Raw genomic sequence first — 72089 nt, 5'->3', positions numbered from 1 at the left:
GACATTGTCACTCTGATATTACCTGCTATAAAATAAACTGTACAGTAGTTATAGTAATAAGTGATTGCTCAAGACAGTTTTTAAAGAATAAACCCTGAATGCTATAACACTATTAGTCAGTTGCAAACATTTACCCCAATTATTTGTAGATTACCTTTTGTTTCTCTGTTATAATCAGGAACTAGGTCTAAAATTCCCCATTATGAGTTTCTATATATGTCTAATAACTTTTGAACATTGATAGTTATCACTAGATCATTCGACATGCTGATTTTATAAACAAATATTTATAACTTCAAGCTCTTTATTTTGAGATGTATCACCAGATATAAAACTACACCTCTTTTCTTGATGACTAAAATGCAATTCTTTCACATAATTAAATTAAAGATTCCTAGAATCTTATTTATTTATTTGATTTTGGTAAAAATTCAGTGAGATATTTTTGACAAATGGTCATTTGGTGTTTAGCAGTTAATTTATGTGACACATATGGATGGGAACCCCCCAAAACAAATTTTTTTCAAAGCTATATTTAATTTTTTTTTAACAAAACAACCTTATCACCTTCAAAGTAGTCTCCATTACACTTAATACATTTGTCAAATTTGGGATTCCATTCTTGGAAGCATTCTTCAAACTCATCTGTTTGGATGGCTGACAGCACCTCCCTCATTTTTTTCTTCACCTTTTCTATGTCATCAAATCTCTGTCCTTTCATGTCCCTCTGCATTCACAGAGACATAAAGAAGTCACATGGAGGAAGGGCAGGTGAGTAAGGTGTGTGGTGTAAGAGAGGCATGCTGTTTTGTGTCAAAAACTCGCGCGCTGACATGGCTGTGTGAGCAGGTGCATTGTCATGGTGGCAAAATCACTCCCTCATCTGCCACAAATCAGGCCTTGTTTGTCGCACAGTGCTATGCTATCTTTTCAGAACCCCTACCTAGAAAGCTTGATTAACAGTCTGACCTGCTGGAACAAACCCCAAATGCACTAAAAATTCACATTTTTGTCCATTCAGGAAGCTGACAGATGTTCAAAATGAGATTTGTCATCATTTAACATTTCACCTTTTTAGAAACAAGTAGACCACGTGCACACGAGATTTTCCCACAGCCCTGTCCTTGTAAACTGTCTTCAACATCACAACGGTTTTTGTGGCATTTTTCCAGACCAGGACACACAATTTCACAGCCACACTCTGTTCTCTTTTCCTCCCCCTACAACTGAATGGGTCCAAGGGGCGGCTGTGTAATCGAGGGGTGAAATTAAAGAGACAACAGACAAGATAAAGCCTGTGGGTGCTCATTTACAGTATCATTGGGACCCACCAGCCAGATCCCATGCAGAGAGAGAATATATTTCCAACCAAAGCTTATATACACTCTAGGGTCATGCCAGCCCCCTGATGACAGGTAACCACGTGTGTAAAAGGAAGGGGTTGTACAATAGGCATACTTGTGACTGGAAGGCATACGCATTACAAGATAGGTGGGCTCTATAGTCAAGATGGCAGCCTAACCTTGGTCATTCCCGAGGTGGCTTGACTTCAGGTGTCTTTGGGCTCTCCTTCAGGGGAACAATTCATGATCCTTGTCAGAACGGAGTGGGCCCTACTTAGGGTGTGACAGACAATAGGGCCTGATTGCCTTAGATGGCTGACAACCTTCAGTCAGATAACCTTTAAACAGTTACCTCTGAGTGTCTAGTCCATCTTTGCAAACAGCACCTTAGGTTTGGCATATATGATGAGAAAACCTGGGGGATACCTTTTCAGTTTCCCACATTCTCTTAAATTGGCCATCACAAAAATGAGATTCAAAAAAACCACTTTCACAATTAAATTCACTGTGACCAGAGAGCACTTTCCCAGGCGACGCTAATGGGTGCCCTAACTCAGAACAAGTTGCTTGCCTAGCTGGAAAATGCATCCTATGAAAAAGCTGGACTTTTTCCCATATTTTTCCTTGTAAGTTACTCACTCTACCTTCTTTGACCTTTAAGTATTCTGTGGCCGATTCTGAGATAACTGGACAATTTCTTCTGCCTTTGATTGCATTGTATGTCCTGTGAAAACATCCTTTTTGTAATATTCAATCACCCAGTACATTTTGAAGTTACTGGCCTTACTAAGATTTCGAAAACTTTGCTTTAATCTCTTGTCATCTTCTAAGGAAGAATGCATGCATTGCTTATACACTTTCTATTAAATTTCTTGTGACGGTGCTTCTAGAACTTCTTTCAAATATCTTGTGATAGTTCTATTTCTGTCCTCCATTCCACATGGGGCACTCTAACGGAGAAGTGGTTTAAAAGTCAGGCTACAAGTCCAGCAGTTGGAAACCACCAAAAATACCAGGAGAGAAAGATAAGCCATTCTACTCCTGTGGAGATTCACAGTCTGGGAACCCCACTGTGCAGATGGGTGGTTGTGAGTTTTGAGTTTGAATTGTTCCACATACAAACTATTGCTGCCTTGTAGTAAAATATATTTGATAGATTTTAGGCAGTAGCAAAAGTTATCTATCGATGCAACGAAGATGACAGTATAATTTACAGGTAGGCATTGTAGATATTCCCCAAATAAAAACGAAAGCAAAATCTACTCTCATCTGGCCAACGTAATACAAAGCAGTAAAATTAAGTTTCTAATTTCAGATCATCCTGTGCTTACAACCCTGGTTCCTTTTTCATCTTTGAAATGCTTGTTTCTTATATCCTTTCCACTTGAGCTGGGTAAAGTGCTTAGTGACTCCTCAGCTCTGCTAGAATTAATAAACCACAATGCTAATGTCATAGTTGCAGAACCATTGAATAGCAAAAATACAAGGGCCACAATTTAGACTTCATCAGTCAATTCTCCAGGGTGAGGTTTCAGGAATCTCTTTTAAGCAAACACTCTTTGTGATTCTATTGTGGAGACAGACTTGGCAGCTACTGCCAAAAGTTTGGTGCTCAAGTTTGCCTTAAAATGAAGTCTTTAGCCCCAAGGCACTTCCCTTCCTTAGTCAGTCTTACTTTTGAATTATAAATCCCAGTTATAAGTCCTGACCCCTTTTGAATATGAGTATACTATAATAGTATCCAACTTTTGCATGTCTTATAACCCTCTGGGAGATAAGTTTGGAAAGGAATGGTGTAGGTGGATGCTAACAAGGGATACACCAAGGGACAGAACAAAGACTATTAGCATTGAACTCTGTCCCTAAGATAATTTGGTTTCCTGGTCTACAAGCTGTCTTGGAAACACCGAAGGCCATTAACAATCGTCATGCCACACCGTTGCAGCTACTGAGAGAGGGCTGACTCGTGCACATTTCCCTTGTGTGAAAGATGATGTTAACACGGAATTTAAGAGCTCCGTTTAAGTTCTGAATGGGCATATAACTCTTCCTGCTGCATTGTCTGGTGTATGACATATGCTACTTAGGATGGAAAAAAAATATTAACAGAATTTCCCGTGAAAGCACTTACTTTAAATGTCTTTCACTAGTAGACACCATGAACCACAACTTCCACTAACTTAAGGTCAGACTAGTTAGTGCCTTGCTACCACTACTGCTCACTCTCAGGAGGATGACAACTGAAGATTCTGGATAGAGTTGAAACAAAATGTAAGCCAAAATCACGATCATAAAATAAAGACCAAACTTGCTAGTCTGGTAAATTCTGGTGGAACCTCTAATACTATGGCCCGGAGACCACCCTTAAACCTGAAACTGCATGTACTCCTGGAGATTAGCTTGTAGCCCAACATCACCTACTGTCATCAAGTTGATTCTGACTCTCAGGGTTTCTGAGGCAGCAAACCTTTAGGGAAACAGACAACTTCCTCTTACTCCTCTGGCGTTCATTTGTCCGATGCTTACCTGACAGCACCAGGCCTCCTGAGGTAAACAGCAGACAGACTTGTCAACAATAATACCCCCAAAAGAAAGTGCTCCCCAGAATAATCACCATACAAGACCAAGCAGGCTGCATTTGTCCAAAGTTCACAAGGTAGGAAGAGTGAGAAAAGGTAGTCAAATGGAAATGGGGACCCCTGGGGATAATGGGCTAAGTGCTCTGTGTTGAGGGGATTGCACTAATGTCACAAAATAAAATATAAAACAGTTCAATGAGCTACTAATTCATTCTGTCAGCTTTCACCTGAGCCACATGGAATGTATTAAAAAAATTTTAAAAAGAAACAAAATGTAATACATGCAACAACGCATGCCTCACATCTCCACATATGCCAGTGTATTTGTGCAATAGATGCTTACTAAAGGGAAGCGAAAGAGGCAGTGTTCATTTTCAATACAGCACTTCATCAAATTCCAAGGGTAGAAGTTGAGCTTCTTTTATTTCCTGTAATAATTGTAGTCAATATTTAAAGATTACTGTTGGCACCGACGGAGCCTTCGTGGCCCAGCAGGTCAATCATTGGGAGCTACCCCAAAGATTCAGTTCATAGTTCAAACCCACAGAGACAAGGTTCTGCTCCCATAAGGTTTTACAGTCTCACAAACTCTCGGGACCAGGACCGTTCTGATCTGTCCCATCAGGGTGCTGTGAGCTGGGATCAGTCTGATGGCAGTGTACTCACAGGTTTACTTTAATTGGTCCAAATGGTTAAATCCTGGACTGTTAACTGAAAGATTGTTTCCAATGCACCAGTGCCTCGGGGGGGGGGGGGGGGGGAGACCGGGCAACTTACTTCTATAAAAACTACAGCCAAAAAATCTTATGGGGGTAGTTAGACTCTGCCACATGTGGTTATTATGAGTCAAAGTCAGCTACCGGGCACACAGCAACAGCTCACATTTATAGAATACTACTGTTTTCTCAGAGCTATGCTAGTCTTTTAGAAACATACCTAATTTTATGAACATCTACTGAATAAAATGGGGTTCTGATCTTTGTTAGAGATTTCCCAGTGCCATTGAATTTATACTCCAACTCAGTGTCATTGAGTTGATGCTGATTCAAAGCTACCCTATAAACTGCCTCTGTGGGTTTCCGAGACTCTTAACTCTTTACAGGTGTAAAAAGTCCTGTCTTGCTCCCGAAGAGTAACTGGTGGTTTTGAACTGCTGTCCTTTCAGCTAGTAGTGCAACATATAATCACTGAGTCCAGAACTGAGTTTATAGATTATGGATATATAAAAAAGAGCTCCAGTTATGCAGTGGTAAAGTTCCCAGCTGTTAACACAAAGTGGAAGGTTTAAACCTACCAGCTATTTTCCAAAAGAAAGATAAGACTTTTCCATAAAGACTGTAGCATTTGAAAGCCTCTGGGCCAGTTTTACTGTCCTGTAGGGTATTATGAGTCAGAAAGGATGCTCCGGCCAGGAATGAGATAAGGGGATATAAAAATAAATATTTCAAATTTCTATCTTCATCATCTCTATTTCCTGGACACTTTTGTTTTTCTGTTCGAGAAGCACAAAAATGGCCGTTTCTCATGGTTATGTGTTCTTTAACAAACATCCATCACTCTTGTCTGTCATGTTTGTAACCATAATCCTCAAACTCCACTCTAATTTGGAAAAGAAAACTAGCAAGGGTGAAAAGGTGAAGTGAGACAGTTTTAACACTGTCAGGTTGGACTGCTAACTTCAGGTTTTTGGTTCAAACCCTCTCCAAGAAAAAAGATGAGGCCGCCTGCTCCCATAAGGATGTACAGACCCTATATTGTTTCACGGTGAGTTGGAAGTGACTCAGTGCCAGTGGGTTTGGTTTGGGTTTTTATCAGTTAAGGGCTACTTTAATCCTGTGAGGGACACAATAGATATAGGGTTATAAACAAAAAATAAGCATCTAATATTTTGGTGGGCATCTGTGTTTGATGCAAATGGTTAGCATTCTCAGCTATAAACCAAAAGTTTGGAGGTTCAAGGCTACTTAGACGTGCTTCTGTAGAAAGAACTGGTGACTTATTTTGTAGATTAGCTATTGGAAGGCATATGGAGCAAATTTCTACTCTGACACAGATGAGGCCATCAGGAATCAGAGATGACTTAATGCCAGTTGGTTTCATTTTCATATGAACAATACAGGAGCATCTGCATCTCACTGTGAGGAAAGTATTCTGTGAGCAAAGCAAAGTGCCCATCAGTATGTACAGTAAGCAACCCTGAATCCGCACGAATCATCTCCAGCCTTTGTAAGTAACCCCAGGGGGTGTTTCTGAGGAGCGCACTTGGGTAGTTAGGGGCATCGCCATCTGTCAGTTTGCTGACCTGTGAGGCCTTGCATATGGCTCTGGTTCCAGAAACAGAGCCACCAGAATTGTATCCATGATTGGAACAGCCATGTTATCTGTGTTTTCACTGGGGTTTCCAGACCAGGAAGAAAAACCTTACAAATCTACTTCCCCAAATCACTAGGAATCAGTTGCTAACAACATTTTTGGGAAATGAGGGTAATAATGAACTAAATATTTTTTACGTTAGAGTGGATCTCATTGTAAAAAGCAAGATACCAGACCATAAAAATATGGTGGATGTTTTACATGTGATTACATGTTGGATGGCTCTTTCATTTCATGTATTGCGCTCATTAAAAAATTGATGTTTTTAGTTACTGATTCATAGCAAGTTCATCAATTCAAAAACATTAGGTTCTCTGAGGAAGAAAGAGAAGACTTTCTACTCATGTTAAGAGTTATTGTCTCTGAATCTCACCGGGGCAGTTCTACCCTGTCTATAAAGTCACTATCAATCAGAATCGACTTGATGGGAATGAGTTTTTAGTTTTATTCATGACAAATTGAAAAAAATATGTCTGAACCCTAGAAAAATGTTTGTTAGATAATATTTCCTATTTGTTTATATTATCGTTAATAAATGCCTGGTGCTAAAGAGAATTATGTACATTAACACAACAATGATATGATTTCAATTCATACAAAATTTATTTCTAATGTAGTAAAGTAATACACCTAGATAGATAAGCAAGGTCACATGAAAGAGTGCAATTATTCCTTTTATTTTTCTAAGTTAGTTATGACTTGAAAAAATGATATGTGTTATATTGTCAAATTCAATTAATTAAACACATTAGATCATCTGAAAAGAAAGTTTAACACTTTTTTAATCTCCATCACTACATGTAGATTAAATTTCCTGTCACTACAAAAATACAGTTTAACTAAAATGGCTATGAAAATACTGCAAAAAGACACAAAAATAGATTTTCCCTGTATAAGTTTTAAATAAATATAAAAATAAATGTTTTAATAGATTATAACAGCTTCTACATACTAATGAAAAGTCAGCCTTATTTTTTGAAGAGAAGACAAAATGGATACTTTATTTAGGACATCTCAAAGTTATTTTGTGTCTTTTTAACTTGATACCCACTCTAAGTCATATTTTTAAAATAATTACTCAAGACTAAAAGTATCATAATTTACATATTGAGGAAATTTAAAATAAAATCTATTGTGTTGTGTTTTATTAGTGCTTCTGTGAATGAAAAACAGGTAAATGTAGCATGATTTCCTTCACAATTAAAATGCTATGTTAATTTTTTCATAATACAAACAAGTAATGATCCCCACAATAAAGGCATAAGTAGGACTACTGTTAATATTTCAAGTTTGCTAAAATGTATTTATATACAAAATTTAAAAATCATGTTTTATCACATATAAAAATACAAAAACAAAGTTATAATTCTCTAAAATTTATCAGTTAAATGCCAATAATAATTAGCAATAAAGAGATTACCTCACATGGGTACAGTAAAAAAAGTAGATAATAAAGTAAGATAATCAAGGCACCTTATTAATAGTATGCTAACCATTTTTTGAAGTGTTCTTCTAGAAGAAGTACATCTACAGGACTTGTGAGTACAAAATGATTAAGCTTAAAACAGATTGAATAGAATAACAAATGAATAGAATGGAATAATAGAGGAGAGCACAGGAATTGGACTGAAGGAAAAAAACAGGTAATATTCTAGATTCTGGAAGAATGAGAGGGAAAACCAGGCATTCCTAATGAAAGATTGAGGAAAGCCATCTCTGAAATGCTGTTCCACATACCCATTGCCATTCTGTAGATTCTGATATGACCCACGTACAGAGGAGAACTCCCTAGACTTTCTTTGGCTATAAATGTTCTCAGAGAAGAAAGCCTCATCTTTCTCCTGTGGAGCAGCTGGTGGGTTTGAACCACCAACTTTGGGTTTGATTAGCAGTCTCTTGTTGAAACTGCTCTACCACTAGCTCGACCTTTTGAAGTTGTGGGTCTTATTAAAGGAAACCTAATCAAAAGATTAGTTTTTGTTTGCTACATCATACTCCAACAGCAGTTTCATAGTCAACCTACCAGGTTACTCATGAATTAATAAAATTTATTTAAAAGTTTCTACAAATAAGTAAAAACTTTATGTTTTCTATCATGTCCTATTTTATCTCAATTTCTCACCTCACTTAATAAAAATAGCTCAGAATCTTGAGATAGACACTGTTTTAGTAGTCATAGTTGTATTAATATAGTACTATACAGTACATATTAATCATTGTAACTAATGAATAAATTAATATTGTAAATGGAAAAAATACAAGTGCCTTTGATAACGGAATAATAAAAACATACTTTTTCCAATCAGCTTCTTGTTTTAGAATAAAACTTTTTCACATAGAGTATAAAAACAAATAAAAATGAACCCTTGGAATGCTTAACTGTATAAAAGCAGAAGGTAATGTATAGTTGTTCCTAAAATGGAAGGCTTTCCAGTTCTGATTTATGGTAATTATTCAAACTATAACAAGGTGAGCAAAAATGGAACTAAAACAAAGACGAAAAACCTTAAAGAGACAAACATTCTTTTTTTGTTTTGTTTTTCCATTCAGCTCCTATTATCATTATTATTGGGATTTAATACATGTATCACTCATTCCAAATTTCAATCACGTCGAGTAGAATGTACGATTTGGAAACCCTGGGTGCTACTGCCAATGAGGTGTATCATGTGCTCTAAGATCAAGGATTTTAAAAAAATCAGTTTATTGGGGGCTCGTACAATTCTTATCATAATCCATCCATCCATTGTGTCAAGCATATGTGTACATTTTTTGCCATCATCATTCTCAAAATATTTGCCTTCTACTTGAGCCTTTAACATCCCCCTCCCTGTCCCCTTCCTCCTCCCTTATGACACTCTTAATGCCACTCAAGCTGAGTGAGGGAAAAGCTAGAGAGAGAAAAAACGAGCCCTCAAGCAATAATCTTGGAGGATTCTATGGGCAATAAATCAAAAGATGCAGGAACATCAAGTGAAGATGGAAGGAATACATAAGCACTGTATCAAAAGAAGAATTAGTAGACATTCAATCAGTTCCAGAGATAGCATATTACCCAAACCCAATGCAAGTTTAGCCTGCACTGAAGGCTTTGACAGAAAATAAGGACCCAGGATTTGATGAAATGCTAATTGCAATGTTTCAAAAAATAGTTGCAATATAGGGAGCATATACTTGTCTATGTAAAAAATTTTGAAAGATAACTGGCCAACCGACTGGAAAGAGGTGTTCTAACAGATTGAAGGACATGATGAGATAATAAATATCATTAATATCCCATGCAAGTAAAACCTGGCAGAAGATAATTTTAAGATGGTTGCATGTGGAACAACATATATCATTGATCTCAGATGGAGCTTGGCTAAAAGCAGAGAACACCAAGCTTGTGTTTTATTAACTATGCAAAGGCATTTGACTATATGTGTTATAATTACTTATGAATAACATGGTGAAGATGGGTATTCTGGACCACTTAACTGTGCTTATATGGACTCTGGACATAGGACAAGAGAGTCATTTAGACAGAACCAGGTGATACAGTACAAGAATATTTTAAGTGTGAATCAAGCTGTATCCGTCCACCATACTTATTCAGTAAATATGCTGTGCAAACAACTGAGATGCTGGACTAGGTGAAGAAGAACGCATCCAAGTGGGAGAAAGATTCATTAACTACCTCGGATATGAAGCTGACATCTTTTTCTGTGGAACGTGAAGATGACTTGAATCATTTGCTGATGAAGTTCAAACACTACAGCCTTCGGTATAGATTTATTTCAGCACAAAACAAACATTTGCATAGCTGGATCAATAAGCAAAATCAGGATAAAAGGAGAAGATATGGTGAATTTGTCAAATATTTTACTAGGCCCCACACCTGTGAAGCAGCCATCAGGAAAATCAACTACCAAAGACTCCTTTAAAGTGTTAATTTAAAGTATTAATGTGTCACTTTGTGGAAAAAGGTGTATCTGACTCAACCCAGGATATTTTCTATTACATCATGCATATGTGTGGAAAATGCATATGGAAAAGAAAAGCATTTTTGTTGCATTTGAATGAAAGTGTTAGTGAAGAATCATAACTGTACCATAGAGGGCTAGAAGCCCTCATACTATTTTGCTCTGCTGGAGAAATGTGAGGCTTTCTGTTCCTAAACCGAGTTTTAGTCTCAGGAAACCCACCAGGGCAGTTTTCCCTGTCCTAGAGAGTCACTGTGAGTTAAAGTTCACCAGAAGGCAATGAGCAGACTGCCAGAAGAAAAACAAATCTCAGAATAAGTATGGCCAATATATTCCTTGGGATATTTGGGCATGATCAAAAGGGACAAGTCCCTGTAAAAGGATGTGTCTCATTCTTCTGTACATATGAGTACAGAACCAGAGCGTTGTGATTCAGAACCAAATCATGGACCTCTGAAATCAACAACTGCAACATATAAACTAATTAGTAATATATTTTGATTGTTGTTTTATTGCTAAAGATGAACGTGATCCCAAGAGATTTATTTCACTCTCCAAAAGCACATAGCAATGGGCTTATCAATAATGATGATCTCTTCTGAATTTATTGCTTTGGAATAAACATTGAATGTTGCCAATAGATTACCACATTGGAGAATGAGTTAATGAACTATTGAGAAGGTAAATTATTTCTTCCTTTTAATTAACACCTCTCAGTCTATATGGATCCAATAATGCATTCACGTGATTTAAAACTGTCTTACTAATATTTTAGGATGGAGTTTAAATTTTTTTTCAAATTTAAGTTTAATTGTTCAAAATTAGATACACAAGACTCATCACATTTTAATGAGATACTTTCAATCAGGATGTGCATAGAATTATTTTTTTTCACTAGTTCTTTTTTTATTGGAGCTCATACAACTCTTATCACAATCCCTGGGAGTTTTAATTTTTTGAGAGTTTGCACAATAGAGGAAGTATTCAAAGACAATCTGAAGTGACCAATGGAAAAGAACTGAAAACCCAGAAATAAAATCATCAGCATACAGACAACTGATCTTTGATAAGGGCCCAAAAAATGTTCAATGTTAAGCAGATGCCCTCTTTAACAAGTGGTTCTGGAAAAGATGGCTATCTACCTGCAGACAAATGAAGCAAGACCCTCATCTCACTCCATGCACAAGAATAAACTCAAGGTGGATCACAGACCTGGAAGTTAAACCCCAAACTATTAGTGCCATCTATGAGGGAATTGGGACCAACTTGAGAACTTTGGCGCAGGGAATACACAGGCTATCAGAAATAGGGAAGGACACACACACAGAGGAGGCACAAATTGACAAATGGGATATACTGAAGATAAAACACCTGTGTACATCAAAAGAATTCACCAAGAGAGTAATAAGAGATTCTACGGACTGGGAAACATCTTTAGCAATGACACATCAGACAAAGGTCTGATTACTAAAATCTACAATACTCTGCTAGCTTCCAAAAAGAAAAAAATTAATTGCCCACTGAGGAGGTGGGCAAAGGACCTGAACAGAGATTTCACAGGGACAGAAATCCGAGTAGCCAATAAACATAATGAGGAAATGTTCCTGATCTTCAGCCATAAAATAAATGCAAATTAAAACAATGAGGTACCACCTAATACTCTCAAAGGTAGCCCATTTCAAAAAATCAGAAAGCAACAAGTGTTGGAGGGGCTGTGGGGAGACAGGAACTGTCATCCACTGCTGGTGGGCCTGTAAGTAAGTACAGTCACTATGGAAATCAATCTGGTGATATCTAAAACAGATAGAAATTGAGCTACCATATGACCTAGCAATCCCCCTACTGGGTATATACCCAGAAGAGGCAAGAAACAAACCAAGGCCAGACATCTGTGCTCTAATGTTCATTGTAGCACAGTTCACAATTGCAAGGAGTTGGAAGCAACCCAAGTTTCCATCAACTGAAGAGTGGATTAAAATCTGTGGTATATACATACAATGGAGTACTACGCATTTCTAAAAAGCAGTGATGAACTTATGAAGCACATCGCTGCATGCGAAGAACTGGAGGAAATCATGCTAAGTGAAGTAACCCAAGCACCAAGGAACAAGTACAACATGAGTCCGCTGAAGTAAGCTTTTTTTAAAAAAAAATAATACAAAAGGGGCATAGGGAAAAAGCTACTGTATACAAACATTCCTGGGGTGGGGACCAGGTAGTATGGCACGGGCCAGACAAAATCCAGGGATACATATGGTAGCCAACTAAAAAGGAGGAGGTGAAAGGGAAAAAAGAAAAGAAATTGGTAGCAGGGGCACAGGACACTAATCCACTCAAGGGGAGGGTATTGCTTATATCTCCACAGGGAAAGAGGGACCAGACTTCAACCTGGTGCTCCAAGATGTGAATGCAACATGCCCGCATGGAGTAGGGAACCAGTGGAGAGGTCTGATGGGCTGGTGGGCAACTGTGTGGACACCTGACCCTCCCCCCAGAATAATTTATTTCAGAGGACAGCACTGAAGCTGCAGCTCAGGGAGAGGGACATATCTGATCAGAGCATGTAGGAGCAAATGAAGTGGGAGGAAAAGAGAGTGGAGAACTGCCTGGCTCATCAAGCCGTGAGGATGATATTCCCTCTCAGAGCATCCAATCCACAGAAAGGACCATATAGCCAGCCCCACTATGAGACATGACATCCCTCACTGACCCACAGCCCTACAGACACAATGTGGGAATTGCGCCGGATCTGATCCCACTACCTGGAGGCCAAACACGAAGGGCATGAAACAGAACAGCAAGGGGAACAAAACAAATACTCAAATACTCCCTCAATGCAAGAATACGTCATTCTATTAAACTAGCATTCCATGATGCTCACCTTCCCAACAAAATTGCTGAAGACAAAGTAGGTGCAGAAGCAAATGTGGTGAAGAAAGCTGATGGTGCCAGGCTATCAAAAGATATAGCATCTGGGGTCTTAAAGGCTTGAAGATAAAGAAGCGGCCATCTACCTCAGAAACAACAAAGCCCACATGGAAGAAGCACACTAGTCTGCATGTTCAGGAGGTGTCAAATGAATCAGGTATCAGTCATCAAAGAACAAAAAGTTTTATCATTGTGTGCTTACCTCCCTGATAGGTTTGCTAAAGACAAATAGGTGCATAAGAAAATGTGGTGAAGAAAGCTGATGGTTCCCAGCTATCAAAAGATATCGTGTCTGGGGTCTTAAAAGTTTGAAGGTATACAATCGGCCATCTAGCTCAGAATCAAAAAGCCCACATGGAAGAAGCACACCAGCCTGTGTAATCCCGAGGGGTTGAAGGGATCAGTTAGGCATAATCAGAACAAAAAAATTATATCATTGTGAATGAGAGGGAGTGCAGAGAGACACAAAGCCCATCTGTAGGCAATTGGACACCCCCTTACAGAAGGGTTGCGGAGAAGAGATGAACCAGTCAGGGTGCCGTGTAGCAATGATGAAACATACAACTTTCTTCTAGTTCCTAAATGCTTCCTTTCCCCCCACTATCATGATCCCAACTCTACCTGCAAATCTGGCTAGACCAGAGCACGTACACTGGTACAGATAGGAACAGGAAACACAGGGAATCCAGGGTGGATGATCCCTTCAGGACCAGTGGTGAGAGTGGCGATACCTGGAGGGTGGAGGAAGAGTGGAGTAGAAGGGGGGAAACCAATTATAAGGATCTATAGATAACCTCCTTCCTGGGGAATGGACAACAGAGAAGTGGGTGAAGGGAGACATCGCACAGTGTAAGATACGACAAAATAATAATAATTTATAAATTTTCAAGGGTTCATGAGGGAGAGGGGAGTGGAGAGTGAGGGGGGAAATGAGGAGCTGATGCCAGGGGCTTAAGTGGAGATAAAATGTTTTGAGAATGATGAGGGCAATGAATGTATAAATGTGCTTTACACAATTGATGTATTACTTGTGATAAGAGTTGTATGTGTCCCTAATAAAATGATTTTAAAAAGACAATCTCAAGCAAATTATAGCAGAAGAAAAAATTTGTTTCCATTTAAATTCCCCCGTATACACTCAGAGATTAAATTCTGATACTTACTGAATGCTGAGCTGTTTTACCATATAAGAGATGCCGACAAGCATCCATTTAATTTTCATACCCAAAGTCTACACAAGCAAGATTTCAACCTATGAATTTCTCACTCAAAAAATGACTTTGCAAGGGCTGGAGGTACAGGGAATCCAGGGTGGATGATACCATCAGGACCAAGGGTGTGAGGGACGATGCTGGGGGAGTGGAGGGTGAGTGGGTTGGAAAGGGGGAACTGATTACAAGGATCCACATGTGACCTCTTCCCTGGGAGAGGGACAGCAGAGAAGGGGGGAAGGGAGACTCCGGATAGGGCAAGATATGACAAAATAACGAGGTATAAATTACCAAGGGCACATAAGGGAAGGGGGAAAGGGGAGGGAGGGGAAAAAAAAAGAGGACCTGATGCAAGGGGCTTAAGTGGAGAGCAAATGCCTTGAGAATGATTGGGGCAGGGAATGTATGGATGTGCTTTATACAATTGATGTATGTATATGTATGGATGGTGATAAGAGTTGTATGAGTCCCTAATAAAATGTAAAAAAAAGAAAAGAGGAGAAAAAAATGATAAAAAAAAAGAAAAAAAATGACTTTGCAGACATCACTAGTTTCATTAGAAGACCTGCATAGTTATAACGAGAAAGCCCATGAACACCTTTCATTGCATTAGGTTCCTTTCTAATAATTGCTGTTTTTATGTCATTAGTCTTTCACGTTTGTGCCCGTTTGATCAGTGGTATTTTCACATTTCCCTCTCCTGTAAACTTAACCAGATAAAGGGATTCAACAATAAGACATAGGCTGTACATACTAAGAAGAACAAAGATTTAGATTGATACGGGTACGGCAGAGTGGCATATCACGTGCTTTGTAGATTTAGAAGTTGTAATATTTATGAAAGATATGACAGCACATTTATTTTTTAGTTTTTCATAGGTATAATTTTAATATGTTGATTGTGATATTCAGGATTAGTTTTAAGCTTCAGAATTTCCTCTAAGTAGTATGAAAAATGATATTCGCATCAAGCTATTTCTCTTTTATGCACCTGCAAGCTCTTTCAGCTGCGTTTCTAATAAACAGTTTATTGTTTGGGCTTATAATAGCCATTCTGGAAATATTCCTTTTAAAAAACAATCTTACATATTTTACTGGATTTTATTAACTAAGGAACACATATGCATGAGTTAGCATGTTTTTCAAAAGGTGATGTTCAACATTGAGTTTCCAGGTAAGTGGACATTAGCCACATTCAGGACAATCAGGAAACCAGTGATGGCTATTATGTTGCCAACAGCACCACATCCCGCACAGTGGGCTCAGAGTCCTGACTGTGGTTCGAGCTGATCCCAGTGTCAGAGTCTGTGTCATTCGTGTACACATGAAGCACTCCTTGAGTCAATGGAGCAACAGGGCCATCGCCTTTAAGAGTGTCTGCCTCCTTCCCTCGGCCATCCTTCCGCTGGCCTCCGTCTCTGTCCTCGGCCTGGAGCGAGCTGAACTCGTTGGCCAGGAGCTCATATTCTTTCGCTTTCATCTGAAGCAATGAGTCATTGTACTTGATCTCGTCCTGGATTCCACTCAGATGAGAGTGGATTTTCAAACCCGCTTTCATGCTTTTCTCCAAATCGCATTGGACACTTTCTAAACTGGAGCTCTCCAGGTCACCTGCGGCTGCTCCTTCTGCGTCTTCATTTAGCTCCAGGAAAACGCTTTTCACCTCTTTTTCTATTTCAGTGGAGAGCTTATCAATGAGCATTCTGTAATATTTCAGTTGCTCTTCCAGTTGGGCAATGCCATCCCTTTTGCTCAGTTCGTCTAGTATCTGACTTCTATCACACTGCAAGTCGAGTTTTTGTTCTGCCTCATTGAAACTGGGCATTAAGTAGGCATCCTGGACATAATTTTCTCCATCATTTTCTACACGATCAAGATGGAACTTAGCTTCACACTTTTCAATTTCTAGATCCAGTTCTTTCATTCTCTTGACTTGCTGATGAATAGTATGGTCCTGAGAAATAATCAAATGAATTAATGTCTCCATGTTGTCTCGGTCTTGGGAAGCCATGTCTTGCTTAATTTTAGCCAGTTTCCTGAAGGTCTTTTTTACAATTCTTTTTTGCTTATCTGGCGGCAATGTCTTCATGTAATTTGCTGGGCTGAGTTCCCACTGCTTCTCTGTGTTCTGTACCAATTTAGCTTCGGCGGTCCGCCACAGGGGAACTGGAAGGAAAGCGTCTGCTTTCACCAGAACAAATTGCATATTGGGCTGCTCGTCGCCCCACGCCTTCCAGAGCTTCAGGATCCTCGTGAGTGGCGGGAGAACCCGCTCGGAGCCTCTCCACTTCTCTATGATACAATAATCACTGGGTTTCCCCAGAAGAAACCGTTTCTCTCCAAAAGTTGTTTCGTGTTCTTCAAGCAAAGCCTGGATGACATCAGCGGAGGTGGTGTGCTTAGTCAACCCACAGACAATCTTTTCTTCTTGGCAAACCCAAACCACAATTTCCTTCTCTTCTGAACCCACGGCTTTCGTTGGAGATCTGTAAGAAACACAAAGCACATCATGTTTCTGTCATCACGTGTGTTAAATCGGAATGATGGTTTAATATCCACACGCTCTCACATTCTTCTCTCCATGACAAATGCGGTTGGAGGTGAAAGCTACTGAAGAATCAAAGGTTTTAATGAAAAAAAAAAAAGAGAGAGAAGTGAAAATACAAATAATGACAACAACGATTGAAATGATCTCACATTGCATTGAAAAGATAGCCACAATATAACTATCATTAAAATGAGAAAAAAAACACCCCAAAAAACCCAAATTGGGATGCTGGTAGCCCTTTATAGATGTGCAGACTGTAAATCCCTGTGGGAACAGACAGCTTCATCTTCCTCCCTTGGAGCAGCTGGTGGATTTGAATCATCTGCCAACTCTGCAGTTGGCAGCCAAACGCTCATTCCACAGCAGCACAAGAATCTGTTACAACTTAAAAACGTAGACAATAATCAAAGAAGAGATGAGTAAGAGGAAAATGGAATAAGACTCTTTTTTGCTGGATCCTTTTTCTGGAACATGAATGCCTAATTAGGAATGGTGAGATAGTATCAGAACAAGAATTCAAAACAGTCTACTATGGGATACAATCATCCTCTCACTTAACCAGCGCGTAATGTGTGTCAGTCATTGGTTAGATATGTCCAGTGATGTTCAGGACGCATCAATGGATAAAGGTGAAAAGAAAACAAACCAGAAACAGCAACTAATAGGACACCCGATAACGGCAACTCTGATGACAATAACTAAACTGGACAGTGGGTGTGTTAGGCGGGTGTCGAGAGAAACCAATCCAGTGACGCTCATATATGTTTAACAAGGAGCTTTATATCAAAAAGCAGTGTGATATCCAAAGAAGGCCCAGTCCCACTCGAGTCCATAAGTCGCATGCTCATCCAGAAGTCCCTCTGCCAGTGACGCAGAGTGATGAAGGAGGAAGACCACAGGCCATTGGGTGCAGAGTTGTGTGGATCCGAGGCTGCTGGAAACATGACAGGGCATCAAAACATCTTAGGATCGGGAAGCCCGTAAGGAGTTCCCCCTGGAGGCAGTATCCCAACAAGTAGAAAGTGGCTGAGAGAATGAGAGAGGGAAGTCATGCTGTGACTTGATTGACAGGTTGGATCCCACCCCTACACTTTCATAAAAGTTCAAGTTGACATAAAAGCATGTGCCTACCACAATAGGACAGAGAAAGACTTGGGAGAAACGAGGTCTTTGGGTGTAGTATTTCGGAAAGGGTTCCTTAAGAAAGTGACATTTGGATAAAACTTAAAAACCAATGGTCACCAGGTCAATCCCAATTCATAGTGACCCCACAGGATATAAAGAGCTGTCCCACAGCGCATACTGCCAGATCCTTCTCCCAAGGAGGAGATGGCCGGTGCAAAATGGTGACCCTTTGGTAAGCAGCCAGGTGCTTACCCACTGTACCACCAGGACATTTGAATAGGAACATGACTTACTATACAGAGGCAATCCGAGTCCTCAGGAACAGTTCTAGAAGCATGGCCTACAGTACCATGGTCATGAAGTACATCGTAGGGACAGAAAGGACACGAGGGTGATGGAGCTGGGAGTTGTTGCCAGGGTAGGGAAGAGGATGAGTGAGGGGTGATGGGATCAAGGAGAAAGGCAGGAGCTTGTAGATAATGATAAATTATTTGGATGTTGTTCTAATTTTAATGGGAAGCCATTGGAAAGCTTTCAGCAGAGGAGAAAATGTGACATAACTTGTGCTTTTATTATATCGGATCTCTGTGTAAAGAATAGACTATAAAAACCCAAAATTAGAGGTAAACGGCTGATCTGGAAGGCTACTGCTTCAGTCTAGAGATGGGATCATTAGCTGGACCCCGGTCTTACATGTGGAGTTATCAAAAAGTGATCAAAACTGAGACATAGTTTTTAAAAAAGAAAACACGAACAAAATCCAGAAAAAAAGATACTGATAGTAAAAGAAGTAAGAACAACCCATAGTGTGTGGACCATTACGAATACTGGGAACTCCATAGAATCATATTTTCATGACTATAATGGCCACCATGAGTATAAATCAAGCTGCCCATGTCTGTCATGAAGCTCCTTAAAGAATGTTAAGAGCAAATTATATAAAGTGAATTATAGTGCAGTTTGATTTATGGAAGTGTAAGATTTTTGAGTAGTAATTAGCGTGCTGTGAATGTTAAGTCACGGTTATTTATCACCTTGTTTATGTAACACTCTGAAAACAGATGGCTACATGGAGAACATAGCAGAGCAGTGTTCCCTGCCTTCTAGAGTCTGTTGCCCCGTACAATATACAGTGCTCGTGGTTTAGCAACAACACTGACTAATCCGCTGTGATTATCTTTATCTTAAGTGAACCAATTATTATACTTTAGTTATTGACTTTCCTGAGGTTATAAAGTGATTACTGAGGATGAAGGGAAAAATTAGTGACACATAAAAGATTACTTCCTGTACCTAACAAAGAGTACCCAATGCCATTTAAGTTTTCAAGTGTACTCAGCCAAATTCTATAAAGAATTATTAAAAAACATATACTGAGTAATTTTTCTCTATAAAGTCACTTGCATTTAGTGACTCAGTATTGAATCCAGGGATACTTTCTAATGAATTTCATAATTTGCTTTTGTTAAAATGAATGTAATTTAAAATAAAATTATTTTTATTTTATAATTAGTAGAGAAATAATATACAAATGTATTCTAAGTAATAAAATTCCAAAGTAATTTAATATTAGCTACTAAGTTTGTTATGGCTATCTAGTATAAATTGAACATAAATAAATTCTTACCTTGATATATTTAAATCATAAATAAAATCTACTCAAAATTAATGCAAAAATTTTATATAACATGTCATTAGTAATATATTAAACTTGGACATCATGAAAGGCAAATAATATTCTGAATTTTCTGTAGTAAATTATAATTAATTTTGAAAAGAACACTTTATGAATAATGATTAAAAACATTTAATTTGAATAGTTTACTATAAATGTTATCAAATAATGCCACTAGCTTTTATGTTAAAATTGAGGGCATGTTTAGTTTTACATTATATCTCATATTTACGGTTAAACATTTAAAATTCTATTAAAAATAACATCAACAAAAATAATAACTATGAACACGAATATGCACTAGACACTTTTCTAAGCTGTTAAACATTGATTAATTCATTTAATTCTAGCAATTCGTTAAGCTCCCATTTTCCGGGATGAAGAGCTATGTTGGTGAAATGGTCAGTTAGGAATGGAGTGTGCTCTGAAGCCAAACAGGAAAACTGACTCTGGCGTCTCAGAGTCTGAGTCATAACCACTGCACGACAAAAGTAAGGTGATACATTTTATGATTTAAACTGATGGACTAAATTGAGGGGAAAATGTACAGAAGTTACCCCCGTCTGTTCTTATTAATCATTTTCTGATCTGATGTAGTTATTAGCAAAGACTTTCTGGAGAACCTTCGTGTTTCTTTTTCTTTTCTCTTTTAAGAATCATTTTATTGGAAGTTCATACAATGCTTATCACAACCCATCCATCCATCCGCTGTGTCAAGCATATTTGTGCATCCATTTCCTTCATCATTTTCAAAACATTTTAACCTTGGTGTTTCTATTAACTAACAAAATTCTTATATTTTCAAATCCTTTTCTATAATCTCCTTACCATGGTTCCCATGGCTCCCTTTTCTGGCTGGGAAACACAGAGCCCAATCAATAGCTAAGGATAGTCAAATTCCAAATCCACTGTCCATGAATAGATTCCAGCTCACAGGGACCCTCTCAGACAGAGTAGAACTACCCCATGGAGACCTACTGCCACCTCTTTCCACAGAGCAGCCGTTGGCTTCAAACCACAACCCTTTTGGTTAGCCAGTGAGCACTTTAACCACTGTACTGCCAGGGTTTCTTAACGATGACACATGACTTATAACCCCTTATAATGCTATTTTACAGCGATCATAAGAAATGAGAAGAGACCTACATAGTGAAAATTAGTGCTACGTTATCTAAGTGAGCTGAAATCTAGCAGCTATTTCAGAGAGGCTAGAGTATGAAAGAACTTGAAATAGGGGACTTATCTGTGCTTAAAGGCCTTCAATAACCATCAATTCCTTTTCTCTCTTACTTTAATTTTTACCAAATTATTGCCTGCACTCAATTATTTGTTTGAAGTGAAGGTCTTGGACATCTTCAGGTCTATACCACAAGCTACTGACATTTGCACTTCAACCTGTGTTCTTCTTGTAAAATGATAATATCTTTCTTACAGAAAAAAAAGAGAACTCGATCCTTCCAAAAAAAGAAATAGGACTAATTATGGCCAAGGTCATGAAAGTGATAGGGAACTACTAATAGTACTATTCGATTATTCAAAAGTATTTATTTTATATTATCTATATTAAGTCACAGTGGTTGCCTTACTGATGGCAGAGTATGGTAATTTTACCTATTTACATGTGCTTATTTATCTCCAGTCCTCAGGATAAAAGAGAATGATATTATGCCCAGACCATTTATGTGAAAATTAGTGCTTCCTCATCATCACACCGCACATGGCTTCCTAGTCTTAAAAACTAAATCAAGGTTTCATATGCAAAGGTGACTGGTCCCAAACATTTTTTTAAGGCTGCCTTAAAGAATATCACTGCAATTTCTTCTGTCAAACATTCAGAAACATTTTGAGGAATTTTTACAACCATCTTTTAAACTAGTTGATTTTCAAACTTGTTTGACTGCACAAGTTCAAAAGTAATGACCTTTCATTATGAAATGTCAGCACTAAGTCTCTCACACCTAGAATATGCTTCACCGTGTCTAAAGTCTGCTCTATAGTAGACATACTATTTCAAAAACTGTATTTGTTTTATGTCTTTCATTGACTTTCTATTCATTCATCAGACAAATATTTGCTTTCAGCAAGTGTGTGACACCTGCCCATTGCAGTTTGTTAATAAAACTTCTGATCCTGCTGCCATTCTTCCTCATATAAGCCAGCTGCTCTGATTATTTACTCAACCAGCAGAGATTGAATAATATGGTGAGATGCTACAAACTGAACACACATTTCCTGATTTTAAATCATGCGGTATCATTTGTTCCATTTGTACCACTTCCTCTTGATCCTTACACAGGTTCCACAGGAGCACCGTGAAGGGTTCTGGAATTCTCTTTCTTCTCGGGATTATCCCATGTGTGCTATGATCCACACAGTCAAATGCCTTGACGCAGTCAGTAAAACACAAGTAAACATCCTCTGGTATCCTCTACTTTCAGACAAGATCCATCTAAGATCAGCAATTACATGCCTTGCTCTACATCCTCTTCTGAATCCGGCCTGAACCTCTAGCAGCTCCCTTTCAATGTACTGCTGCCACTGTTTTTGGATAATCTTCAGCAAAATCTTACCTGCATATGAGCTGCTGTTGTTCAGTACTGTCACGTCACGTCAGTGCTGACTCACAGCCAGCCTGTGTGAAACAGAAGGAAATACTGCCAGTGCTGTGCGTCCCCACTACTGTCATGCTGTGCCCACTGCTGCAGTGACCGTGTCAATCCATCACCTTGAGGGCTCCTGTTGTTTCTGACCTTTCTCTTTATCATGAATGATATCCTTTTCCAAGGATTGATCTCTCCCAAGAATATGTCCAACGTATTTGGGACAAGCATAAGAGGTGGTCAAAAATACCCTGGCTTGGGTCAGGCACATCTTAGTCCCTAAAATGCCATCTTTGCACTTTAAGGTCTTTGGTAGTAGATTTGTCTAATTTGGTCACAGGCTTATGCAAAATTAGTCATTGGAGGTAAATTACAAATTTAATATTTAAACAAAATATTACCTTCCTTAATAATCTGAGAGTTGCCCAAATGAGTAAACATGGAGTGATCACATGACCCAGGAATTCTACTCTTAATATGAGAGAGTTTCAAAAATGTTTGTGAAAAAATGGAATTAAGATAATGGAAAATTCCCTGAACATTTAAAAGGCTTGTCCTCTAAACTCAAGAGAAACTAATGGCTTTTTAAGAAATTGCATACATGAATATTTACAGTTAGATTATTTATAATTACTAAAAGGTAAAAACAAAACAAATGTCCACTAAAATAAATTAATAAAGTATATCTATATACTAGATTATTTTCGGTCATAAGAAGGAAGTAAGTACTGATGAATGTTAAAACATGGGTGAAAATTGAAATAGTTATGATCATTGAAGAAACAATTCACCGATGACCACCTATTATATAATTCCATTTATATGAATTATATGAAACAGAGAAATCAGTAGTGGTAGAAAGTCGATCAGTGGTTTCTGAGGAATGAGGGAGTGCTGGGGGAGATCGTGAGAGCTAAGAGAGTATGGGGTCTCTTTATGAGGCAATAACTACGTTTAAAATATACTAAGCCTGTAAATAAGAACCTGTAGGACGCAGGTGACACAGGCTTGCTTGCTGGGAAGTGAAGAGGACTTGTCCTTTCTGACGAAGATCAGAAACACAGGCTTCAGGATGGATTACAACGCAAGGAAAAGAAAGCAAAGACTCTTTCCATCTGGACCAATAAATATCAGGATAGATATATAAATTTTGATGTTGTCAAGAATTTCATTTGACTTGAATTCACACTCAAGGCCCAGGGAAGCCGCCATCAAACCACAGGAATCAAGTCAAAAGGCCTCTTTCCAAGCGTTAAAGTACAACGATGTCACTTTAAGGACTGGGATCTAACCTGGCCTCAGCCAGGGTATTTTCAGTCACCGCATACGCACACAAATACACGAAAGCTGCACAATACATAAAGAAGAGCAAAACAGAATTGATACAGATGAATTTGCTAATAGAACAAATCTGTTCTGGAAGAAGTACAGCAAGGTTGTCCCTAAGGGACTATGATGAGACATTGTCTCTTTTACTTTGGGCATGCTATTAGGTGGTCTCAGTCCCCAGAGAAGGACATCATGCTTGACACTGTCACAATGGGCCCAAACAACAACTTTAAGGATGGCCCAGGCCTCACCTGTGTTTCATTCTGTTGTATGTAAGGTAGCTGTGAGTTGAAGTAACTTCAATGGCAACTAACAAGGAAAGCTGAAGCCATGGTGCAATGGCTTAAGTATTGACCCTCGGAAATCCCGTGGGACAGCTCTGCTCTTTCCTTTAGGATTACACTGGGTTAGAATCTCTTCGAAGGCAATGGATTGGTCAAGGGTGGAAGAGCAAAGAGATTGACGGCAAAAGATAAGATTAATATGCAAGGTAATTGTAAGACAATTTTTTTCTCAGATCCTCTGGAAGTAGCATCCAACCAGTAGACTTTGAGTTGGGAAGCTGTATGGGATACCATCCTAACTAAACCCAAACTCACTGCCACTGAGCTGGTTCTGATTCACGGCCATCTCATAGGACAGAGGAGAACTGCGGGTTGCGGAGGTGGTAACTCTCTCTCTCTCTCAAATTCCTTTTCATTCTCATTGCTACTGTATGATGTTAAAGGCTATGAGCGCTTCTGTAGGGTTTGCTGCAAAGTACGCGTGTCATGTACTGATTCAGACAGTAGATTATAACACATCCATGAGCCATGCACAGACTTACAAACAAGGGAACAGCACTTGCTCCTACTCTGGGGATGGCTATATGCAGAAACCAAAGATGATGGGCGGTCATCGGACAGAGGGGTGAGTTTGCTGGGGCACTGAGGCTGGGGAGTGGGAGGGGTGTGTTTGAAAAAAGAGAATGAGATAGCTACTGTAATCAGGGTCTCCAGATTGCAGGTGTAGCAAGTCTTTTCATTCTCCAGGTGGGTGGCTGGTGGTTTTGAACAGCTAACCTATGGTTAAAGGCCCAACACACAAGCACTATGCCCTGTGGGCTCCTATAGGTGTTTGCCATTGTAGGTTATAATTGAATTATAAAATGAACTGACTGAATTAAAGAGCAAACAATTTATAACTTCTCTGTTACATTAAAGATTTAAAATACTTATTAAAATATATCAGAATAATGTAATTACCACATTCACATTTCATTCACACCACTTTAAATGTAATAGTGAAGTTAATTTAAAAAAACATGTTAATCAATTTTAATTTTAATGTAGATATGAAATCCAAAAGGCAGATTTTGGTGAAGTCATAGCTCTGAAGCAGGGTATTAAACATTCTTAATATAATAAAATCTATGTAGTTTCTGGAAACTAGAATCAGTTATTTAGATGGCTACATTCATCAAGGTAATTTACCTGGTCTCTATTTTAAGCAAGCCAACCAGTTAATAAATAAAAACCAAACATACTACTTCACACAATGTTAAGTAGAACTCCTCAAGCATTGCTACTGAGTAAATCACCACAGACAATACAATTTTAGAAATTAAAAATTAAATATATGCTGAAAATTGCACAAGCTACTGATTGTGTTTTGAATTTATTTAATAAGTTTTTCTATGTACAAACATGACTCATAATCAAAGAGAAAATGCTCTTAATATCTAAATTGTAACTTTCCACAATCACTTATTTAACACCATCATCCATTACAATATTTCAGTGACTAGAAATTGAATTTAAAGTATTTTAAAACATTGATTAGAACAAATTATCTACTACTATTCTATCTATAAATATGTAGTATATATGTATGATCTCTTTCATGCACATAGTATTTCTAATTATACATGTATCTTTCACAAGTTTTTGCTTTCATAATACTTGATATATTTAAGGTTCTCATCAACTTTGATTTATTATGTAGCTTACTTCTATTTTATGGATCTTAAAAGTATAATGTTTTAGTACTATTCAGGAACTTTACTGAATTTGATACAAAAATATTGTTATATAAATGCTTTCCTAACTCAATATTTTCTCATCTGTTTCAACAACAAAACTTCACTGAAAGACCAACAAAATATAATTGTTCAGTTAGTAAGGTACATTTAAAAACGAATTATTATGATCTTTGAATCACAGAGAAGCCAAATGTGTTTAGTCTTCTCTGGACTTAAATTGTTATTGTTAGGTGCTGTTGAACATGCTCTAAGTCATAGTGACCCCAAGTAGAATAGAATGAGACACGGTCAGGTCCTGCATCCATCCCACAGGTGTTTCCATGTTTGCCCCCATCATCGCAGTCGCTGTGTCAATGAACCCCATCACTGGTCACCCTCTTTCATAACTATCTAATGTTAACGCCAATTGCATTAAAGACATTCACATCATAAAAAATATGGATATAACTGATTACACTGGGCAGCATACATTTTAATACTCCACCTGTGTAGAGTAATGCTTAGCAGTTAGAATTTTTCTTATAAAGAAGCTTAGAGTCAACCTCACCCCTGAAACATTACATTCAAATTATCCACTTATTGGTATATATTAAAATATGTTCTGAAATAATCACCACAGGGGCTGGCCCCCAAACCAACTATGTGGACAGCCCGCCCCTCCCCACAGAAGAATTCACTTCAGAGTATAGCACTGAAGCTGCAGCTCAGGGAGAGGGACATGTCTGATCAGAGCACACAGGAGCAAATGAAGGGGGAGGAAGAGAGAGTACAGCACATCCTGGCCCACCAAGCCTTGAGGACAATATCCCTGCTCAGAGTGGCCAAAACACAGAGAGAACCATAGAGCTGGCCCCACTACGAGACACAACATCCCTCACTGACCCATAGCATTATAGGGGACAACACTGGAGACACGGTGTGGGAATTGTGCCCAATCTGACCCCACCACACTGAGGTGAAGTACTAAGGGAATGCAAAACAACAGCAAGGGGAACAGAGCATCAAAGTCCCAGAGAACACCAAAAAATAGACTGTAGGGCCAGGGCTTGGCACCCCATCAGAATGGACAGGAAAACACTCCTAAAGGTCAACAAACCGACCTTGAGCTACTTAAAGGCTTTTCTCTTTTTCTTTGTATTGTCATTGGTTTTGTTGTTTTGCTCTGTCTTGTATTTTGTGCATATAATTATCTCTGCAGGACTATCTAGATAAGATAGGTGGGATAAACAATCTGGAGGAGAAAACAACGGGACTGATGTTTCTGGGGGTATATAGGAGAGGGGAAGGTGGGGGAAAGGAAGTAGGTGTTAACAAACCCAGGTACAGGGAACAAGTGATTCAAGATCAATGGCAAGGAAAATGTGGGAGGCCTGGTAGGACTTGATCAAGGGCAATGTAACCGAGAGGAATTTCTGAAATCCAAATGAAGGCTGAACATGATACTGGAACAAGAGGAAAGTAAAAGGAAATAGAGGAAAGAATTAGGAAGCAAAGAACATTTATAGAGGTCTAAACACTGACATGTACATATGTAAATATATTTATATATGATGATGGGAAATAGCTCTATGTGCATATATTTATAGGTCTAGTATTAAGGTAGCAGATGGACATTGGGCCTCCACTCAAATACTCCCTCAATGTAAGAACACTTTGTTCTATTAAATTGACATTCCATGATGGTCACCTTCTTGACACAATCACCGAAGATAAAACAGGTGCATAAGCAAGTGTGGTGAAGAAAGCTGATGGTGCCTGGCTATCAAAAGATACAACATCTGGGGTCATAAAGGCTTGAAGGTAAACAAGTGGCCATCTAGCTGAGAAGCAACAAAGCCCACATGGAGGAAGCACACCAGCCTATGTGATCATGCAGTGTCGATGGGATCAGGCATCAAAGAACAAAAAATCAAATCACTGTGAATGAGTGGAAGAGCAGAATGGGGACCCAAAGCCCATCTGTAGGCAACTGAACACCCCCTTACAGAAGGGTTGTGGGGAGAAGATGAGCCAGTCAGGGTGCAGTATAGCACTGATGAAACATACAAATTTCCTCTAGTTCTCTAATGCTTCCTCCCCCACAATTTCATGATTCCAATTCTACTTTACAAATCCAGCTAGACCAGAGAATGTACACTGGTACAGATCAGAGCTGGAAGCACAGGGAATCCAGGACAGATAAACCCTTCAGGACCAATAGTGAGAGTAGCAATGCCAGGAGGGTGAGGGGAAAGTGGGGGCGAAAGGGGGAACTGATCACAATGATCTACATATAACCATTTACCTCGGGGATGGACAACAGAAAAGTCGGTGGAAGAAGACATAGGTCAGTGTAAGACATAAAAAAATAATAATTTATAAATTATCAAGGGTTTGTGAGCAAGGGAAGGGGGAAAATGAGGAGCTGATACCAAGGGCTCAAGTAGAAAGAACATGTTTTGAGAATGACGATGGCAACATACAAATGTGCTTGACACAATGGATGTATGTATGGACTGTGATAAGAGTTGTATGAGACCCCAATAAAATGATTACATAAAAAAATTGTTATCTAAAAAAAAGGTTAAAAAAAGAGAAAAAATCTGCGGTCATTAAATTGACCCTAATTCATATCGACTCTCTATGACAGAGAATGACCCTTTGGGCTTCTAAGCCTTTAAATCTTTAAAAGTTTGCAGAGTAACCATTTTGAACAGTTTGATTGGCAGTTCAATGCATAACCATCTTGCTGCAATGGGTTCATAGACAGCTTCCCTTGGAAGTTTCATAATGCCAAATTCTTTTTCAAATAGCTCTTACCTTTTTTAGTCTTATCCTGCAATTTGTGGGTCTGAATTCTTCTCATATTTAAACTCAGATGATAAATTAATAAATTAGGATACCTCAATAACTGAAAATATAGTAGAGCCATAGATCTAAAAAGACTAGAGCTATGTGATCTATCTAATTCTGTTTTCTGAATCAGTGCCTCAAATAGCCCCAGGAGAGTCCTCAAACCCAAGACAAGAAAAAAATGTATTATCTCAAATGCACTTTTTTTTCTAATTAACGGCTCATCCGAAAATTAAGTAAAATTGTTCAATAACATGTTATCCTCATGGATAATTTTCTACATTCATTCTAAAATAAACCCAAGGACTCAAACCAAACTCTCTCTCATCCAGTTGGTCATGACTCAAAGCAACCCCATAGGGCAGAGTAGAACTGCCCCTGTGAGTTTATGGGAATGGAAAGGTCGTGGAGCTGAGAAGTTCCCTGAGTCAGAATATAACCTTAACCACATCCCACTTGCACTTAAAGGACATCTCATGAACAGATTTGAGGCACTGAACACAACTGACTGGTGGGATGAGATCGTGAACACCATATAGGAAGACATAAAAAAATTATAAAACAAGGAAAAAAGACCAAAGTGGCTGTCAGAAGAGATTCTGAAACTTGCTCTAAAGTATAGACTAGCTAAAGCAAATGAAGAAAAATGATGAAGGAAAAGAGCCGAACCGAAAATGTCCATGAGCTACTTGATATGAAAAGGAATTATAGTGACATATGCAATGATCTGAAGTCAGAAAGTCCAAAGAGGAGAACCTGTGCTGGCATGTCTAGCTGAAGGAACTAAAGAGAAAACCCAAGCTTCCAGTTGAAATACCAAAGAGTACTATGGGCAAAATATTGAGTCATGTAGGAAGCACTAAAAGAAGATGGTGCACGCAGTGAAAGGATCAAAAAGAATTGGTCACTGTCCAATCGTCTCAAAACCTAGAGCCAATAGCATTGAAGGAATGAGTGCATACTGTACTGACAGAATGAGCTAAAAACAAAGCCCCGGGAATTGACAGAATCCTAATGCAAATGTTCTGAGGAGTTGATATAACTGGGGTAGCATGATTAGAAGAGTTCTATATTTCTGCCCATTCCAAAGGAAGTCCACCCAATGACAGGTGGAAACCATTAACATCGCATACGAGTGAAAATCTGGTGAAGATAATTAAAAACAGAAGGAGTCATACTTGACAGAGAATGTCAGAAATTCAAGCTGGAATCTGAAGAGGATGTGAAATGAGGGATATTATTGCTAATGTCAAATGAATCTTAGCCAAACTTAGAGCCTACAAGACTGCCAAAATGAGAGCATACTTCCATTTCATTGATTATAGCAAACTATGGATCACATTGAGGTGAATGGAAATTCCAGAAAGCTCAATTGTGCCCACGAAAAACCTGTATGTAAACCAAAAAGAAGTTGTTTGAACAAAACAAAGGAGATACTGCATGGTTTAAAATCGGGAAAGGTGTGCATCAGGGTTGTATCCTTTCCCTATACGTATTCAGTCCGTAAGCTGGGTATGTACTGTTGAGAAGTTATCCTATATGAAGGAGCCTTGGTAGTATAGTGGGTCACATGCTGCATGGTTAACTGCAGATCAGCACTTAACAGCTGCTCTGTGGGAGAAAGAGAAGGCGCTCTATTCCTTTCCTGGGTCAGTTCTACTCTGCATTGCTAAGAGTTGCTATGGACTCAAGAGTAGTGAGCCAAACTACACTAAGAAGAATGAAGGATCATGATCTGAGGAAAGATGATTAGCAACCTGGTACATTCAGTGGAAGGAGCATTGGTGGCCTAGTGGACTGTGCATGGCACTGCTTACCGCAAGGTCAGCAGTTCAACAATGTCTAGTGGTTATGATGGAGAAATATGAGGCATCTGCTCCCCTAAAGATTTGCAGCACTGGAAACCCAAAGCAGCACTGCTGTTTTATCCCATGGGGTCACAATGAATGAAAACCTGCTTGCAAGGCAGTGGTTGTGTTTCGTTTATTTTGTATGCAGACGCACCACTGGGCTTGTTGAAACCCAGGAGGATTTGCAACATCTCCTGATGAGGATCACACTCTAGCCTTCAATATGGCTTACAATTCAATATAATGGGACCAAGGTCCCTATAACTCAATATCATGATGAATGGATACAAGATTCGAATTGTCAAGGGTTTATTTTACTTAGACCTGCAATAAATGCTCCTGGATCAGCAGGCAAGAACTCAATATATGTATTACACTGGGCAAATTTGTCACACAAGACCACTTTACAGTGTTAAAGGGTGGACTAAGGTTCCATTGACTCTCTCCCCAGGGTATGTTCAATTACCTTATATGCATATGAAAATGAGACTATGCGCAAGGAAAGCTACAGAAGACTGGATGCATTTGACTTATAGTGTTTAAGAAGAAAATACCCCAGGGACTATGAGAATAACAAACAAAAATGTCTAGGAAGAAGTACAACCAGAATGGTCCTTAGAATCATGGATGGTGAGACTTCATCTCATATACTTCAGGTATGTTAGCAAGAGAGACCAGTTTCGGGAAAGGAGAGCATACTTGTTCAAGTAATACTCAAGTACACTGCCCTTGAGTCAAGTACCTCAGAGAAAGGAAGACCATCAAAGATATGGATTAAGAAAGTTCCTGCGACACGTGGCGGCTGCTTAGAAATGGTGAGGACGCTACAGGACGGGGCAGTTTTTAGTTCTGTTGCACAGAGGGTTGATGTAAATTGGAACCGACTCAAAGGCACCTAATGATAACAACAGGCACTGAGTCAATTCTGACTCACACCAACCCGACAGGACAAAACATGAAGGAGCAGTGTTTCGGAGGCTGGACCTCTCTGTGGGAGCAGACAGCTTCGTCTTTCCCCTTTGGACCAGCTGGTGGGCTCACATTGCTGATGTTACAGCTAGATGCCCAATGAGTAACCTAGTGAACACTAAAGGTCACATAAACTTAATATCTAAAATTGAATTAGGCAAGTGTTTTCTATTGCCTCTTACTTTCAAAACAAAGAAACCACTAAAATGTTAAAAGTTAAGTATGGTTAAATGAACAGATGTTGTTCTAAAACTCTGTAGATGAACAATAGGATGTGGTGTATAGATATTTATGGAAAATATTTGGAACTCTGAATACATTTTTCCATTGAATTGATGGCAGAATTCCTTGTTTGTTTCCTAGGTTGTTTAAGGGTACAAAGGTGACCCCAACCTGATATACAATTTAAGGAAAATGTTTACATCTTAAAAGAGACTAAGACACAGACACATCATTCAGATGAGGGAGAGACCAGGTCAAACTGCCGTGTGAGGATTCAAAGGGGAATGCTAGCTAAATAAGGTATGGAACAAAGAAACTGTCACAAAACATTATATTGCTGGCAGAGCAATACATCACAATTGCAGGTGGAACTGCAGGAGTCGGAAAAAGACCATCATCGGGATGCATATATTATGTTACATAGAAGGGTTTAAAAGTTTGGTTCCAAGCCTTCTGACCAAGACAGACTGGGTGAGACGGAGTTGACATGACTCATGACCATGAGACCCCCTTGTCCTGTCCCCAGTAGAGTGACCTCCATCAGCGACACACTGAAGCAAGTTCCTAGGAGAGACTGCCCCTCTTTGGCTGGAGCGAGATAGAGGTCATCTAAATCCCAAGGCCCCCTGTCTGAGGGTAAGATTATCTACATCCTTGGTTAATGAACAGAAAGATACCACTAGGGCTTAATTTCCAGGAGGACTCTGCAGAGGGATTGGGGGACGAACACTGCCATCCAGAGCCTTCTGCAAACCATGGTGCCAGAAGTGAAGCTCGAATACAAGGTCAGTGGAGCACACAGGTTCCTAAGGCAATCCAGGCCCTCTGTAGAGAAGTGATTCTTGGTGAAATGTTTTTGTTGCTTAATGTTACAAGCAAGCCTTCATGCTTGGGAATCAGGGTTAGACATTTCTGGATTCCTAGTCCTGGAGATTTTGATAGATGCCTGCATCAGGTAGGAGTTGAAAGAAATGGGAAACTTCTAGGGGAAAATATGAGACCTGGCCAATTTCCATAGACTGCTCTCTGTTTCTGTTTTGTCATTACTTTTTTTTTTTGTAACTGAGGAATCTCTCCTTCTAACCCAATACCCTTTAACATAGTATTACGTAGGTTACTTTGAGGAGTAGGGTGTGCCTGACCTAAATGATGATATTTTCAATTGCTTCACATGCACGTAAAAGCTGGACATTGCATAAATATCAGTGAAGAAGTTGTGCATTTGAATTATGGTGCTGATAAAGAAGATTTGAAAATACTGTGGGATGCCAAAAGAACAAACAAATCTGTCTTGGTAGCACAGCCAGGATGTTCCTTAGAGGTGAGGAAGGCTAGACTCGGTCACAGGGACTCTGGAAGTGTTTTCAGGAGAGACAAGTCTTGGATATCATGCTTGGCATAGAGTCAGCAACAAAGAGCAAGACCCTTGAAGAGACGGAGTGACACGTGGGCTGTAACAACAGGTTCAAACTAACAGCCATCGTGAGGATGGCACAGGGGCGGCAGTGTTTCCATCTGTTGTACATAGGGTCACTATGGGCGGACACCACTCAGCAGAACTTAACAGCAACAAACATAATTTTGTTCCCAGTAGATAATTGCAGTACCTGGAGATATTTTGGTTGTTATTTCAGGGTTTAGAGATACAACAGCACTTAATGAATAAAATCCAGTTGTGTCAGCATCTTACAATGCATAGGGCAGCCCTCCATAGTAAAGAATTATCTGATGCTAAATGTCCATAGAGTCACTGTTGAGAAATCATGTTGTGGATTTACATCAAAATATGCTTTCATCACAGCCTCACCTTTACCTATTTCCTTATCTTCTAAGGAATCTAATATTAAATATATGAAGGCAACACTAGCAAGCACAGAAGGCATTACGAATCTCAAGTAGAGGTGTCTAAAATAAATACTGATGATACTTGGCAATGCTATGTACTGGGATGGGATACAAATGGAACATTGATTTTTGCTCTTTTTCACCCACAGCCAATTTTTGAACTTGTTATTATTAATGTTGTCCAGAAGAACTCCCTTCTATTAATGTCAGGAATGGTCCTAAGGAGTATGGGCATCTACATCTAAATATTATAGGTTATAGAATCATAAACATCAGAATAAAGCTATGTATGGAAATACTAGTTTCTTTCAAAGTAAAATTGATAGTCTATGCCTACTAAGGTTGTTTCTTCATTGAGGAAGTGTACTTGAACTTCTAGTAAACAGTTATGAAGCATGGGCCTTAAGAGAAGAAGATAAATTGTGAGATAACATGATTGAAATCATCAAAAAGACCAATGTACACTGATAGCAAGGCTTGGTCACTGCATCCCTCCCCCTCAGGCCCCCAGCTTCTTTACAGTCTACTAAGTCATGGACAGAGATATCAAAGACCAACATGGAGAAGGGTGATTTCTAGACGCCAGATTTGGAGAAGAGGCTGCAAAGACAGTATTTTCAGGATAAAGGGAAACCCCTAGAGTTAACTGCGGGGAGAGAAAAAGGGGGTAAAAATCTCTGATATCACCTAGTCAGGGTTGTGATAACACAGGTCTAGATAGGTACCCTTTAACTGCAGTAGTACGAAAACCACATTCAGCATAACATCCTCTTGTGGTTACTCAGAAGACACTTTTGTAACCTAAGACCATACTGTAAGAATCATTCAAGCCAATTGCCATTGTACCATAAAAGTCAAACCCAAGCCAGCAGCCCTGGAGTCAATGAAGACGTTGGGGCCTGTCTTCAGAGGAGCCTCTTGGTTAGCAGTTGAACACTCTACTTTGGCATCACCCAGGGCTTCTAATGGGTGTATCTGTACTTATGAGTCTCGATTTTCTGATTTTTAAGCAAGGCAGAGAGCAACATAGTGTTTTATTTACCATGCAGTAAATGCATGCTAATGCTACTTGGCCAAAATCCTCATTTCATAGAGAAATGAAATTTATCTCACTGTTTTTTTCATGTAATATGATCGATTCACTTAAAAGTTTTGATCAAACCTCAAATCATCTATATACCACTCAATTGTTTATACAGTACACATAAATATAGCTATGTATTGATAAAGAGAGAAGAATACTAATTTTGTTTTCTTATCATGCTAGCTTTCTGTTCTAGGAAATAATCTTTTCAGCCAACCAGTCATGCAGGCTAAGCAAACACAAGCCATCCCATACCTGCAGAGTGGAGCACACAATCCCATAAACAGAGAAGAGGAAAGAGAGTGTGAAAGGAAGGTGCTCATTGGAGACGTCGGGGGTTAGGTAAACGAAGCGCATAGTTCAGATTCCGGAAATTGATTATAATCCAGCTGTAAATATTTAACATGTAGTGTTTACCAGATAAAATGCTGAAAAAACATCTAATCTCGCTGGATATTCTAGTGCTTACCTTCCAGCACTACCTGTGTCTGGCAAATATCTAGATTCCACATTAGTTTGCACGGTCCTTCTCCAAATGTTTGTTGAGTTATGCTGGGATATGTGAATAGTGCTAGAAACCTGAAACAGTTTTAAGTAGCCATTAGGACAATGAAAAATATGAAGTGAGCCTTTTTATCCCTGGTTCTCCTATTTTAAGCATTCTCTAAATAAACTACAATAAAACATAACTTTCATAAAAGAAGTTAGTTCTATTGGAAACTTAATCTAAAATAGTCAACTCCCAGCATTAATGAGGACTAAATTACGTAAAGAGCAATAAATTCTCAGCTTCCGGGTGGGAGACCTGGGTTTGATTTCTGACCAATGTACCTTGTGCATAGTCCAGCTTTCTGCCAGTGGAGGTTCTCAATTTTCTAAAATAGTGAACATTTTTCAATGGAGCTTCCAGACTAAGAGGATCTAAGAAAGGCATGGTAACCTACTTCTAAAAGTCAGCAAGGGAAAACCCTTTGGATCATACAATCACACGTGCAACCAACCACGGAGATGGCGCGGACACAGCTTTCATCCCACGGTGCATGGGGTTGCCATGAGTCAGGGCAGACAACGAAGATAAATTCAAAATGAATAATTGACAAGAACGTAAATATATCTGGACTTAGCACAAGATCAAATATTATTTTGTTAACATGAGACATTGGGAAACATTTTTAATATGAGTAAAATATGTGTAATCTATATCAAAATTATTCTATTGCCACTCTCCTGCCAAGGTATGAAGGTGCCCTGGTGACACATGGGACTGTCAACTGCAGACACAAGAGTGAGAAACCACGGTTGGTGCTAGATCAGGCTGTCTCCTCCTGGAAAGGGCTAACAGCCTCGGAAACCCCAGGGAGCAGTTTGACTCTGTCCTGTGGGGTCACTGTGATTTGACGACATAGAAATCAGTTGGTTTGGTGTACCAATGTTTGAAACGTAATAATTTTTTAGATATCCATTTACTTTTATAAGACTTGCTGCATAATTTATCTCTTCTCAAAATCTTTATAACATCTATTTTTTCTTCTGAATCTTTCCATTGGGTATGTCAATCTTTCCACCTTGTGGTGACCTTCATTTGACCTCTCCCTTTCTCCATTGAAAGTCAAGAAAACCAAACTCACTGCCATCACATTGATTCCAACTCCTACTGGCCCTTTAGGACAAAGTAGAATTGTTCCTGTGAGTTTCCATCTTTGTACATTTTCATGGAGGCACAAAGCCTCATCTTTCTCTTGTGAAGTGGCTGGTAGTTTGGAACTGCTGACCTTATGATTAGTAGACCATTACAAGGTGATCAGAGATCGCCTAACTGCTAAACACAGTGGCTATTTTCCTAATCGATCTGACTTGGCCTCTTTGTGACATTATCCCTCACTGAATAGAGTCAATGCTGACTCAGAGTGGCCCCTCTATGGGTTTCTAAGACTGGAACTATGGGAGTAGAAAACCCAATGTTTCTCCTGAGCAGCCACTGGTGGTATCAAACTGCTGACCATGTGCATCACATCCCCACATACAACCACTAAACATGATTCTCACAGCCTCTGATTCTCCTGTGAGTCCACTCCTTGACCGACCGATGCTACTCTCTTTAAGGAGATCTCTGGTGGCCCTGTCAGGTAAGCACTAGACTGCTAACTGCATGGACAGCAGTTCAACCCGCCAGAGGTTTAGCAAGGGCCAGAGGACGTGATCTGTTGCTGGGAAGACTGTAGCCTGGGAACTTGGCTCAGTGGCAGTGGGTTTGGTTTGCTTTTCGTAAATAAACTTCTGGCCTCACTATGGCCAATAGAGTGCGTCAAAGCTGTGCTATCCAAATTATGGAAGCCCTAAGGAGCCTGCCGCTTCCCATTGCTTCCTCTGGGAATGATATTTTAAGATGCTTGTGAGGAAAAAGCCCGAGATGAAACATCAAATAGAGCAAAAAACCCAACCATTTCAGCCATTTGTAATAATCTGCTTCTACATGAGAAAGCCCATGTAATAACAGCAGATAAACACAGCTATCTCAGAGAGAGAGAGAGAGAAAGAGAGAGAGAGAGAGAGAGAGAGAGAGAGAGAGAGAGAGAGTAAAAGAACCATCCAACCTTGCCAGCACAAGAATTATCCAATCAACCCACAAAAATCATATAAAACATATTTACTTATTCATCATTTAACAAGTATTTCATTAAAAACATTTCATATTTATGCTAAGTTCAAAAGACAACCTCAAATGATACCTCCGAGGGCCCTGGCCTGGCGTGGGGCCCTAGAACACCTCCTCTCTATCCTCAAGTCTTTATCCCATGGGAGGGCTTGGGACAGCAACTGGATGGTTTGAGATCAGGGACCAGGAGGAGGAAGGCGGGATGGATGAAAGACTCCAGGGAGTTTGGTGGGGCTCAAAGAGTGGGGAGTGATAAAGGCTAAGGGACTCAGATAAGTGGGTTCTCCAACCAGGCCAGAGGGTGGTAGGCTGAGAAAAACACCTGACTACTACTACCACTGTATCTGCAATTGTGCAGTGTCTGAGGAGATGGCTACCCCATCACCTGAGATATGCTCAGTTTTGGAACCTAATGATGTCAAGAAGTGAGGATGACGCCTGCTTGTTTTTGTGGGTTTCAGTCAGTTTTTGTAGGACTCCGTTATGTAGTAATTGATAACTGATTTAGTTGGGAGAGCGCAGATTTTTCCCTTACTCTGAGTGACCCATCCCTATGGAACCAATTGCATAATGACAGCCCCCTAACCTAAGAGTGCTGCCCTTGAGAAATCTATGGATTGCTAGACTGGATTGAATTGCATCTGCTGTGTTTTCGTTTTGACGCTGCGCCTTTTCATAACCTGTTTCTATAACCTAGGACCCTGCTCTGGCCTTCTCCATTTTACTCGTACTCTGGTTCAGATGGTGCTTTCTCTGGGGAAACTCCATGACCTTCTCTGAATAACCCCATTCCTAAGACCCCAGATAGTTAGGTGAGCCACTCTGAGACTTCTTCCACAGGACCCCGAAATGTTGGTGAAGAATATTGAATTTACCCTGCAATGTCAGAAGACCAAACGAAGCAGTCTTGAAGATGTTGCCACCAGTACGCTCCTCCGAAGTAAGGAGGGCAAGACTTCATTTGCTTATATTGGATTTCAGCAGGAAGGGCCCATTGCTAGGCAAGAACCCATGCTTGGTAAAGGACAGTGAGAGGTAGGAAAAGCTTGAGGAAACGTTTGAGCTAGGCTCAAACATAGAAAGGACTGGATGCTAGTGAAGGATTGGATGCAGTTTCGTTCTGGGTAGACTGTGTTTCCTGAGTCAGATCTGATTGGACAGCACAGGAAAACAACTATCTTGCATGATGCTTGCTTTTTGGCTAGTTTGTCAGTCAGGTACTGAGCTGAGTATCCTGTCTTCAAAACCTCTCTGTGCCTAATATAAAATCTTTTATAACTAAAGCTCAAAGCTAAACCCATTGCCATCAAGTGTATTCCAATTCATAGCAACCCTCTGGGATGGAGCAGAACTGTCCCACCAGAATTCCAAAGCTGCATGATTCACAGAAACAGAACAACATGGTCACCGGTCACCTCCTCCTCTTGTCAAGTAGCTGCTGGATTCAAACTGTCAACCACTTCACCACTGGGCCACCAGATATCCTTATGTGCTTAGTTAGCAAGGTGCATGCTAAAGATGCCTTCTCGTTAGGAGGAGGGGAGCAAAGTCAATGACGGAAACGTTATTCAATCTAGACCAGGAGCATGCGAAGGAGTGTTTGAGGGCCACAACTGCAATACTGGCCAGTTTTATAAATAACATTTGATCTGAACATGGCCATGACATTTAATTACAAACTGCCTGTGATTGTATGCACATCACAGTGACCCAGCTGAGTAATTTTCCTGTGCTAAAAGTCTTCATTTTATTAATTGAAACAATTTGTTATTTATCTACCTTCACTATCTAAACCACCATTCTGTGCAGGGTTCTCTAGGTGCAAAGAGGTGAAAATAATGTGGTCTTTTAATAAAAATGTGTATTGTCGTGCAGTGACAGCTCTATTCAAAAGTAATTCCAATTAGTAAATTTGACCACTCGAAGAAAGCTCCCTGTGGTTTGAGTGGGTTGACATTGAGATTAGTCAGCCTGAAGGCCCCAAATTTGGAAACCAGTGTTTTGTCTTTCGAGTCTGTCCCATTCCAGGTGCAGCGTGTGGATTAATCAGCCCATGTGGATGTCAGGCGAGGTGAGCAAGGCTGCATGAAAGCCTGCTTTCACTGCCCCACCTCAGGTGCAGAGTGTCTAAACACCAGGTGGTTGGGGGTGGAATATTTGGAAAGCTGAAAGGCTCCCTGAAGTTTTCACTCTGCAACCTGAAGATCTTTCTTTGCCCAAATCATCTTTTGTTTTTCTTAACTATTCTCAATGATGGCATACCTATATTACCAGTCTCTTAGATCCCAAATCCTAGTTTATCACTGATTCGTTTTCCATCTGAATACTCTCTCTCTTGTCCCCATCTATTTACTTTTAAGTTCCAATAGATTCTATCTTCATAGTGGCTCTTATTATTTATTTAGTTTTAAAATAAATGACAAAATCGTGGCATTTGCGTCGCCTCTAAGTGGTCACTCACATTACTTCTCTATTACCCTCAATATTTTCTATACGTTTCTTTTTTTGAAACATAGTTTTGTGGCATATACTTCCTATGTCATGCAATTTAATTATTCAGTCCTATTAAGATTTTGCAATCATCTCCACAACCAATCTCAGAGCATTTTCTTCTGGTACTCATTGTGAATTCCCCATCCCCGCCCCCGCCCCCGCCCCCAGCACATCCTCCTTGCTGTGACCCTTAGGCAATTATCAACCAATTCCTGTTGATATAGAGTGATCTGGCTTGGATTTCATATATGGAAAATCCTAAAAAACACAAACAAGAAGCAAACAAACAAAACAACAACAAAAATGTCTAGACAAAGTAGGGACAAACCTCAAACAAAACGGAAGCAGAAAACATTAAAAATGGAAACAACTTTAGAATGTGTCAAAAGGGAGAGCATGCATGATAAGGGATCATATTTTAACTCAAGTACATCTGCCAGAATGGAATTTCCAATGCTGTCAGAGAGCAAGACTATTCACATCGCTCGACTCTGGTCCAACAGGATTCACAGGAGACTCAATCCATTTGGGGGCCATGGAAACGGATGTGGGACTTCCACTCTTATTCACAGCCATCAGCAAACTGGGTGTTCACAATTTAAGCTTTTATACCATTCCCTCCTACAGATTTGGATTTTATTATTTGCAATCTTTTGATCAAACAAGCTACAGTGCTTCTGCCATGTGGACTTAGTTAACAACCCATTTATATGGCTGCTTGTTTTCAAGACAAGTCTTCAAGACCCCAGATGCTCTGATTACTCATAACTGGGTATCATCTGGTTTCTTCACCGTACTTCGCTAAAGTCGCCCTGTCTCCAGCCATCTCTTCATGAGGGTGAGCATCAAGTAGGGCCATGGCGTACGAGCAAATTTTTCTTAGATTGAGAGCAGGATTTCTATACATTTCTTGATGCCTATTAAATATGTTGTTTAATATGTTTTCACAGCTTTTGTGGTTGACAGCTTTTTAATGGTTCCTCTGGCCAAACAATATGACCTTCCAAAAGCTGCCTTGACACTGTTGTGTCAAATAGCTTTTCCTTTTGTTTTCCCTTTATTAGCAATACTTTTTTTTGTTTATCTATATTTATTGCTTCTCATTTAGGGCCCGATTCAAAGGGTACTTTGTGAAACTCAATCACAATAAACCATTAATTCCTCACGCATTCCCTTGAAAAGGCTGCTCTTTAATAAATGTCTCTCTTTTATACAGGAAGTACCTAGATTATGAATGGTTTCCAATCCCAAATTTGTTTTTAAGTCAAGTGTATACTTAAAATGTAAGATGTGGTTTGTATCTAAGATTAGTTAGGAAAATGCTTGCCTTAGTTTACAGTAAATAGTTGTTAGGTCAGGATGACTGGAGAAACAAATTCAGTGACACATATATGTAAGAGAAAGCTTTATATAAAAAATAGTTATATATCAGGATAACATCCCAGCCCAGTCCAGATCAAGTCCATATACTGATACTAGTCCATAAGTCTGATACTAGTCCATAAATCCCTCCTCAGACTCACACAGCAATGATGCATAATGCAGGAAGATGGCAGACCAGTGGTTGGGGAGTCTTGTGGATCCAGTGGTGGTGAAAGCATCTCCAGGTCTACCACAGGTTTCTGAGTTGCTCACCAGCAGGAAGGTGAAGCAGAGAGAGGGAAGCCAACTATCAGAGAGCCTCTTTTCTCAGTACCCCTCCAATCAAGAAGTGACCTGACTGAAAGTCTAAACTTGCCCAAATGATTCTAAGGGACACATCTTGACACCAAAAAAGGCTATCACAGTCCACCCCTTGCCAACTTGGCTCTTGAACACAATTCTTTAGCCGTATATAATTTTTAAAACAAGGACAACAGTAAAGTCATATTTGTGCCTAACAGGATTAAACTAAAATTCATACAGCTCAAAATGTACTAGCCTCCTTTAAACATAATATTCTATAAGTGAACAAAACAAAAGCATACTATACTTAACATTACAGTTATGTGAACACTCACACCATAATCCTATCAATATATTCCCCCACCCATGAATTATTAATACAGCTTAATACCAAAAGTCCACTGTAGCTTCTTGAGTGTTTACAACTTTTTTCCTTCAAAAAGGAATGTGGCTGTGATATGCCTATTCCATGGTAATACGCATAGCTTTTCAATAGTATCTCTCAAAACTTCCCATAATGTGTGAGGTTTTATATGCAGAGTGAAAAAAGGTATTCTACTATGAAAAATTTTGGTTTTCCCAAATTAATATTCTATTTGATCTTATGCCCCTTCAATTAACCATAGTGCTGGGTGTGGGTATGGAAGAGGTCAGAGGAAATTAAAGCAATTAGACTAAGAAGTTGGTGAATTGGGTATAAAATATCTCAGTTATTGGTGGAGAGCCAGAAACATTCACTTGTATAGTGTTTATATAGGTCTTAGACAGAAATTTCCTATAAATTATATCCTATTATTAATGAGCACAAAGGTTTGCAGAAGTTGGACAGTTATCTGTGTTAATGGAATTAAAATGAAAATACCCACAAAATTATGGCTTCACTCAAATTTATGAACTGATAAACTGCCGAATTTAATGTTGTAATTAGAATTAACAGCAATTAGATAATTAGAATTAACAGCAAATGTTAACACAGAGCCTGTTATACAAACACATCATTAAATTGTTTCCAAATGCTTCTTTACAAAATTTCAATTGGAAATTTTTTTCCCTATGAACCCATTCAAAATGATAGATTCTTGCCACGCTGACCACATGACTGCCTGGAATCCTCTTGATTACCCTAACTGAGTCAGTCTAGGCTTTGTGTGATTCAGCCCCTCCTACATCTTTTTTGTACATTCCCTTCTCTTGTCCAAGCCTGTCACTTAACTGTGAGAGCTTAATGAATGCTATCTAATTATAATGATGCTCCTTTTATTTTCCTTGACCTCCTTAGAGTCTTTTCATTTATTAGGAGAATGTAAAATAATTTCATGGGAAAGTTCCATTATCTTTAAATTCAGCATCTTCGTGATCTCGTTGAAGCCTCCTGGTGTGCCTCAACTTAGAAAAAGCTAACATAACACTGAGTCTACTGCAGAATAACCCTTCTTCAATCCTAAGAGGTCATTCTCTGATTTTCTTAATTGTATTAGACAGATTGTGATTTTATGTTCTCTGTCAAAGATAGTTTCCCATGGAATGATGATTTTTTTAAAAAGAATTCATGCATGAGATATTTAATCTTTGTGCTATTCTGCCAATTAGGAAATCAATCTCTTGAAAATGAGGTTGTGTCTTTGTACACCTTCTATAATACCATATAGAGTTTACTAGTGATAAAGGAATAAAATAAAAATAAATATTAAAAACCTTACTCATAGGATTCATGTCTTTTTTTTTAATTTTAGACTATGCTTATCAAATACTAACTAGTTGGTAATTATCAGAGGGTAGTATTATATAGGGACAAAACATATCATTGTATAAGTGGAAATGAACAAATTAGATTTTCATAATAATGCCCATCTGTAGACAATTGGACATACCCCTGTAGAGGGGTCACGGGGAAGAAATGAGCCATTCAGGGGACAGTATAGCACCAATGAAACACACAACTTTCCTCTAGCTCTTTGGTGCTTTCTTCCCCCAACTATCATGACCTAAATTGTACCTTATAAATCTGAGTAGACCAGAGCATGCACACTGTTACAGAAAGAGCCCCCAACCAGGGAATCCAGAATAGATAAGCACCCCCAGGGTCAACAGTTAAAGTCGAGATACCAGGAGGATTAGGGGATGGTGGGGGCAGAAAGGGGAAATCAATCACAAGGATCAACTTAGAATCCCTCTCAAGGGGACGAACAATGGAAAAGTGGGTGACGAGCGACAGAGGACGATGTAAGATATGAAAATAATAATCTATAATTTATCAAAGGCTTATGAGGGAGGGTGGGGGGGGAGGGAGGGGGAAGAAATGGGAAGCTAATATCAGGGGCTCAAGTGGGAAGAGAAGGCTTTGAAAACGATGATGGCGGCATATGTGCAAATGTGCTTGACACACTAGATGAATGTATGGCTTGTGATAAGATGTAAAAGCCCCCAATAAAAGTATTTAATTAAAAAAATAATACTACCTTTTATGATAGAGGTTATGTGGCAATGCATTACATTTTATGTATAAAATTACCAAAAAATCTTTATTATAATTCTATTTGAGTTATTATCAAAAGTAAATAAGCAATACCATTATAATTAAATTCAACTCTACACAAGGTATTTTAGAATCACAAAAGTTTAAAAATGAAAGGAACCTGAAATATTGAATTCAATCTCCCATATTATGAGATTAAAAATGGCACTAAAGTATTTAAATTATGTATACTTTCATTTAGCAAAAATCTACAAGACATATTTAAATGTTCCTTAACTACATAATGCTATAATTGCAAAATAATTAATGGTTTATAATTTTGACTCAAAAGAGATGTGAGGATTAAACTTAAAAGCCATCAAAATGAAATATTTCATTAAAAATAAAAGGAAGGGAAACGTCAGACAGGGCAAGATATGACAAAATAATAATTTATAACTTGTCAACGGTTCATGAGGGAGGGGGAGTGTGGAGGGGAAAAATGAGGAGCTGATGCCAGGGGCTTAAGTGAAGAGCAAATGTTTTGAGAATGATGAGGGCAATGAGTGTACAAACGTGCTTTACACAATTGATGCATGTATGGATTGTGATAAGAGTTGTATGAGCCAATAATAAAATGATTTAAAAAATAAAAAGGTAGTCTGTACATTCATTTATAATTACACCCAGTGATTTAGAACCTACTGCCTACCTCAGAAGACCAAAAAGACAGCAGTGGTAATAAGGACATTTTATTTCATCACAGGAAAGATTTCTAAGTCCGAATGTCAAAATATCACACTTTAATGATATAAATATACTTCCTAGCATTTTTAATCAAACAGGCTAACACAAGATGCAAATATTTATTGAATACTTGCTATGGACTTTGCACTGTTTTAAATAATTCCTCTACAATCTGATTTAATGCAAATACTTAATGGCTTAGGATTGTTACAGATAAGAAAACTAAGTCCTAAGTGGATTCTGCAGAGTAACAGTTAAGGGCTTGGTGTCAAATCTTGCCTGTACACTTAATAATTACTTATCATCTTTGCCTTTAGATGTCTCATCTGTATAACTCAAAAACTAACGCATACTTTTAAACTAGTTGGTGTGCGAGAATCACTTGGAGAGTATCTGGCACGCGGCGCTATGAAGAATGAAGGTGGAGGTGGATGTCCCTGAAGGTGAGGAAGCCCAATGCATCCATGCGGTCACCTCTTTACGCTGTCTCCTTCTAGGATTTCATAGTGCCCTTAGGAAAATTGTGTCCATAATTGTGTACTGTTTTCTTAAAAGAACACCTCTTGTTATATAAATTGGATTTATATAATATTATGTAAAAATTATACATACTATTATTGTCATTACTATATTAGAAAAAAAGTAAATATTTGTAGTACAGCCCACAGTTAATAATGACACAGATATAACATAGCCTACAGTTTTGAAATTACAAAGCTAGTATTTCAAGGGAAGATTTTAACCTATTTTTAATACATACTCTTTGTCTCATAAACTGTAATAACTTCACACAAAGAGTATAAGTCCTTTTTAATGCATTTTTAAAAATAGCAATCATAGAAGAGAATTATATGCCAAAAATTGTCTCTCTCTCCCTTTCGGTTTTTCTCTTTCTTTTCTTCTTTTGTAACAAGCGAGAAAGGAAAAATGCCCCATATTATACCGAGGAGCCTGTAGTAACCATCCACCAAAACCCCAAATCAAGCCTACTGCCATCAAGTCAATTCAGACTCACAACAGCCCTAGGTAGAGTTTCCAAGGCTGTATTACAGGAAAAGATAGCCTCATCATTTTCCCACAGAGCAACTGGTAGTTTTGAACTACTGACCTTGAGACTAGCATCACTAGTCTCACCCAACACCACTCGGGTTCCTTAACCATTCACCATCATCTACTTACATCGTCTTTCTGATAAACATACAGGGTTTGTGTTCAAAGGGGGTGAAGGGAGTAAGAGCATCCCTAAGAAGAATGCTATTACCTGTTAGTTTGCCAGACTGTGGTAGCATGTGTGTTCGTATGATATTGAAAACCATGCCATTGGCATTTAAAATACCAGCAAGATCATGTATGATGGATAGGTTTCAGGGAGCAGCTAGACTAAAACCAATTTAGGAAGAAAGGCTTGCTATCTACTTCTGAGATTAGTCAATAGAAGATCATATTAACGAAAAGGACAATTGTGCCACTTAGTGCCAAGAGATGAGCCCCCTAGATTAGTTGTAATAATGGATTCAAACATACCAATATAAATCCTTTTTCACGATCATGAAGAAGCTTCAGGATCTGGAAACATTCTGCTCTGTTACACATTGGGTCACCCTGACTCGGAATACGCTTGACGGCAACTAACAGCAACAGTGGAAAAAGAATATGCAACCCTACTCCTTGCCTCTTTATTCCTACAAGCCTGGTAAGTCTGCATGGCACCTTCTTATCCCCTGTGGCTCTTCTTTACTTCAAAGCAAGGAGGAGCTAGGTCTACCTTGCATTTTCCAGTTCATTCTTTAGGCTACCTGTACACCTTTTCAGTAAATATTTACATATCTACTCTTCTGACCATTGTGTGGAGGACCAACTGTATTTGGGAGATATTTGTAGAACTTAGTTATTCAATAAATCAATTTAGATTGAGCGCCTTTTTTTCTGTCAGGTAAACCTACAAAGTATTAGGTCTCTCTGGGTCAGAACTGGCTCCCCAGCACTCCAAACAACTATCCCTACAAACAGGAATTATCTAGACATGAGCATGGCAGTTGATAGTTCCTGTTCTCAGAGCCTGTACTTAATGATAATGTTGTTTTTATATAGAAACATGATAGCATCTTATTTAGTTAAACAGAGGGCATTCTAGTCTATAGATGCAAATTTATGAAGGTAATTTTTCTGTCACTATATTTAATACTCACTGATTATTCATATTCGCCAAGTATCTTGATAACACTGCCAGTGTTAAGCATCTTCCAGTGCTCCTTTTTATTTATAAAAAGTAACCAGTTGGCACTTAGATTACTTGGTTATAATTGTGTGCATACACCTTTTACTTCTAAACGACAATTATGCAAACTTTCTCTAGAATGTGTAAAGCAGGGTCAACAGTAATAGAATCACAACCTATTAAAACAGAGTAAATAATTAACTCTTCAGAAAGCAGGAGTTCTGTATTTTGCCAAAAGAATGTCATAAAAACTCCTTAACCAAATATGCATTAAAGAACATTAAAACACAAAAGTATGCTGAACTTTTTCTTTGGCATATACACAATGTAGATAACACGGTGTCTCATTTCAGAAAGTCAATGTGCTAGAGACAGAGGGGCTCCTTGTCAAGGACTGGAACCCACATGTATCTGAAAGAGAGAAACCTGTACCCTACTCTAATTTCCACCCCCATTTTAAAAACTAAACTAAAAAAAATATCAAAATAGAGCCATAGTTGTGTGACTTATAGAAGGTGCTTATCAGATGTCCTGGAACTACTTAACAGTCGATTAACATCAAAGCTTTCTAAGAATTTCAGGCCAACTAATAAAGGTTCAGCCTAACTGGAATTGTTGGCCAGCGTCAATCTCGTTTTCCCTTTTCCTTACGAGCCCATGAGGAACTTTCCACCCTGACACGTGTCGAACATCAGTGTGTGAGCACATCGTGGGATCCCTTGTGCGGTGGAACGCAGGTTGGCTGGTCGCTGTCTGAGTGGTAACATTCAAGCTTTAGCCCGGCGCTCAGTCTCACCACTGCCACTATTCTTGGGGTATTTTTGCGAGAGAAAAAGCATTCCAGTCACTGTTCCTATGGGCTGTATGCGGCCAACTGATAACTGCTTACGTTACCTGGTATCATAAGGGAAAATCTTTTTTCAGGAACTCCAGGGACCTGAGAAGATTTAAATACTCAAATGTTCAAATTTAAATGCTAATTTCTTAATCCAATTAGAGAACATTTTAAATCTTTATTGAAACATTAAACAATATATGATATTTTTTCAGTCTGCAGGATTGCTATCCACCTAATTACAAAGTATAAATTCTTATTGCTAGCAACTTTTAACCTAATCACAAAATGTGATTCTTTCTTGAGATGAATCAGTCACAGTATTATGAACTTACGCAGACAACACAAAGCCCCTGATTTAAAATAATTATTCCAGATGTGTTCTGACTGACTCAAAATCAAATTTCAGTAGACAATTTACATATCAGTGATAGAACAGGAGCGCTGCAATGCTCTAACAGATTCATTGGGATCACATGTTATGGGGCATGCTAATTTCAATTGATATATGAGCATTGCTATTATCACCGGTGATTAATTTTTGAGCCCTTGGGGCTAAAGACACGGGAAAAACAAGAGATGGTATAATAGTACTATAATAATTGTTATAAAGGTTTTATTAACTGGATTTGATATTTTCATATTAATTGTCAATTTTAAGAGAAAAATAATTGTAAAAAATATACATGGGACATTGAATGTTCATATGAATATCAAGAGAATTGTTGCTTCAGTCATCATGTGCATCTTTAGCTTTTACTATATGCCTATTTAGCTACTATTAGAGAAGACCTTAAAAAACTACACGCTTTAAAGCCAGATTGTTTGTCAAAAAGAAAACTGTCTAGTCAAACATGTTCATTCTTTAGGGTGAACAGAGATCTGCTTAAGAAGATGTCCATCCATCTTTGGAATTTAGTCACAAATCATTAAATTATTCTGAAACTGAAGTAAACAATCCACCTCCGGAGACCAAACCAATCTTCTGAAAAGTGTCTTCTCCAGGTATTGAAGTCCCTCTGCTTGTGAAAGTCTTAACCAGTGTACGCAGGCAAGTTTCCCTCCCAGGAGCCTTTGTGCTTATTCTGGAGTCGCTTTAATGCTGTCCGATTTGGTTACCTTCTCTTCTCTTCTTTATACTCTTAAACTTTACCCCAATTGGGAGCATCTATCACAAAAAGTATTTCAAGTTGACCCTATTTCTTTTTTTATATGAATGCTTGGGGTGAAGCAACTACAAAGTTTGTATGTCAAATACAATAATATTTCGTGACCAGATACTATTCTCAAAGCTTCACTAAAATGTTTTCCAAACTTTTGAACTAAATTCTCTTAACATTAGGAAAGATCATCTGGTGGGGTAAGAATAACTTGGTTTCTAAATTTATATAACTGTTTGTCTCCATGGCTCTGATGACAGTCAATGTTAAGCACTCCTAGATAAAGCATTCGCTTTAGAAGTAGCTGAAGTTACATGTGGGCCGAGTGTGGAATAATTTTAACATTGCTGTGTTCTTAGTTTGAGAAAAGATTGTGATTGCAGGTTCGGCCTGATGTACACAACTAGAATGCGACTCTGCCACATGGTCAAAGTCCGCAGAACGACGACAAAACTGGGACTAGACAGACACGGACCTACTCTCTTCTAGTAGAATTGTTTTTGTTTTCTTTCTAAATGTATTTATGTCTCAACTGTAAATTTTCATTTTTGTCCACACAATTTAAAAATTCTCATATCCATGCAGTCTGAAAATGCTTCTAGAACTAGCTCACAATGTTTAATCATGGATGATTAGGTTTTACTTCACGGGTGCATGTGATGCACAAAAGTTCAGTAAAAAATGCTCTCAAAAGTGTATGTTCTCAAATCCCAAGTAGTCCTTTAGGAATATATATTTTCCCCCCATGGAAATAAAATTTTACCCCGTCATTTTAATTGTTTAGGTTGAATATTACAAAGTAGGCACACAGATTATTCAAATCCTCCCTCTATTGACATGCTGCAATTTATCTTATAGTATATATTTGAGAACTGCATTGTTTTGTTTTTTAAATCAGATAACTGTTTACCATCAGTCACACTTAAGGGAAGAATTGTAATCTCCATCAGTCAGAGTAGAATTATTCCAATCCTGGTCCAGAACATGATAACAAAATGGGTAAACTTCATGGTGTTTAAATAGATAAGCTCGATGCTGTAAATAAAGTTCACCTAGAGTTTCATCCATATGAAGGTAAACAAAACAAAAAGACCTCCCACAGAGTAATACTACTTACTAGAAAATAAATATGCTTTAATTCTATGTCAGCATCCTATGTGCTTTCCTGTTTAATTTGAAAGACCAATAGTTTTATGCCCTAAGTCATCTATACAATGTGATTTACTTTGTTCTAAAGGCTGGAAAAATTAAAGTTGGTAAATGCTTCTCAGTTACCCCAGAACCTCACAAATATCCTCACTATTTCCACAGGTGCCAAAAGAAAGCATCGCCTTTAGAAGTGTCATTCTATTTTCTTAGAGAGAGTTGAGATAGCAAATGCTATTTTTATTGTTCTTCTTATCTTTCTATCATTTTACACATAAAATGTATTTTGTAAGGACTTGTATGCTCACCTTCCTGAACCAAAGCTAGTTTTATGGGTAGTGTAGAAGATGTAGGGTCAAAATTAAGTGATGAAAATGGAAATTGGACTTTGTGAGAGGACTAAGTGGGGTGGATGCAAAGCCTTATTGCACTGTTATTTTTCGTAATAGAAGAATCCTTGAATTACTCAAAAAATAAAAACACACACCTATCAGGAAATTATTCAAAAAATCATAATGATAAAGACATAATTTGTTTTATAAAGCTTTGAACTATTCCAAAATAATTGTCCTTTCTTTTGATGACATTTATACAAATGTACTTCAAAATTAGCCCTAAAGATTGACCATTTTTAAAATGAGCTTTTGTTTGACTTGTTCTTCTGAAATATTATTTTGTTTTGTCACCATTAAAAGAAAGTTATTTTTGATAACTATCAGTAACATTAAAAAAATACTCCAATCACTGTATTTTGCTAGCATAGTTTCTTTAATTATCAAATTTGTGATACATTATTAAAATATGAGCAAATAAATTGGGATTAGGAAGTTGTGCCATGTTTATTATTATTATTTTAGCTTCATAAGGAAATCATGAATTCATTTGAAACAAGCTAAATATTTTAAGTGCCATTCACGCAGTAAACGGAGATTTTGCTAAAGTTATAGCACTGTATATTCCCATGAAGACACTTTAAAGTAATTCTTTCCTATCGCTCAATGTTTTACTTGCAAAATCTTCACTTTCTACATAACAGATACACACAGGAAAGATGGAGAAGTGGAACAGCAACTATGCCAAAGTAAATATATTAACAATGTAAAGCCCACATCTAAAACCATCTTCATATAGTTTTGTTTAAAAATGCAATGTCTCAGATATTAGTAAAGTACTTAATAGGTCTGAAATATACACATTGGCTCAAAAAATCTTTGTGTGTGAATGCTTTACAAAAAAACACTAAGGCATTGCAGACTTGAAAACTCAAATCCAAGTAAAATAGTTATAAGAAAAAAAGGAGAAGATCTATTTTTTTCCTGAAACCACTTAAATTTCATAAGATTTTCCAGCTAATCTGTTCAAACCAAATCTTTCTACAGAGTATTTTCACTTTGCGAACTTTCCAGATTTTAGGAATGTCCTTTTCTCAGAGGAGACAAAGCCTTGTTTCCGGATTGTCTCCACATCTGTATTGCTCATTCTAATCAGTGCCTCTGAATTCTAGTTATATCTTCATCAAGTTTTTAACTCTTCCTGTACCATACTTAATAAAGTTTTCTATCAAGCAAAACGAAACTTGCCACCCGACTACTTGAACATGTGTAGAGTGGACCAGAAGGGCCATCGGTGGGGGTACTAGCTGTGGAGCCAAGCTTGGCAAAGACAAAAAACAGGAGTCAAAATGACTTTTTCTGTACCTGACCCCCAGCTACCAAGGAGACTGCAACCACATCCTCATCAGCTGTAGTCATGAGTCCTACCCCACCCCCATCCCCGCAGGGTTTTGTTTCCCCCCAAGAGTAGTTTTCATCCGGATCCAACTGCAAGTGCACTCACGTTCACATGTTGACTCTGAGTACACACCACACACACGCAAACACACTAGCACAGAAAGACACGAAAGTACCTGTTTTTATGCCGAGTCTTTAGTAAGTTTTTTCCAAAGGGAGCCATGCTCTGCTTTGCAGGCGAATTCCAGGACCTTATCTCAAAGTGTCTGGGGGTGAAATCGAGGTGCGGGCCGGGACTGGACGTTTTCCCTTCACCTCCTGGGATCTTCAGGGCTTTGAGCGCAGTCGTCGTAGCCAGTAAGAGAGTTGCTGGAGGTTGTGCAATTTGCTGCCTAACTTTGAACTGCGGGATTGTTGTGACTGCTACACCTTTGGAGACCTGCCCAGACTCAGCCTCCGCCTGGAAGAAGGCGTTTGGAGGCAGGAAAAGAAAAAGAAAAAAAAAGAGCGAGAGAGCGAGAGGAAGGGAGGGGGTACCCTATTGTGTTTTGTAGTTATTTGTAGATTTGCTAAACGTTAACAACTGCCAACCCCACGGGCATAGTAATACTCATGGAATGGGAATTTCACTCGATTTGGAAAGCCCCCTCCCCTGCCGTCCGTCCACACCCAACCGCACAAGGTGAATTGAACACACATAAAGGGATTAAAAGTAAATGACCCCGCCTCCCAGCCAGTTCCAGTTTGTGGAAAGTAATCTGATCGTGCCAAGCGAGAGTGAGGGCCAAGAATTCTTTGCCTTCCGATAAGACACAGAAATCCCCGCTGGGGTGTCAGGGTTTTTAATTCTATTGGGTGGAGCGCAGTTGGAGATCGGATCAAGAAGGGCTCCCCGACTTCTTGGGAGTTTAAAGCCTGAGTTCATGACCTGAAGAGCTACCCTACCCCCACCCCATTTCCGCCACAGCTTCACTCTCAAGTTCATTTCCCCAAAGTTCAAGGACCCAGGGATCAAGTGGTTCCGAGGCTGACGGGCCACAACCCGGCGATTGGAGCTGGTTGCAGTTTCTTGTGGAACTCGGGCGGCAGCGTCCTGTCACTAAAGAGTCGCTTCGGGGTCTCTGGAGGAAAAGGCAAACCTTTGCATCAGTGCTCGCAACCCCTGTCCTCCGGGGACCGGACACAGGATGCGCCTGGAGGACTACGAGGAACTCAAGTGAGGGTGGAGTCACGGTCTCCGGACCCGGCAGCCGCGGGTAGAGCTAGGCAAATGCAGGGGTGCTGCGCCCAGGGCTGCGCTCACAGGACCCAAGGGCTCAGAGGCGCCCTGGTTTCCCGCCTGGAGCGCCAAAGAACTTCCCGGGACGTTTGTTCAGGGAGTTTCTCCCCCTCGACCCCCACCTCCCCCCCCCCCGCCCTCTCTGCAGACACAAAGGGTGGGAAACTCAGGAGCTGCTCTTCAGATCAATGGTTCTGTGGGCCTCAGCGAAGAACGTGAAGAAACTGTGAAGGACTCACATTTTCCCTGGGAACTCCCAACCTCAACCTTTCAGAGAAAAAAGGAAAAACTTAAAATTCTCAAAGACTTCCCTGCTTCTTAGATGCAGTACATAGCGGTTTACATAGCCATGTATACTTTTCAGAAAGAAATTTTTTCTTTTTCATTTTTTACTACATATATAGTGTCTCGTAATCTGTATTGTATATGGATGTATCTAACATTATGTAACATGTAAGATATATATGCATGTGTGTATATGTATGCATGTATCTGCTCTTGTAGGTATGTCTTTGTATAGATCCCCCAAACTTTCCTAAATCAGAGCATTAGCCAATGTTTTAATTCAATTACCTTTTACCTATTTCTGTGAAATAAAATATTCTTTTAAAAAATCTGTGAAGGGAGTCTGATGATTGACTCCAATGGGACTGGAGTCCTGGGGGGAAGGTAGGCACTTACCTGCAATAAAAATTTGGGGTTTCAGTCTGTTGATGGGGGCTTAGAAAAAGAAAATCTGTGAAGTTGAATATATGGTCAGTGGTACCGGAGAAAACCTTTAAAATAGCAAAAATCATAATTTCAAATTTGACTCTCTATGTTTGTTCTTGGGAAACCCAGGTGGCAGTCTGGCTAAGCCTGAAGCAGTTCATTGATCATTGTCTGCATTAGAACTTAGAAAAGTGTTTGAAATAGAACCCAGGGGCTCACGTGTCAAAGACCTAACCATCTAATTTGGTGAAGATGACAGCGAAGAGACCCTGCAAGACATCTCTATTCTGACACCAGGGTTGCTACGTCCTGCAAACAACCGAGTGGGGCCCAACAGCATGATTGTGGGTAAATATAAACGTCACATGCAACATTCATTGCATGAACTGCACTTTCAGTTCTTGATTTTACTTTACAAGCATTTCACAAAAAGTGATTTAAACTATTATGGAAAGCTTCCCAGATAATTCTAAATTGCTCAAAATACAATCCTCTAAAGCTTTACAGGTTTCCTATTAAGATAATGATTACAGTCCATTTGCAAAGAATTTTACATTTACAAATATCCTTGTAATGTTCCTATAGTCTTGGTTCTCCACCCTTATTAACATTATTTGTATATACATAGTATGACATAAATTATTTACATATATGTAGTATTTTTCAACAGAAGACTTTTATTGGAACAAGAGGAAACAATATTAGACCTTTATTAGCATAATCTTATGTTGAATTTCAAGTTAGCACAAATGGGTCTCATTTATGATGTTATTATTTTCACATAAAACATCCTACTAATATTGTTCATAACAAGCTCTTTGATGACTCGGACTTAAACAGGAAGGGTTAATGTCACTCATATATTAAAAGCCTTCAGGAATCAAAAACAAAAACATAGTATTCCAAAAGAAAATAAACAGAACACAAAGTTAAAACAAGTCAGGTTTTTAAAATTCAACTTCAATAGTTACTAAATACTATATTAGGTAAACTGGAGCAAGAATTTATTTTGCATCTCCAAATTGGCAGAGTTTTAAATTGACGATGATTAACTATGTCAGTATGATTGTCATATGTATTTCACCTGAGTAGTACAAATGGATATGATCATTTTAGAAATGAATTTAGCTATATCCTTGAATTTTTTAAAAATCTAAAATATTTATCCAAGTTTTCTTCCTACTAATTTTTTCCTATGAAACAAGGTCTCACAAAAGAGCAGCACACTGGAGGGAGAAAGATGTGGCTGCCTGTTTGTGTATAGACTGCTTGTTTCGGAAGTCAACCAGGCACTTCTAGTCTGCCCTCTAGGGTCACTGAATTGGAATGGATTCAGTGGCATTGGACTTTGGGGTTTGATTTTTGTTGTTGTTTATGGCTTCTGTTTGTTTGTTTAATCTTCATGAAAGCAGTCCTACATTGTCTTCCTTCGAGCTGCTGGGTGGGGTGGAATCACCACCTCCAGATTAGACAGTAGCCAAGCACAAGTCTGTGTTCCAGGAGAACCTTGACTTTCTCTTCATACCACTCTGGTCACTGATGGGAAGCTGGCACTTGGGCGTCTTTACAGCCCCTTTTGCTTTCGAGTAAAACTTCTCTACGGGGTTTTCTACCTCTAATCTTTATGGATACAGATTGCTAGGTCTTTTCTTTCTTGATGCAAGTGACTGACTGGGTTCGAACAGCCAACCTTGGACAAGCAGTCTATCTCAAGTCGATGGGGCCACCTAGGTGCCTCTATCTTCCTATTGGTGGCATTTAACTTTCTTGCCAATTGTTACATGTCAAAAATATTGGGGACTACTTTATTCATAGACAGAATGGAGGGCAAGGTCTTGTCATAGCTTCTTAAATTTTGCATCAATACTTCAGTTTCTACTTTAATGTAGTATAAGACTTTCCTTTCTAAAGGAGAAATTGGATAAAGGGTAAACATTTAAAACACCAACAATTCTTTAAAGTCTTAGCTTCCTAAAATACCAGGACCACTCTCATCCCGTTTCAGCCCATTCTAATCTCCCGCAAATCTAAACACAAACTCTGTAGACTGTCATTCAAAGCTCTTTGTTATCTCAACTTTCTGACTTCTAGCTCTGGATCGTACTACTTCCTTCAAAGGAGGACAATATACTCAGGAGCACGGCTTTTAAAGTTACCTCGTGTCTAGCTTTTGAACTGTGAACTGAAAGGTTAGCGCTTGGAAGCCACCAGCTGCTCCCCAGGACACAGATGAGGCCTTCTACTCCGGTAAAGAGCTACAGTCGCCAACCCCCACAGTGGCCCTTCGACCCTGCCATACAGATTCACTGTGAGTGGAAATGACTCCAAGGCAGTGAGTTTGTGTTTGACTGTGGCGGGAGGGGGTGGAGAGGGGGGAGCGTGGAGAGGGAAACAGATATCAACATCACAATTCTGCCACTTCCCTGTAGAGGGCGCTTGAGTAAATTACTTAACTTCTCTGAGCCTCTGCTTCAAACTAATAAATGCAATGAATCTAATAATACATTCTAATTTACATACTGAATGTAAATTTAAAGGAATTTTTTTCTTATAATATTATCTTATGTGGATGTGCCCTATTCTTATTACTAGAATTTTAGTTTTCACATTTTAATGATTAAATTGGTTTATTGATATAATTACCATATGTATTGATGCAAGTAAAAGCCAGTTTTACCCAGCCCTGCATAATAAGAATGGCAGAAATGAGGTTTCAGATCCTAGATTATATATAGGCACTTGACTATTAGCCAAGTTGTCATTACTTCCATGAAAATCTAAGAGGAATTAAAATAATAAACAGTTTGTTATAATCAGTGTTTATGTGAATAAGCAACTTATTCTCAACCAAGGGAGGAAAAAGCCCTAAAAATAATATAGTATAGAACACATGCTTTGTTTGAACAATAGAAAACATTCAGATAGAATTAGGACTGGTCGCTGGAGGTGCAGGGGGGACATGAACTTGGGTGAAACTCTCTGGGACAACCAAGACATTAAAAAGTTGCAAGAGACAGAACAAACCTGTTTTAACAAAAGGAGGAATCTACTGCACCTTTCCCCTAAGGGGAAAAAAAAACAAAAGAAAACAATAAAGACCCAGTGAAGAAGGAGTAAGACTAAATTCTAGAGTTCTTAATCATTTTCCTTCCAATGAATACCTATTTTTTGCAGTTCTTTCATGCCTGAGTATGCCCCTGATAATAAAACCTCATACCTAAAACTTTAAGTGTGTAGCTTTTCTCACAATACATTTTAAATAATGGAAGTTGGTGATGTCATGGGTTGTGAGATAACCTCATTAATGGCTTTTAAGCCTTGAAGAAATAATTATTTATCTGGAGTGGTTTAGTTAAATCCCAGCAAGCAGAGATTTCACTTCTGTCTAGGATTTTGATGTTTTGATTCTCAAAAGAAAAAAATAAATTTTTAGAATGCCACTCCTAAGTTTTTGTAGAGTTGATAGAATCAGGTGTCTCATTAGTCATCTTGCTTCAATAGGCAGTTGCAAGCTTTTAATTAATCAGAAGTCAGTATTTAATAGCTGTTTGGTTGGGTGTTGGCCAGATAGCTGTAACCTAAATAAAAGACTAAACGTCTTCACTTGGTAGCCACGGCTTTTAACTCTAATGAGTGACGTTAAGCGACAAATCCACGTAAGGGTGGTTCCTACTAGATCTTGCTCAACTTCAAAGAAAGTATGATGAAACACAGGTGTTACAAGAGTTGAAATGTGTGTCTCTCAGTAGATGCGGTTGCTTTTGTTTGGAGGTGCCATCAAGTTGAATCAGGCTGCACACAACCAAGCATAACGAGGCCCAGCCCGAGCCCTCTTCACAATCATTGCTACCTTTGAATCCCTTTTGCAGCTATTTTGTTCATCCTATTGACAGTCTTCCTCTCTTTTCACTTTAGCAAGCATTCCATTGCTCTCCAGGGACAGCTCCTTCCTGATAACCTACCCCAATTGCTTGAGAGGACTCCTCATTAGCCTTACATCTAAGGAGCTTTGGGTTTGTACACTTTCTGAAACAGATTTGTCTATTCTTCTGGAAGCCCCTGGTGTGCTTAATGTTCTTCACCAATGCCATGACTCAAACCCCTGGTTCTTCTTTGGTCTTCTTTATTCATCACCCAGGTTTTGCATGGATATGTTGTTTACTGCCTTTCAGTCGCCTCCAATCACAACCAAACACTGCACGGTCTTGCACTACCTCACAATTGTTCCTATCTGTGAGCACATTGATGGACCCACTGTATCAATCTATCTTGTCCAGGGCCTTCCTCGTTTTACTGCCCCTCCATTTTACCAAACATGATATCCTTCTCCGGGACTGGTCTCTCCTGACAACATGTCCAAAGACATATGGATGACAAAGTCTTGCTGTCCTTTCCTCTAAGGCGCACTCTGGCCTTACTTCTTCCAACATGGATCAGGTGTGTCCGTTTAACAGCCCATGGTACTTCCAATAATTTTCTCCAGAACCAAAATGCAACTGCATCGATTCTTCTATGGTCTTCCCGATTCAATGTCCACGTGTCAAGTGCATACGAGGCCACGGCGAATATTGTGGTTTGGGACAGGTGTGCCTTAATCCTCAAAGTAACATCCTGATTCTTCAATAATCTAAAGAGCTCTTGTGCAGAATATATCTTTGGATCTCTTGACTGCTGCTTTCATGAGCAACGATTGTGGATCCAAGCAAGACAACATCCTTGACAACTTCAACCTTTTCTCCATTTATGAAGCTGTTACCTATTGGTTTCGTTGTGAGGATTTTGGTCTTGCTGACATTGAGACGTGCTAATCCACCCTGATGGCTACGATCCTTGGTCTTCATCAGAAAGTGCTTCAATTCTTCACTTTGAACAAGCAAGGCTGTGCCATGAGCTGTTCTGGATCCTGAATCTGGGTCAGCGACATCTGTTTTTCAGACTGGAGCCTGCCAACGCTGGGCGCATTCACTAGCCTACATCTGACCGGCCATTCTCTGCAGACATAGGCCTGGCTTGGTAATCTTGGATTCGTCAGCTTTTGCAGGCTCCACACTGTGTCTTCCTTCATCATCTTCCTAATTTTTCAGCCCCCTCAGTGACGAGTCAGGAGAAACCTCCGGTTTAGTATTTGGCAGACATATTTGAACCCTACTGAATCTATCCACTTATACAATTATGTGAGCCCGTTTCTTGATATATGTCTCTCTCTCTCTCTCTCTCTATATATATATATATATATACACAAACACAGAGAAAATTTAAATATATATGTATGTATGATATATATATATGTGTGTGTGTGTATGGAGAGAGAGAGAAAAACATATAATAACCTGTGTGTGTGTGTGTGTGTGTGTGTGTGTGTGTGTGTGTGTGTGTGTGTGTGTGTAGAGAGAGAGCGAGAAAAACATATAAATGTTATGCTGGTGTCCTAAAAAGTAAACTGGTTTTACTTCTTAGGACACCCAGCATAACACAGGTATAATCTATACTGAAGGTTGTATTATTTGATCTCCATCAGTAAGTGATTCATGTCCTTTTTTGTTCCAGTAAGCAAGGTTTGAATTCTGAAAATCACAAGTTGGTGATAAGCCTTCCTCCAATCCTGATTCAGCTAAGGTGCTCTCCTCAATATAGCCGTTTCTCATATTATTTCTCCACATATAGATTGAATAAATGTAGTGAAAAGATATGATCCAGTTGCATACATTTCCTAACTTTATACCTTGTGGATCCCATGATTCTATAAGAAAAATTGATTTTTAGTCTATACATAACTTCCTGAGAAGCACAATAAACATTCTGAAAATTACATTTTTTGGTAAGTTGTCATTCATAATTTGCTATGGTTCACACAGTTGAATGCATTTGTATAAAAAGTCCAATATCCATCTACCTACTAGAGAAAATAATACAAAAACACACCAAATAAACAAACAACCCAACTTACTGCCATCAAGCCAGTACTGACTCATAGTGACCCCATAGGATAGGGTAGAATTTCCCCTGTGGGTTTATGAGATTGTAACAGTTTGCGGGAATAAAAAGCCTGATTTTTCACTCCCTGGTGGTTTCTTACGTCTTACCTTGTATATCACAACTCAACGCTTAAGCACTATGCCAACAAAGCTCCATAAAAATGATAGAGTTATAATATTGTAGTGATTTAGCACTCAAAAAGTAATTTGCATCTGCTATCTTATTTTATCCCCGAAGGTCATCAAAAATGAAATATTATCTGTATCTTATGGGGAATAAAACTGAATGTTAGAACTATCGGCCAAAGCTCCAAACTCACTGCCATTGAGTCAAATCTGACTCACTCCAGCCCTGGAGGGAAGGGTAGAATTGCCCTTGTGGATTTTCTGAGACTGGAACTCTTATTGGAAGTAGAAAACCTCTCTTTCTTCCATGGAGCAGCTGGTGGTCTTGAACTGCTGACCTCGCAGTTAGCAATCCTATGAGTAGCTATTACATTATTAGGGCCCCTACTTATAGAAACAGAATGATTTCATTATTAACCAAAGTAGAAGCAAGGCCAAAACTAGAATTTAAACGATTTTAGAGTTAATAAGAAACCTAGATAGCCATATTCCAAATCCCTTAATATATTAGTGAAGAATACATGTATCAAGGGAAAATATACAGGTTATGTTTTAATGATATGTTAGCATATAGTCCTTAAAGCTATATAGCATATCACTTATTTAAAATTAACATGTTTAATAGAATATTTACAAATGAGGGATTAAAACTATCACTTCTCTGACAGATTGTCATACTGTGGTTGCTTGTATGTTGTTACACTTCTGGAAGCTATGTGACTGGTATTTCAAACGTCAGCAGAGTCACCCAAAATGAAAAGGTTTAAGTGAGCTTCCAGACTAAGAACACACAACAAAGAAGAAAGTGGCTCTCCTCTTGGGAGGAAAGAGTCTTGAAAACCTTCAAAACATTGTCAGATACTTACGGCCCAATCAAGGGAAACAATATTGTCACAGACAACGACTAAGGATGTTCCCTTCAGGTCCAAAGGCGCTGGAAATGTGACTGAGGAGCAGGGCATGATGAAGTGAATGGAGTAAAGTCAGTGGGAATGGAGTCCTAGAGATCTTGGTTTGCTGGTTGGACACAGCTCAACTTGAGAAGAAACAGCTGCAAAATTCACTAATAATAAGAACTTGGAAAGTACAAAGTGGAAATCAAGGAAAACTGGAAGTGGTCAAATGTGAAATGGAAAGCATAAAGATCAATATGCTAGGCATTCGTGAGTTGAAATGGGCTGCGTTGACAATTTTGAATCAATTTAATATTTCGTGAAGGACACACACAGTCAAGAAGAATGAGGTTGTATTCTTTGTATCAAAGAACATATCAAGATCAATCTTGAAGTACAATGCTGTCTGGTAGAACTATAGCTATGTGCCTTCCAGGAAGCCCAATCAATACTGTTGTTATACAAATGCATGTACCAACTATGACGGTGAGTGATGAAGAAATAGAAGAATTGTACTAATGTCTTCAGTCAGAATTTGATCAAATATGCAGTCAGAATGCTTTGGTAACTATTGGTGATTGGGATGCAAAAGTTAGAAACAGAGGAAGGAATAGTATTTGGAAAATATGGTCTTGGTAATCAAAACAAAAAGGGAGATAGAATAATAAAATTATGCAAGTCCAAGAATGTGTTAATAGCAAATACCATTAGCCACAACACAAATGGCAACTACACAGATGGACTTCTCCAGATGGCATACCCAGAAATCAAACTGACTACACCTATGGGAAAAGAAGATGCAGAGATGCCCAATATCAACACCTAAAACTAGGCCAAGGGCTGACTGTGAAACAGTCTATCAATTGCTCATATATAAGTTCAGGTAGAAGCTGAAGAAAATTGCAAGTCCACAAGAGCCGAAACACAAAGTTAAATTTATCCCTCCTGAATGTCAAGAACAGATTTTAAACATGAAACACTCATGACAGGTGATCTCATGAGCTGTGGGAGGACATCAAGCACATGAAGAACATTACTAAGGACAGGAAGGACATAATTCACAAAGAAATCAAAAGGTCATTAAAAAAATAGGGGAAAAAAGATCAAACTGGATGTCAGAAGAGACTCAGAATAGTTATGGTGTCAAAGAGCTGAATCAAAAGCTTCAAAGGGCAGCTCAAGAAGATAAAGTCAAATATGATACTGAAATGTTCAAAGTTATAAAACTTAGATGGAAGAACATGTTCAGCATGTAAACTGAAAGAAATCAAGAAAAAAAAGTCAAGCCTTCAGTTGTGAACTTGAAAGATTCTATGGGAAAAATAGTAAATGATGCAAGAAACACCAGAAGATGGAAATGACATACAGAATCACAGTACTAAACAGGATTTGTCAACATGCAACCATTTCAGAAAGTTGCATATAAATAAGAACCATCAGTACTGAAAGAAGAAGTTTAGCTGCACTGAAAGCATTTGCCAAAAACAGGACTCCCAGCATCAATGGAATTGAAATGTTTCCACGAGTTGAAGCACTAAAAGAACTTACTCTTCTATGTCAGGGAATTTGGAAGACAACTACTTGGCCAACTGACCACATGAGATCCATATTTGTACCCACTAGCAAAGAAGGTCACCCAGTAGAATGTGGAAATCATAGAACAAAATCAATGACATTGCATGCAAATAAAATGTTGCTTACGATCTTCCAACAGTGGCTGCAGCAGTACAATAACAGGGAGCTTCCAGAGGTTCGGGCCATATCCAGAAGGGGATATGGAACAGGGGACATGACCTTTGTTCATGTCAGATGGATTCTGAAATGCCAGAAAGATATTTACTTGAGTTATTCACAATGCCAAGACATTTGAATGTGTGAATCATAACAAACTATGGATGATCTTGAGAAAAACGGGAATTCCAGAACACTGCATTGTGCTTCTGTGGAGCTTACACATGGATCAAGGGGCAGCTGTGGGAACAGAACAAAGGAACATGGTTTAAAATCAGGGAAAAAAAAGTCTATATCAGGGTAACATTCTTTCACCATAATTATTTCATCTGTATGTTGAGCAAATAATCAGAGGAGTTCAATTATAGAAAGAAGAATGTGACATCAGGATTGGAGGAAGGTTACTTAAGAACCTTGAATATGCAGATGAGGCATGCTGGTTGCTGAAAGTAAGGAGGACCTGAAACTTGCTGCTAAAGATCAAGTATGTCCACCTTCAGCATGGATTACAACTCAATGTAAAGTAGACTAAAATCCTCACAACTGGACAAATAGGTACCATTATGACATTTGAAGAGAATGATGTCAAGAATGTTTTCTTGCTTTGATTTCCGTCCAATGCTTATGGCAGTAGCAGTCAGCAGTTCAAAAGTCACACTGCTGTGGTTAATTCTGGTGCACATGGCCTCTTTATAATATTGAAAAGTAAGAATGTCACTTTGAAGATTAACGTGTGCCTGGCCCAAGTTGTAGTATTTTCCATTGCCTCATGTGCATGTAAATGTTGCACAATGAAAAAGGACGACCGAAGAAGAATCAATGTTTTTTAATTGTGGTGCTGGAGAAGAATATAGAAAATATCATGGACAAAGAAATCTGTCTTGGAAGAAATATGGCCAAAGTACTCTTCAGAGGTAAGGATGATGTGTTAGTCTGGGTAGACTAGTGAAACAAATTCACAGACACTTACATGTGTGTAGGAAAGAGTTTTATATACAAGAGCAGTTGAATATTGAGAAAACATCCCAGACCACGCCAGATCAAGTCCTTAAGTACGATATTAGCCCTTATGTCCAATACCAATCTATGAAGTCCTTTTCAGACTCATAAAACACATACAAGGACGCCCAATGTTCAAAGATCACAAGCCAGTGGGTGGGAAGTCTTGTGGTTCCAGTGGCATTATAATCATCTCAGCACAGGCAGGAGTCTCCATGTGACTTCTCTGGCTCCAGAGGTCTGGCTCCATCAGCCTCTCTCCATGTGTCTTTTTCACAGGGATGTCTACCAGGGAGTGAGCATGTATCCTACTTCCAGCAAACTATTTATCTCCTTAGTGCCTCCAAATGAGGTCATCAAGCTACTACCTTACTGAGAGGCTAGACTCCACCCCTTCACTATGAATCCTCCAACTGGCACCAGATTATGTAACTACCACAGATGGTGAGACGTGGATATGTCATCAGGAGAGACTGTGGTATAGAGGAGGGGCAGTGAAAAAGAGGAAGGCCATCAGTAAGATGGATTGACTCAGTGACTGCAACAACGGGCTTAGGCATAGGACCAATGCTGAGGCTGGCGCAGGACTGGCCAGTGTCTCATTCTGTTGTGCAAAGGGTCTCTATGGGTCAGAACCACTCTATGGTACTGAACAACAGCGACAATGATAGAGACTGAAAACACTTACAGAGCTAATCTAATGAAGACCTCACGTGACTGCTAAGAATTTTGAGTCCAGAAGAGAGTAAGTAGCTTGTGAATATCCACAAGGTTTGAAACACTGTCTTCCCCAATTCAGTAATCTTTTTCTAATTATTTCCCTGTTGCATGCTCCATTTAGCATTTATTTAAATGCATTTTAATTATTAGGATTAAAATAAACAGGTTTAATGACCTACAAATTATAGTCCATAGTTTATCAAGAAAGAAAATTATTTTAATTTGGGCAAAAGATTTTTTTATGAACTTATGAACACTAGCACTTAAAGTAAAAGTTAAACATTTTAAAATTCAAAACAATACTTTAACAAATAAGAGATAGGCATGGAAAGAAATGCTGATACTATTTGTCATTAATCAAGGTAAAAGATACCATTTCAAATAGTTGAGATTTATTCAATTTATATGGTCCTCCTAGCCATAATTTCATATGAAATGTATTATAATTCTCAAGTACATGCCTATGGTTATAATTCTATTTTGGAGGGAATTCATTCCTATACTAATGGACAGGATGAAGGTGGGATTAAGTCCTGACCTTAATAGAGTGTGTGAACCAAATTATACCATTTGTTTCCTTAGGAGTATGGTCTGATAAAAGACAATATAAGTACCTCCATCAAAGCCATTCTTCTTTTTTTTCAATTAATAAATCTTTTTACTGGGGCTCATACAACTCTTATCACAATCCATACATACATCAATTGAGCAAAGCACCCTTATGCATTCGTTGCACTCGTCATTCTCAAAATTCGCCTTCCACTTGGGTTCCTGGGATCAGCTCGGTTTCCTTTTTTTTCCTTCCCCCTCCCTCCCCACTCCCCCCTTCCCCCTGGTCCCTTAATAGTTTATAAATAATTATTTTATCTTACCTTACACTGCGCGGCGTCTCCCCTCATCCACCTTCCCATTGCCCATCTCCCAGAGAGGAGGTTACACATAGATCTCCAAGATCGGTTCACCCTTTCTACACCGCCTTCCGTCCTGGTGTCCCCACTCCCACAGCTGGTGTTGAGGGGTTCGTCCATCCTAGATTCCCTGTGTTTCCAGATCCCTACTGCACCGCTGTACATCCTCTGGTATAACCAGGTCCTCAAGGTAGAATTGGATCATGATAATTGGGAGGGGAGGAAGCGTTCAAGAACTAGAAGAAGGTTTTGAGTTTCATTGTTGCTACACTGAACCCGGAGTGACTCATCTCCTCCCCACTACCCCTCTGCAAGGGATGTCCAGCTGTCTACAGATGGGCATGGGGGTCCCTATCACACACTCCCCCTCATTCACGGTTATGTGATTCCCACCACCCCGCCGCATTTGTTGTTTGAGACCTGTGTAAGGGCTAAGTAAGACAAAGGGAACTCTCAGGACCAGCAGCAGAAGAGCACACTGGAGATCTCTGTCTAAAGTGGTGGAGGCAGAGACAGAGGCAGCAGAGACTGTGGTATGGAGACTATCAGCCAGAGCAACAAATCTAGGCCAAGACCAGAGTCCAAGGCAAGAAAATCATGAGAGAGCAGAGGAGCAGTGCAAAACGATGGGGCTGTGAGAAGAAAGGACAGGTGGGGTGCTTGGTCCCCGAGGTGGAAGGCCAGGGACCACATGCTGGTGTGCTTGTAGGCATCTGAGCTGATGAGGCAGCATTTCCACATCTAGTGACCCATGGTGACACAACATTCAAACACTTGACTGCTAACTGATTTTTAATTCGCTCATGACTACAATCTGTTCATTTAAAATTACAACTTGTGGGGCGCTTCTCCTCTGTCGTACAGGGTCACTGAGTTTGAAATTACTCAACAGTACTCAACGCCAGTACTAGATCTTGCCTTTTGGATCTAATGTTACAGAATTAAGTTTTGAGTGTGTAATGGAAACAAAGGCAGCTAAAAGGTTCAAATTAAAGTAAGCTGTTCCCATTTAGAATGTTTTCCTTCTTGTTATTTTCTAAAAGTAGGATTGCTTTTACGTGTGAGAGAGGTGAATGAAAAGGGAAAGGTGGTATCAGGTTTCTACTTTTTTTAAAAAACATCATTTTATTGGGGGTTCTTCCAGCTTTTATAACAATCTACACATCAATTGTATCAAGCATATTTGTACATATGTTTCTATCATTATTTTTTTCTTTAAAAAGTATAGTCTATATTTACTAATGTTGGCTCATCAATAGTACCAAATGTACAATGCAAATATAAGATGTTGATAATAAGAGAAACTAGACATGTTGTATATGAGAGCTCTCTGTACTATCTTTGCATTAAAAATATAAATTTGAAACTATATCTTAATACTTTTTTAAAGTAACCAAGTTTCTAGATCCTGTTTTCAAATGTATAGTCAGGCTATACACACACACACACACACATATACTGCTGGGCCAACATTTAAACATAAACACATACTTTACAAGAAAAGGGTATTATGGATTTACATAATCCATGCTTTGTGTAGATAAATGTATATAGGGAAGTTTAGAGTATATCTCTAAATATTTTTAAACCATTTTATTAGGAGCTCATACAATTCTTTTCATACCGTATATACATCAATTGTGTCCAGCACATTCGTACATATGTTGCCATCATCATTCTCAAAACACCTGCTTTCTACTTCAAATCATATAAATCTTTTGCCTTTTACTATCATCATTTTATAAGCATTCACTTTCTATTTGAACCCTTTGTATCAGCTCCTCTTTTTTTCCCTCCTACACCCCTGGTGACCCCGTGATAAATTATAAATTGTGATTATTTTCACATCTTTCACTGACTGCTATCTCCCTTCTCCCACAGTTTCTGCTGTTCATCCCTTGCGGGTGGGGGTTGGGGGTTATGCATTGATCATTGTAATCTGCTCCCCCTTTCCGCCCCTCCTTCCCCCTACCCTTCTGGTATCGCTACTTCCCATTTCTGTTCCTGTAGGGCTTATCTGACCTGCATTCTGTGTGTCATGAGGTCCTAACTTTACCAGTGTACATGCTCTGGTCTAGCCAGAATTCAGAGGCAGGACTGGGGTTATGATGACGGGGGGAGTGAGGAAACCTCAAAGAACCGGAGGAATATTGTGTGTTTCATCAGTGCCAAACTAAACACTGGTTGACTCACCTGTTCCTTGTGCTCCTTCTGACCCATGGTATAGAATTTGGTTTGGGTCTCTGCTCTGACCCCCTCATTGTCAGCAATATCTTTTATTGTTTGTTTGTCTGGGGTCTTCTGATGCCTGTTACCTGATACCAACAAAACATGATCCAGGCTGCTGTGCTTCTTCCATGTGGGTTTGTTGCTTCTCTGCTAGATGGTCACTCATTTAACTTCAAAACTTTAAGATCACAGACATTATAACTCTTGATATTCAAGCACCATCCACTTTCTTTATCACATTTGCTTGTTCACCCATTTTGTCTTTAGCGGTCTTTCAAGGATGGTGAACATCATAGAATACCAGGTTGTTAGAACAAAGTGTTCTTGGGTTGAGGGAGGGCTTGAGAAAAGGCCCGAAGTCGTCCACCCACTACCTCAAAGTATTGACACATAAATATATGTATATAAGCCAATACCTCAATTTTAATGAATTAAAATATTTATATTGTACACACCTATGCTTATACCTCTGGCTATAGATTTATTTCCTAGATCTTTCCTCTGTTTCCTTTTACCTTCCTCCTCTCCTGTCCCACCATCACACTCAGGCTCTTAGTGATTCCTCTCATCTAGATTTATGTTGCACCAACAATCACAGGATCTCTATGTCCTCCTCATTGTTGATTTTAATTCCCTAGATGTTCCCCTATCTATAGGGTTGTTTGCTCACCACTACCTTCCCCCACCCTTTCCTCCCCACAAGTACTTCCAGAACCATTGGTCCTGTTGCTTTCTCCTTGTGCTTGCTTCCCATACCTCTGTTATATAGGTAGGCAAACCAACAATAATGGAGACAAGACAAGAAGAAAACAAAAGATTGAATAAAAAGGGAGAGAGAAAAAATAACTAGCTGAAAAAGCAAACATAAATCCAGGTCTGTCTGCTGACCTTTATGACTATCTCCCCACCATTCCCGGGCCGGAGGTGGGGGGCGGTGGGCGGGTTCTGGGAACTTCTCCTCCTACCCTGAAGTCTATTAAGTCTATTTGGAGGGTTCCTCAGGGGCTTTGGGGCTTGGCTTTGTTTCCTCTACTAATCTGTTATGTTCCCTTCTTGGCTCATCCCACCGTGGGGGTTCAGACTGTGTGTCTCCAGCATTGTCCTCTGTCTTGGTAAGCTTCAGTGAGGGGACATCATGTCTAGAGCTGTTGTTGCTCCTACAGTCCTCTCTGTTCCTTAGAAGCTCCGTGCAGGGGTGATGTCCTCCAGGTTTGGTGTGCTGATACTGGGTCTAGACCTTCACACTCTCTTTTTCCTTCTTGGTTTGCTTCCTTGTGGGCATGGCAGGCCGGCCCTTTTCCCAACCTGCAGTTTTAGTGTTGTCCACTGTAGCACATACCATATATACCCGAGTATAAGCAGAGTTTTTCAGCACATTTTAATGCAATTTTTCAGCACATTTTAATGCAATGTAAAATTAGGCGCCTCAGCTAATATCCGGATTGGCTTATATTCAAGTATATAGGTACTTCTTTTATTTATTTATTTTTACCATTTTTATTGGGGGCTCATACAGCTCTTATCTACATGAACCCATTGTGTCAAGCACATTTGTGCATATATTGCCATCATCATTTAAAAAACATTTTCTTTCTACTTGAGCCCTCAGTATCAGCTCCTCATTTTTGTCCCTCCTTTACACCCCTCACCCCCTCTCTCATGAACCCTGGATAATTTATAAATTGTTATTATTTTTTCATGTCTTACACTGACAGGTGTTGCCCTTCACCCAATTTTCTGTATGTATTTTTAAGATCACTTGTTTTTCCCTTGTGCCTGGGTTTGTTAACACTCACTTCCTTTCCCCCACCGCCCCCTCTCCCATGTCCCCCTGTAACCATTGGTCCTGTTGTTTTCTCCTCTGGATTGTATATCCAGCCTATTTTATCTAGTTAGACATGCAGAGGCAATAATAAGCACAAAAGCAAGACAGAGCAAATCAAAGCAACAAAATAAAACAAAGCAACAACAACAATAAAACCGACGACAACAAAAAGAAAAGCCTGTAAATAGTTGTAGGTCTGCTTGCTAATCTTTAGGAGTGTTTTATGGTCGAGTCTGATGGGGTGCCATGCATTGGCCCCACAGTCTAGTTTTGGTATTCCCTGGGGACTTCATTGCTCTGCCCCCCTTGCTGTTCTGTTGCACACCCTTAGTGTTTCACCTCAGTGTGTTGGGGTCAGATTGGGTGCAATTCCAGCACTGTGTCTCTAATGTTGTTCCCCATAGCGCTATGAGTCAGTGAGGGACATCTTGTCTCGTGGTGGGGCCAGCTCTATGGTCCTCTCTTTGCATTAGCTGCTCTGAGCAGGGATATCAACCTCAAGACTTGGTGGGTCAGGATGTGCTCCACTCTTTCTTCCACCCCCTTCATTTGCTCCTGTGTGCTCTGATCAGATGTATCCCTCTCCCTGAGCTGTAGCTTCAGTGCTGTCCTCTGAAGCAAATTCTTCTGGGGGTGGCAGGTGGTGTTCATGTAGTTGGAATTGAGACCATTCCCTCAGCCCTCTCCACTGGTTCCCGGCTTCATGCCACATGTTGCATTCACATCTTGGCACACCGGGTTGAAGTCTGGTCCCTCTTTCCCTGTGAGATATAAACAACACCTTCCCCTTAGTGGGTTAGTGCCCTGTTCCCACGCTATCCATGTCTTTTCCCCCCATCGTTTTTAGTTGGCTACCATATGTAACCCTTGTTTTGGGTCTGACCCTGGCTAAAGTACCTGGACCTCATCCCAGGAATGTTTGTATACAGTAGCTTTTTCCCTATGTTCCTTTTGCATTTTTAATCTTACCTCAGCAAACTCAGGTTGTATTTGTCCTTTTGTACTTGACTTACTTCACTTAGCATAATTTCCTCCAGTTCTTCCCATGCAGTAATGTGCTTTTTAGGGGTAAGTAGTACTCCCTTGTATGTATGTACCACAGTTTTTTAATCCATTTATCTGTTCATGAAAATTTAGCTAATTTCCAACTCCTTTCAATGTAGCATGTACTTCTTTTTTTATTTTTTAGCATGTACTTCTAAGGAGTGGGTCAGTTTGGCTCTGATTGGGGCTGACCTTGCAGCCCACGATGTTCATGAGTTGCTCCATGTGGTTATGTTGCCCTCAAGCGTGGCCCATCGTGGTGGAGTTTCTGGTGGAGACATAAACAGCATCCTGCCTGTGGTAGTTGCATACTCTGTTGCCAATTAGAGGCTGAAGAGTGAAGGAGTGACATTTAGCCTGCCAATCCGGTTGCAGCTTGATGACCTCATTTGGAGGTGCTAAGGAGATAAATAGCTCACTTGAAGCGGTACACACACTCATTCCGTGTGAGACATTCCTGTTGACAAGACGCATGGAGCTACGCTAGTTCCCTGGAGCTGGAAGAGCCACATGGAGACCCATGCCAGCGCTGAGGTGCTTATAGCACCACTGGATCCACAAGACTTTGCAACCACTGGCCTGTGATCTTTCTGCATTCAGTGCCATTGCATGGGTTTCATGAGTCTGAAGAGGACTTTATAGATTGGTATGGGACATATGGTCTACTATCAGACTTATGCCCCATTCCCCTCTCCCCCTCAAACTTTCCTCTTCTTTGTGTTGGAATGGCATATACATCCCTGGATGTGACCTGTCCTCCGCCAGGCTGTCTGTACCTCAACCTGCATAATGTGAGATAAGTAGCTCTTCTTCTATAGCTGCTGTGCTGATTATATTTTCCTTAGTAGACTCATGTTGGAATTGTTCTTTTATGATTAGCTAACTTCCCATAGCATTATTTCCTCCAACTCTTCCCTCAATGAGATGACGTGCTTCATGGGATCATCAGTGCTTTCTAGTGATTCATACTACTTCATTGTGTCCATGGTGTGTGTATAACCCACTTGTCTATTGATGGAAATTTAAGTTGTTTCCGACTCTTTGCAATTGTGAATTGTGCCGCAATAAACATTGGAGTGCAGATGACTATTGGAGTGCAGATGACTATTTCTTACCTCTTCTGAGTATATGCCAGTAGAGGAATTGCTGGGTTGTAAGGTAACTCAATTTTCATTTGTGTTAAATATCGCCAGAGCAGTTTCCACAGTGGCTGTACATATCTACATGAGCACCAACATTGGAGGAGAGCTCCTATCTCACTAAATCCCTTCCAACATTTGTTGCTCTCTAATTTTCTCATTTTGGCTATCCTCAAGGATGTTAGGTGCTATATCATAGTTGTTTTCATTTGCATTTTTGATGCCTGAAGATCAGGAGCATTTTTTCATATGTTTATTGGCCATTTGGGTCTCCTCCCTAGTGAAACTTCTGTTCAGATCTTTCGCCCACTTCTTCAGGGGGTCAACTGTTTTCTTCTTTTTGCAGTCTAGGAGGGTATCATAGATTTTAGTAATACGCTTTTTGTCTGTTGTGTCATTGCTAAAACTCCTCTCCCAGTCTGTGGGTTCTTTTGTTACTCTTGGTGAAGTATTTTGACAGACACAGATGTTTTATCCTTAGTATATCCCTTCCTATGTGTGTGTACCCTTCCCTATTTCAGTTAACCCATGGCAGGGTTCTTAGTTTTGTACTACCTTCCTTGATGCTCCTGATAGTTTGGAGTGTTATTTCTAGGTCTGTGATCTACCTTGAGTTTGTTATTGTGCACGGGGTAAGGTCAGGGTCTTGGGTCATTTTTCTACAGGTGGATATCCATTGTTTCCAGCACCACTTATTAAAGAATACATCCACCTCCCATTTGATGGTTTTGGGGGCCCTTGTCAAACATCAGTTGTCTATATTCTGATTGTTTTATTTCTCGGTTTTGTGTTCTTTTCCATTAGTCTGAGTGTCTGTCATTTTTCCAGTACCACAGTGTTTTGACCACTGTGCCTCTATAGAAGGCGTTGAAGTCAGGTAAGGTGAGTCTTCTGACTTTGTCCTTAATCT

The 72089-nt window shown here is 39.3% G+C and overlaps 1 protein-coding gene across 1 annotated transcript; it reads right to left on the bottom strand.

The window, feature by feature from the left end:
* Nucleotides 1-15621: 15621 nt before the first annotated feature.
* RASSF9 (Ras association domain family member 9) lies at nucleotides 15622-67162 on the bottom strand. The gene is made up of 3 exons (XM_075553218.1): nucleotides 67136-67162; nucleotides 51777-52060; nucleotides 15622-16882 (listed from the first exon to the last, which is right to left on the bottom strand). Exons 1-3 carry the CDS (start codon nucleotides 67160-67162, stop codon nucleotides 15622-15624), a joined length of 1572 nt encoding a protein of 523 aa, XP_075409333.1.
* Nucleotides 67163-72089: the final 4927 nt, after the last annotated feature.

The sequence above is a fragment of the Tenrec ecaudatus genome, chromosome 6 (genome assembly GCF_050624435.1).
Source record: "Tenrec ecaudatus isolate mTenEca1 chromosome 6, mTenEca1.hap1, whole genome shotgun sequence".
In the NCBI taxonomy this organism is placed as follows: Eukaryota; Metazoa; Chordata; class Mammalia; order Afrosoricida; family Tenrecidae; genus Tenrec; species Tenrec ecaudatus.
This window is presented reverse-complemented; position numbering and strand designations above follow the sequence as displayed.

Bases quoted from the DNA above. Each gene is read 5' to 3' on its own strand.
- RASSF9 (XM_075553218.1), bottom strand. From the start codon at position 67,162: ATGGGTCAGAAGGAGCACAAGGAACAG. The intron at 52,061-67,135 runs GTGAGTCAACCA...GCCTTCTTCCAG, and splicing joins AGAAGGAGCACAAGGAACAG to GCGGAGGCTGAGTCTGGGCA. The intron at 16,883-51,776 runs GTACTTTCGTGT...TGTTTCTTACAG, and splicing joins AAGACTCGGCATAAAAACAG to ATCTCCAACGAAAGCCGTGG.